This window comes from Lactuca serriola, chromosome 9, assembly GCF_051521515.1.
Source record: "Lactuca serriola cultivar US96UC23 chromosome 9, Lser_US96UC23_V15, whole genome shotgun sequence".
NCBI lineage: Eukaryota > Viridiplantae > Streptophyta > Magnoliopsida > Asterales > Asteraceae > Lactuca > Lactuca serriola.
Window position 1 is genome coordinate 34,447,477 of NC_136416.1, and position 72,089 is coordinate 34,519,565.

A 72,089-nucleotide genomic window follows, 5' to 3' on the forward strand; every position below is an offset into this window, starting at 1 on the left:
AGCCGCGTTCATGGATCTCATGAATCGCGTGTGCAAGCCGATGCTAGATCGGTCAGTGATAGTATTCATAGATGATATCTTGGTATATTCCAAGACGCAGGAGCAGCACGAGGAGCACCTGAGGGAGGTGCTGGAAGTTTTGAGGAGGGAGAGACTTTTCGCAAAGTTCTCCAAGTGCGAGTTCTGGTTGCGCGAGGTGTAGTTTCTTGGTCACCTCGTCAACTAGAAGGGTATTTTGGTGGATCCGGCCAAGATAGAGGCCGTGATGCAGTGGGAGGTCCCGAAGTCTCCATCTGAGATTCGGAGCTTCCTAGGGCTGGCAGGGTATTACCAAAGATTCATTCAGGATTTCTCCAAGATAGCAGTGCCGCTCACCCGACTGACCAAGAAGTCGGTGGTATTTCGTTGGGGGCCTGAGCAGCAGGCAACGTTCGAGACCCTCAGGCAAAGATTGTGCGAGGCTCTGATCCTTACTTTGCCAGAGGGAGTAGAGGACTTCGTAGTCTACTGTGATGCCTCAATCACAGGTATGGGAGCAGTGTTGATGCAGCGAGGCCATGTAATAGCTTACGCCTCGAGGCAGTTGAAGCCTCACGAGGCTAATTATCCTACCCATGATTTAGAGTTGGGGGCGGTTGTGTTTGCCCTCAAGATTTGGAGGCATTATCTTTATGGGGTCCGTTGTACTATCTACACGGATCACAAGAGTTTGAGGTACCTTATGGACCAGCCGAGTCTGAACATGAGGCAGAGGAGGTGGTTGGATGTGCTGAAGGATTATGATTGTGAGATCCTTTACCATCCAGGGAAGGCCAACGTGGTGGCCGACGCCCTAAGTCGTAAAGTGTCGGCAGCCCTTATCATAGATTTGTGTTTGAGGATGACAGTGATTACTCCGTTGTTGGAACGGATCAGGGAGGCTCAGGTCGAGGCCCTCAAGGAGGAGAGGCAAAAGTGTGAAAGGATAGTGGGTCGAGTAGCTTCGTTTGATTATGACAGTCGGGGATTGCTGACACTTCATGGGAGAGTGTGGGTACCGTACTGGGGAGGAGTACGGCAGGTGTTGATGGACGAGGCTCATAAGTCTCGATTTTTTATCCATCCAGGGGCGACGAAGATGTATAGAGATCTTCAACCCGATTATTGGTGACCCTGCATGAAGCGGAATGTCGCTTGGTATATTGAGAGATGCCTGACCTGCAGGAAGGTCAAGGCGGAGCACCAGAGGCCTCACGGCAAGATGCAGCCGTTAGACATTCCCGTGTGGAAATGGGAGGACATCACCATGGATTTTATCACCAAGCTTCCCAGGACCGCACGAGGAGTGGATTCGATATGGGTAGTAGTGGATCGGTTGACGAAGAGTGCTCATTTTATCCCGATCCAGGAGAGTATATCGGCAGAAAAGTTAGCCGATATCTATGTGCGAGAGATCGTGGCACGTCATGGAGTGCCGGTATCGGTGGTGTCAGACCGAGATGTCCGTTTTACATCCAGATTTTGGAAGCGGTTTCACGACGAGATGGGTACTCGTCTTCATTTCAGCACCGCTTTCCACCCTCAGACGGACGGGCAGAGCGAGAGGACAATTTAGACTCTCGAGGACATGCTCAGAGCATGTGTTCTAGACTTCGGTGGCAGTTGGGATACGTATCTTTCGTTAGCGGAATTTTCGTATAACAACAGTTATCATGTGAGCATTGATCGACCTCCTTTTGAGATGCTTCATGGGAGGAAGTGCAGGACCCTGATTTGTTGGGGCGAGGTAGGTCAGCGAGTCATTGGAAGCACAGAGGTGGTGCTCAAGACGACCGAGTTGATCCAGCAGGTCCGTAGTAGACTGCAGACTGCGCAGAGTCGGCAGAAGAGTTACGCCGATAGGAAGCATTCAGACTTGGAGTTCCGGGTGGGTGATATGGTCCTTCTGAAGGTCTCACCTTGGAAGGGTGTTATCAGGTTCCGGAAGAGGGGCAAGTTGGCTCCCAGGTTTATTGGTCCTTTCAGGGTTTTGGCCCGGGTGGGTCGGGTTGCTTATCGGTTAGATCTTCCTGAGGAGCTTAGTCAGATCCACTACACTTTCCATGTGTCTCAGTTGAGGAAGTGTTTGGTGGATGAGTCAGCAGTCGTCCCCCTAGAGGATATTCAGGTTGATAGCAGCCTGAATTATATTGAGAGGCCGGTCGCGATTCTGGATCGGAAGACAAAGACCTTGAGGAACAAAGAAATTCAGTTAGTGAAAGTGCAGTGGCAGCACCGGAAGGGGTCTGAGTGGACGTGGGAGGCTGAGGAGGAGATGAGAGAGCACTATCCGGAGATATTTGCGGATTCAGCCGTAGCAGACTTCGAGGACGAAGTCTGAGACAAGTGGGGGAGAATTGTAACGACCCATTTCCGGTACGATGATTCCATAGTATTTAATTAGAAGTTTGCAAGAGGGACTCGGCGAGTTCATAGCCTGACTCGCCGAGTAGGGACGGGGTTTTCGAGCACGTGTTAGTCAGCGACTCGGCGAGTCCATATTCGGGACTCGGCGAGTCTGCCTGCCTGGAAGAAACCCTAAATCCCCGGGTTGCTCACTATTTAAACCACCTTATAGCCCCCAATCTCGCCTCCTTCACCCTCAGAAAGCTGTGAGAAAACCCTAATCCATCCTTGAGTGATCTAAGTGTTCTTGTGTTAAAATTTTGAAGGCTTGAAGAAGGAGAAAAAGAAAGGAGCAAGGAGAAGAGGTGTAGAGCAAAGATCCAAGGGCAAATCAGAGTTCTTTGAGGTATTCTTCGGATTCCCTCCTGTTTTATGCTTTTAACCTCCATTAGAACTCTTCTAGAACTAGTTTGATGCTTTCCTCAAGCCTTATGATTGTATGGATACCCTATTATGTCGAGATATCCTTAGATCTGTTCATTTAGGAGTTGTAGAGCCCAGATCTATTGCCTTTTTGAAATTACCTTGCATGAAAACCCTAGATCTACTCTTTTAAGTGCCTTTTTAGCCTATATCTCCTTTTTCATGTGTATGTACACGTAAAGTTGGAAACTTTACGTGGTGGATCAGCTTATTGGACTCAGATCTATCATTTGTATGCGATGGATTCAAGCAGAATCGAGTTTAGAGTAGTTGCATGGATGTGACTCGGCGAGTCGGAAGGACGACTCGGCGAGTCAAGTCGCGAGTCCTGTTTTTCCCCTTTTTTAGTGATGACGAGTGGAAGCCTGTGAGTAGTAGACTGGACTCAGTGAGTTGGAGAGCAGACTCAGTAATGGAGGGACTCGACGAGTTGTTCATACAACTCGGCGAGTCCAAGGCAATCTTCTTAAGCTCAAGAACAACTCGTCGAGTTGTTCATATGACTCGGCGAGTCGGATGAAGATTGTCTGAGTTCTTGGATCGAGAGAGTACTCGTCGAGTCGATGCCATACTCGACGAGTGGCCACGAGTGGGGTTGTGAAATGAGATTAGAGACTCGGCGAGTTGGCGGCCCAACTCAGCGATTCAGGTCAACTGTGGGTTGACTTTAACCGGGAGAGTTGACTTTGACCAAGGGTAAAAGCGTCATTTTACCCCAGTGCAGTGTTTAGTATTTGATTGAGTGTGTTTATGGCCTTGTAGCCGGGGAGATACCGGAGCAGCAACAGTTAGCTTTCAGAGCCATTCACACAGCAGCCAGTTCACGAGGTGAGTTTCCTTCCAGTAGTAACGGGTCTAAGGCCACAATGCCGGCCCGTTTAGCTAGCAGTCAGCTTCGGACCTCGGTCTGACGTGGTAGTTAGTATGTTTGATGCCTTCGTGGTTCAGACAGGGTTATGTGTTTATGCTAGATGATATGTTTATGCTATGTTCAGTCAGCTTTGGACTTCGATCCGATGTAGGGGACAAGGTCTCAGTCAGCTTCGGACTTCGGTCCGATGTCAGCTTCGGGCTCCGGTCCGATGTAGGGGACGTAGATCCCAGTCAGCTTCGGACTTCGGTCCGATGTCTCAGTCAGCTTCGGACTACGGTCCGATGTCCTAGTTAGCTTCGGACTCGGTTCGATGTAGGGGACGAAGGTCCCAGTCAGCTTCGGACTTTGGTCCGATGTTCCAGTCAGCTTCGGACTTCGGTCCGATGTAGGGGGGCAAGGCCCCAGTTAGCCGGACTTCGGTCCGATGCAGTGGGCAAGGCCTAGTATGTGATTTATATGTTATTGTGTGGTATGTGGTAGTTTGGGGGAGCTCACTAAGCTTCGTGCTTACAGTTTTAGTTTTGTTTCAGGTACTTCCGCAAGCAAAGGGAAGAGCTCGGGATGATGGCATCGCACACACCACAGCTACAGTTTTTATCCTGGGAGTTGATCAACTATCTTAGATATGTTTTGATACAATCGTGACACTGTTTTCTCATTTGTATTTTAGTATGGTTTTGAGATTTGCAACACATGGTTTTATTATGATATACTCTGTTTTATGATTTTGGTTATATTAAAAATGAAATTTTCGGGTCGTATTTTTGGGTTGTTTCAAGTTGGTATCAGAGCCCTGGTTTGAGGGATTCGGATACACCTCCGGGTGCATCTGAACTCAAACTAAGGGAAAGATAAAAAGATTTTCAAAAAGAAAAAAAAAATGTTTTCGAATGAAATTTTGAAAAGCACTTAGAAAGAAAAGAATTTTTAAACAAGATAAGGGTGTGGTGCATGCGATCAGCCGAGCTCAAGTAAGTACTCCCAAATTACCAATACAAGTTTTATTATTATGATTAATTGTTCCAGTTTCAGTAGAACAGCATACTAGTATAGGACTAAGGATCTAGGAGGATGCCTTATGTGCCTGCTATATGTGTTACAGCTTTATGAGAATTGCATGCTAGTATTGAGTAGACAGCGGTAGGATAGCCTGTTTAGGTTATGCCTGGTAGCGCGAGCTTAACATTGTATGCTAGAGTAGCTTCTCGTTATGAGAATAGTTTTGCCTGAGTATGTTTCCCTTATCCGAATGCTGCTTGCTTTGTGCTTTGTGGGACTCTGAGTGGTGGGAGTTAGCCATTAGGTGAATACGTCACATCACATGTGATCAGGGTTGAATAATCTCAGAGTGCTGGATTTGGCCCTATTGCACAACTCTTGTCTGAGTCCAACCGTTGTAGGGACGAGTCTTTTACTCGAAGGATTATCCGAGCCTCATTGCATTTGATGGTATTCAGGTGGTGGCTAATCAGCATTACAAGGAGGCCTTCGGCAACTGAGGACTGGTATGAGAGGAGTCAGCGGTTTCCCTAGGGCAAGCCTAGGATGAGAGCAGCAGAGATTAGTAGTAGTAGAAGTGACTTGGTGGAGTCAAGGCGGTTCTTGAGGAGAGTACGGATAGATGTGGAAGGTAGTATGGTCCCGTACTACTGAAAGCAGAGGATCCGTACTCGAATCAAGGAAGGCCGAGACAAGACCAGGAAGCTAGTAGTAGTATCAATGATCCCTTGAGATATTTTAGTTTTCTGATATTGCTATGATGTGTTTCAGTATGGTGGTTTTGCGTCCGAGGACAGCAGCCGGCAGTAGAGGTGCCGGGGAGGGATCAGGATCAGGCTCGGGGAACGAGCGCATGGATGAGCAGACCAGAGAGTTTCTTTCTTTAGAGATTACTCGTATCATTTTAGAGCAGACTCCTGTGATCTTCGGTTCGATCAAGGAGGGTATCCTAGAGCTGATGGATGAGAGATTGGGCACCTTCCGTGCCGAGGTGGCGGCCATGATGGGGTCGCGCACACTTACATTCAGGGAGTTCAAGGCATGTGGAGCTCCAGACTATCATGGGGCGCGGGACCCTATAGCGAGTACTAGATGGTTGGCGGATGTGGCCAACGCGTTTCGCACTAGCAGGTGTCCCGAGGGGGACAAGGTCAGATTGGCGTCCTGTCTTCTGAAGGACAGGGCACGGGATTGGTGGGAGGAGGTCGGACATACTATGGGAGATGATGCAGCATTGGATGCCATGACCTGGGTTGATTTCTCTACCAGGTTCAGGGCGGAGTTTGCACCAGTTATTGAGGTGCAGCAGTTAACCAGAGAGTTTCAGGACCTCACCCAGACTACAGAGACCGTGGCGGAGATCACCACCAAGTTCAGGGAGAGGGCTCTTCTTGTTCCTCAGTATGCAGCCGACGAGGAGATGAAGAAGGCCCGTTATCATGAGATGTTGCGGAGCGATATCCGCCAGTTTGTGATCCGGTCCAGCTGTAAAACGCTGGACGACATGATTGCTAGGGCTCGAGAGAGGGAGATTGATCTCGAGATGGAGAAGAAGAGGAAACTGGAGGCGGTTTTGGGTTCAGGAGGTTCGGGCAAAAAGCCCAAGGTTTCAGATCACAGGTCCAGGTCTCAGCCGAGCCACAGTCGATGTGGCAGGTGTGGGAAGATGCACGATGGGGTGTGCAAGGAAGGGAGTTCCGGCTGCTTCAAGTGCGGTCGGACTGGGCATTTGAGCAGGGATTGTACGGCCCCTGCTACTGCTGTTGCAGCATCAGATCTGATTTGCTTTCATTTTGTCGGTAGTTGTGGATTTTGTGTTTTGACTTAATGAATTAATTTGTTTAAAAGTAGAAGTTTGACCTTTTCACGACCTTTCTTTTTATAAAAATAACAATTTTAGTCCTTTATATAAAAGAATTTCATTTTTAATCCTTAAAACATTTTCTTGACACTTTTGCATCATAAATTTGTTGAAAAGACAGTTTTAACCCAAAATTTATTTTGTTGACAGATTAAGCCCTTCCAAAATGGTATTTCTCGGTTAAAACCTCATTTTTCGCAACTTTTACAGTTTTGGCCCAAAATCCAAAAACTTTACATTTTTTGTCCTTTTTTATAGTGAAAAGAATTTTTGACCCTTGAAATAGTTTTATTACGCTATTTATCCCATGTTTTGAAGAAAGTTTCATTTCATCCCCTTAGATATTCATTTTTCGCAATTTTAGGCTTATTGGGCTAAAAAGCCCAAAATTAGCCCATTAAGCTTAAAATTTACATTTCAAGTCCTTTGAAAATTTTATTATTCAGAAAAATCATTATGGAAACTGTTTTGACTCTTTTGGCCCTTAAGAAACCGTGACTTGACCATTTTTAACCCAAGTTTTGTATATTTGACATCTAAAGCTCAAAAAATGGGTTTTTATGTGGAAATATGTTTATCATAATCTTATAAGTTATTATCCTTGACTTATTTACTGTAAAATAACTTAGATTATGTTTTTTTCTCTTCTCATATCATAGATTTCGAGTTCAACCTTTTTTAGTTACATATTTATCACAAAAACACATAAATATATACATATATATATATATATATATATATATATATATATATACATGCATAAAATCACACATAACATACATATACACATAGATCTACACATTTTCTTGTATTCTCCCCCATAAAAGACATGAAAACCGAAAAAAGAGGGGTATGAAGCTCACCTTGAGTTGTAGTTTCGGTTTTGAAGAGAGAAAGGAAGAAAGTTTTGATCCTAGGAAGTCCTCTTGGTAAATCTCCTCTTGGATGCAAGATCACAAGTTTGAATAGATTTAGAAGAGATTTTTGATAAAAACAAAGAATCTAGATCATAGATCTAAACATAAAATTACCTTGATGATGATTTTTTATGGAAGAAACTCCTTATCAAGCTCTAAATCTCGAAATTTTTAAGAAGAATGGAGAGAATTTATTTGAGAGAGAGTTTGAATGAAACGTGTGTGTGTGTGTTGGTGTTGTGTTCGGCCGAGAGAAGGAAAGAGAGGAGAGAAGAGAGAGTGGATGAGGTGATGTGTGCATGGGGATATGAGTTTTGCATGGAGATCCAAGAGATAAGAAAGAGGTGGCAATGGAAGTCAACCCTCTTCCATTTTGGTGTAGTTGGGCTGAGAAAGGAGAGGGGAAAAGAAAGGAATTGGGCCTTGTATGCTTAAGCCCATTTTATGGTTATGTTACATGATTTTTGGCCCAATAAAAATCAAAGAATGATTTTTATGACCTATTAGGGCTAAATTAAATTGGTTGTGACCCAATAAGGCCCATTAAAGCTAACCTATTTCATTTTAGGCTTATAAGGCCCAAAATATTAAGTTTCATGTTTATGGGTCCAATTAGGGCCTATTTGAGAGTTCGATGTTCAAGATAATTAAATTGCAAACTTATTGATCCTTTAGGTCCAATAAGGAAATCCTAGTCCAAAATGGACTTAAACCGGGATTTCTATGGTTTTCCAATTCTTTGTTGACTATTTGTAGTGCTTGAATGAAGTATTTGATGAAGTTTTGTTGTTACTAAATAAGCTTCATACATGTTTTCACATTGTTGGCTCACATTTGTTATCATTGTTTAATATTTACAAGGAATCAAATTCCTAGTTGTGACACGTAAGGCAGCTGCAACATCGATACTAGACATATGCTTGGGGATGACAGTGATTACTCCGTTGCTGGAACAAATTCGGTAGGCGCAGTTAGAGGGAATGAAGGAGGAGCGCCAGAAGTGTGAACGGATCATGGGGTAGGTGGTCTCAGTCGATTATGATAGTCGTGGGTTGTTGACCCTGCTTCGGAGGGTCTGGGTTCCTTACAGGATCGGGGTGCACCAGGTTCTAATGGAGGAGGCCCACAAGTCTAGGTTCTCTATTTATCCCGAGGCGAAGAAGATGTATCGGGATCTTCGCCCTAATTATTGGTGACCCTGCATGAAGCGGGACATAGCTTGGTATGTGTAGCGGTGCTTGACTTGTAGGAAAGTCAAGGCCGAACACCAGCGACTTCACGACAAGATGCAGCCGTTGGACATTCCCGTGTGGAAATAGGAAGATATCACTATGGATTTCATCACAAAGCTTCCCAGGATCGTACATGTAGTAGATTCGATTTGGGTCAACATTGATCGGTTGACCAAGAGTGCTCATTTAATCCTGATCCAGGAGAGCATATCGGATGAGAAGATAGCCGAGGTCTATGTTCGCAAGGTGGTGGCATGTCATGGAGTATCGGTATCATGTGTATCAGACCGAGATGTTCGTTTCACTTCTAGGTTTTGGAAGCGGTTTCATGAAGAGATGAGTACTCGTCTTCAATTCAACAGAACTTTTCACCGTCATACGGATGGGCGGAGTGAGAGGATGATCCAGACTCTCAAGGATATGTTGCACGCATGTGTATTGGATTTCAGCGGTAGTTAGGATACGTCTCTTCCGTTAGCGGAATTTTCGTATAACAAAAGTTATCACGCCAGTATAGATTGACCTCCCTTTGAGATGCTCTACGGGAGAAAGTGCAGGACCCAAATCTGTTGGGGCGAGGTCGGTCAGTGAGTCATAGGGAGTATTGAGGTGTTACTCAAGACCATAGAGAAGATCCAACAGGTTCGGAGTAGGCTCCATACTGCTTAGAGTCAGGAGAAAAGCTATGCCGACAAGCTTCGTTCAGACCTAGAGTTTTAGGTAGGGGATATGGTCCTTCTGAAGGTGTTACCTTGGAAAGGTGTCATCCGGTTCAGGAAGCGGGGCATGTTGGGCCCCAGATACATCGGTCCGTTCAGGGTTTTGGCTCAGGTGGGCCGGATTGCTTATCGATTGGATCTACCAGCTGAGCTTAGCCATATCCACAACACTTTTCATGCCTCAACTCGACGAGTAGACTGGTTGGGATGAAACCCTAATTTCTAGGGTTTTGCACCCTATTGAAAGGACTTAATCTCTCCCCACCAGCCCTCATCAGCCTCCTTAAAACCCTAAATCGTATTGTGAGCTCCTTGTTGAGAAACTAGAGATTTTAAGTGAATTTTTGTGTGTTCTTGTGCTTGGTGAAGGACTTGGAAGAACTAGAAGGTCATTGAGCTTGAGGAGAAGCACTAGATCTGGGATCTCGTCCGTCTTTAGCAACTTTCTAAGATAAAAAGTCTCAAACTTGATGATTAATAGCTTAGATCCATATTAGTGTTGTTTTATGGATCTTTTTGACCCCATTTTTGGAGACTAATAACCTTCATATTCCTGATGCTACAAACTCCCGTTCTCAACGTTACTTGGTCCTTAGATAAAAAAAAAGGGGTCCTAAACCCGTTCTTGTCCAAGAGAAGACCATATTCATAGAAGTAGGTTGCTATATCTTGAGATTGGGTCCACTTGAGGCATGCAAATCCATCAAGTTGTCGAATTTACAAATGTATACCATGGAAACAATGTAGATCTATATTCTGGAACCTTAGATCTGAGAAAAGGGCTTAATAGACTAAGAACTATGAAGAACACGACGAGTTGATGGAGGAACTCGATGAGTTAGGTCGAACATTCCCAATTCTTTTGAAGGAACTTGGCGAGTCCACAAGGGAACTCGACGAGTTGTACTGGGAAAATCTCGTTTCTATTAAGAAGGAGAAACTCGGCGAGTTAGATCGCGAATTCATGATTTTGTTATTCATGGGAACTCGACGAGTTGAAGGGTAAACTTGACAAGTTGAGTCAACTCGGAGCGGTTGACTTGACTTTGACTTTGAATTTGACTTTACCAGAGTTGACACTTAATGGTTATGAGTATGGAATGGTATCTAAGGGGTTGTTTTGATTTAGGTAATGTGTAGAGTTGATTCCGGGGCAGAGACATTTCAACTATTATTTTACATAGGAGGTAAGTTTCCTCCTGTATGAACGGGTCGAAGGCACCAATGTTGGCACGTATATTTATGTTAGTATGTTCCGTACTAAGGACCGATGTCGGGCAGTGACCGATGTAGGTTTATATGTTTAGGGATTTCAATCCGATGTCGGGCAGTGCCCGAGGAATGTTTGTATGCTTGATGTCTTCGAGATTCTTGCATGTGCATGTATTGTATGTTCTAGATTACGGTCCGATGCTGGGCAATGCCTGAGGAATGTTTAAATGCTTCCAGATTTCGGTTCGATGTCGGGCGGGGCCCGAGGAATGTTTACATGTTTATGTTACGTGATTATTTATGTGTATTTGTTGATATGTTTATATGTATACCAAGTTTTGCTTAATGTCGGGCGGGGCCCGATGCCGGACTCTGTCCGATGCCAGACTTTGTCCGATGGTGGGCGGGGCCCGATGAAGCAGGCGGGGCCCATAATATGTTATTATGTGATTAAGTGATTATGTGTATGGTATGTTGTAGTTTGGGGAGACTCACTAAGCTTCGTGCTTATAGTTTTCTGTTTTTGTTTCAGGTACTTCCGATAGCAAGGGGAAGAGCTCAGGATGGCTGTATTGCACACACCATTATGTTTAACATGGGATGTTTTTACTATGATATATTGATATGAGTTTTGATATGATGTTTGAGATACTATGATTTACATTTTGATGAGAAGATTTTGATAACTATGGTTTTATTTAATAATTTAAAATGAAATTTTTGGTCATGATTTTTGGGATTTTATAGCATACAAAACAATCTTTTTTCCTATAGATCATGTGGTCCCAAATATGTATATAGAACAAGTTAAAGCTTTGGATTCTCCAACAGGTGTTGACATATACTAAAATAAAGACACAATATGTATAATGCCATAATAGTCATTTGCAATCATTTGGGTTTTTACATAACATCATTGACAACCAAAAGAGTGGATTCCATATTTGCCATCAACAAAGAAAACACTATCTACCATGCCAAAAGAAGAAATTCATAACTATAATACCGGCTTCCACCAAGAGACCAACACTTAACAGTTAACACCCAAAAATGAAAACCCAAACAAAGCAAAGCAACGACCCTTCATCAGAACCATTTGTAAGCTGCTACCATTCCCACTACAGCGACCACTCCAAATACACTTGTAACAGCAAACATCTTCTTCATCTTAGCAATCTCAATCGATGCCCTGACATATGCTGGTTGAAGGGAATAAAAATGGTTCCAAAGGTCATCCGTTAAATGGGACATCTCCAACACACCTGTCCTTACATCGTCGACCTCCCAATTCATGGCATCCATTTCCTGGCACAGACTTTCCCTGAGCTCCCGATGGTCTGCATTCACTTCCCCCCTGATGAGTGACACCTCAAGCTGAAGTTGTAGAAGATTTATCTGGATGTCCTGTGGCTCGCCTGCAAAAGAGTTGTTGGCTGGAAAGTAACGCCGGTCTTCGAAGGACCAGTTGTTACGCGGTGACGTAGAAGGCATTTTTGGCTTAGTTAGCTATAACATCCCAAGTTCAGGAGTGCAAGTTCAATGTTCAAAGTGAAAATATGAATGGGCAACTCGGCGAGTCCATGGGTGGACTCGGCGAGTAGGGTCGCGACTCTAGTCGCGTGTTAAGTGGCCAACTCGGCGAGTCGGCGGCTGGACTCGGCGAGTTGGTGCTGAGTGGAGAAAACCCTAAATTCGGAAGATGAGCCCTATATAAAGGACATTATACCCTCTCCCTAGCCTCTTTACCCTCTCTTGAAGTCCAGAAAACACTAATGGTGTTTGTGAGTGATTGGAGAGCATTTGAACCTTGGAGAAGAGATTTTGGAAGAGATCTTGGAGAGTTAAGAGGCTTGGAGAAAGGGGCTTTGCAAGGATTTGGATTTCTCTTCTGTTGGAGCTTTCCTTTGAGGTATTATTTCGTTGCTTGGGCTATTATTCTTCATTTTGGAGTTTTTGGAAAAGATAGCTTGTGGTGTTTTGAGTTTGGAGGTTAGATCTGAGGTTGCTACCTCAGATCTGGAATGGAGAAGGTCTAGAGTGCATTAAAGTCCCTGTTCTTGAGTTATTGGTGAAGCCATCTTGTCCCAAACCCTAACCCTAGAGTGTTATATGCTTAGATCTCTTTGGATTCACGTAAAGTTTGCCACTTTACGTGATGGATGGGCTGTAGAAGGGTAGATCTATGGTTTGGATCATCTGCATGGCTTGGAAAGCTTCTATATGGATTAAGATCTAGGGCTACTCGGCGAGTCACAAAGTTGTACTCGGCGAGTTGCTTGAAGATGGGCAGGAACTCGACGAGTTAGAAGAACAACTCGGCGAGTTGGTTGAAGATAGCCTTGGACTCCACGAGTATGTTCTTGGACTCAACAAGTCTGGTTGTGAGGTCCTAACCTTCTTCTGGTTGAGCCATGAATCGGTGAGTCAAGGGAGGACTCAGTGAGTTTAGTGCGAGGGGACTCAGAGTTGTTGGACTCGGCGAGTCTCGGGGTGACTCGGCGAGTTGAGTCGCGGATTTGGGAAGTTTTGAGCATGGGGACTCGACGAGTCATCGGGTTGACTCGGCGAGTAGAGTCAGTCAGGAGGTTGACTTTGACTTTGACCTAGACCAAGGGTTGACCGGTTGACTTCCAGGGGCATTTTGGTAATTGTTGGCATTTGTTTTGAGTTCAGTGTTGGTGTTGGCTAATGGTGGAGATTGTGTCAGTGGTCGAAGCATCTCGGTCTTATCTTTTCAGTCGACCGTTGCAAGGTGAGTTATCCTCACTATATCGATAGGGTCTACGGCACCAAGGCCGTCCCTTTATCGGGATTGTGATCCGGGTATCGTTGTTATGTTATTGTCTTGTTATGTTTGCATCCTGGTAGTTAGGATGGTATATGTTAGAGACCTGGTTAAGGTCGGTATCCTGGTTAGGATGATGTTATGCTATGTGATCTACTAGATCAGTTTGATTGGATGTGAATTGTTATATGATTGAATGTTTATGTGCACATGGTTGTTGGACTGGGGTTGGGTTGAGGCGAGTTCTGCTTTGTGCTGTAGGCCAACATACACAGGATGGATCGGTTATCCTGAAGGCCCAGCAAGCGGACCGGATAGGCTGTAGGCCCCAAGAGGGCGGACCAGACGTGCCGAGGCTCGGAGAGTGGACCAGGCCGACTGAAGGCCCAATGCGGGCGGACCAGTCATACTGTAGACTCAGAGAGTGGACCAGGTGGATTGAAGGCCCCGTACGGGCAGACCAATCACACTGTAGACTCGATGTATATGGCTAGAATCGGAGGGTGGACCAGGTGGACTGAAGGCCCGGTACGGCAGACCAGTCACACAGTAGACCCGAAGTGCATTGTTGTTCTGTGTTCTATTATGATATGGCATGTTGTGCATGTATGGTATATGTGGTTGGTATTTTGGGGGTATCTCACTAAGCTTTCGGGCTTACAGTTGTGGTTTAATGTTTTTCAGGTTCTTCAAGAGACTGTGGCAAGACAAAGGCGTGATCGTACCGCTCCTCATGATTATGTTTTATGATGTGGTTCTGGGAAGACTCTGATAATATTTGTATTAAAAACCTTTTTGTAATAACTTTATGAAACCGGGTTGTTTTTGAAAAGTTTAAATTGTTTGAAATTTTTAGAGTGTGACAAGTTGGTATCAGAGCCTTGGTTTGAGTGAATTGGAGGAACATTCGTGTGAATCTAGTCTCAAATCAAGGATAGTTTTCAAAAGAGAATTTTAAATGGTTTTCAAAATGAGTAAAGGAGGACGCGGGGGTACGATCAGCCGGAGCCAGTAAGTAACCCCAAAATACCATACATGTTATTTGTTTTTGAGCTATGATAGAACAACATGCTAGTACTAGGCTATGGATTTTCAGGAGTTCATGTTAATTTTGCCTGATTTATGATGCCTGCTTGCCTAGGGTTTCTTCTGTGGGAGATTTCCAGTGTTCCTCTGGGAGTGAGGGTTGAGTGCTTGTTATGTATGTTCTTCACTAGGGTGTTATGGTAATACTTGATACAAATATGGGTAGGTGTTGATGGTAGTATGGGCCCGTACTACTGAAAGCACAGGACCCATACGCGTATCAAAGAAACCATAACCTCTAGGGATGGGTTGGGGGTTGGTTCCCGGGATAGTGGGAAGTATTTGAGATCTTGCGATGTTTTTCAGTATGCTGGTTACGAGGCATGCTGGGAGCTGATCCGGGTCAGGATCGGGAGCAGGAGAGGGCGGTCAGGGTGGGTCAGTACCGCCCGAGGTTATTGGTCAGATGAGCACAGGCGAGTTGGATGCTAGGATTCGTGAGATCCTGCATGATGAGGTTGCTGCGTTGTTCCGGGCCGAGTTGCCGGAACTATTTAGGTCGATCAAGACCGCCATGGTTGAGTATTTTGATGAGCGCTATGAGGCTCTCACTGAGACGACTGCAGCCGCGGCTACAGCGACTGTAGCAGCGGCAGGGGGAGGAGCTGGTAGAGGTTTTCAGTATCGGGACTTCAATAATACGAAGCCCCCTACCTTCGATGGAGTTCAGGACCCGATTGTTGTCATGAGATGGTTGTCGGACGTAGAGGGGTGTTTCTTCACGTGTTCATGCCCTGCTGATCAAAGGTTGAGGTGTGCTCTGAACCTGTTGAGGCTCGGGGTGAAGGATTGGTGGAGATTGACCACGGGGTCATATTCGGATGCGCAGAGGGCTGCAGTTTCATGGGATTAGTTCCGGGAGATGTTCATCACTCGTTATGTTCCGTGTGTTGAGAGAGAGAGGTTGGCTCAGGAGTTCCTGGAGCTGAAGCAGGATTCGGAGTCAGTGACGGAGATCACCAGGATGTTCACTGAGAGGGCGATGTTTTGCCCAGAGTTCGCTTCGAAGCAGGCTCAAATGTCCCGATATCTGAGTATGCTCAAGAGGGATATCAGGCAGTTTGTGTCTACGCAGAGGTGCGACACCTTGTTAGAGTTGCAGGAGGCCGCCAGGTGGCATGAGTCGGAGATTGAGTTGCAGTTGAGAGAGCAGAGGCAGGCCCCGGCACAGTCGCAGCCGGCACCGAAATGGTCCAAGACCGGTGATTCTGGATTGGGAGATCAGAGCAGCCGCACTTGTGGAAGGTGTGGGAAGGGTCACACCGGAGTTTGTAGGTCCGGTGGTGCATGTCGCAAGTGCGGAAAGGAGGGGCACTATGCGGGGGATTGTCGGCAGACAGCCCCGGTTCGTGATTTGAGGATTTGTTATCACTACCATCAGGTTGGACACTTGAGGTTCAACTGTCCACAGCTTGCTGCAGGACCGGTGCAGGCTCCAGCATCGGCCACTTTGAGGATTACGGGTGGAGGTCAGGGTGGAGCGGAGCACCCAAGGGCTCAGGGTCATGCTTTTCAGCTTACAGTAGAGGAGGTCAGGGCAGTGTCGGATGCAGCTGCAGGTATGTTTCTTTTCTAATGTCTTGTTATCTTGTGATTATTATGGAGTATTGTATATCTGATAGTCTCGTTGTGTGATTTTTGGTATTGTATTCGTTGTTCCTTGAGGGTTATGGTATGGTTATGGGTTTGGTGTTGGGAATTTTGTTGGTTATCATTCATGAGGATTATTAGTGGGAAGTCAGGCTTTTGGCCTGAATGTCGGGTAACATCTACAGTCTGAGGAGTGGTTAGCTGAAGGTCGGGTTTATCTCGAGTCCGAGAGGATCAGTGCTGATATGTGATTTCGTGAAGGTTGCTCGTTCTAGTGGGAATCAGTTCGCATGTAAGGGATTGTGTTGTGTAGGGTTGATAAGGGAGGTCGGTGATGGCGACCGGTGGTTGATAGTCAGTGCTCTAAGTGGGGGAGAATTGGAAATTCTCCTGAAGATCGATAAGCATGAGTAGTCGATTAGCTATTGGGGATTCAGCAGCGGTTCGGTCAGCCAAGAGCATAGGCTGGTATGAGCAAGTGATAGGCAGACGGGGCGGGATACAGACCAAGGGTGATTGATTGTGGAAGGCCTAGGATCGGGCCGGGTTTGAGTATGTAGGATGGAGATAGAGTTCGGAGCCCCTAGAGGGCTAGAACAATATGCATGGGAGAGTTTTCCTGGAGGGATAACGCGGGAGGATGAATGCTAGTTGAGTGGTCCAGATAGACTGAAGGCCGGTGGGCGTACCAGTCAGGTCGAAGGCTCGGAGGACGGTCCAGACAGGCTGAAGGCCCTGGAGGGCGGTCCAGACCTGCTGAAGGTTCTGAGAGTGGTCCAGATGGGCTGAAGGCCTGGTAAGGCGGTCCAGTCATGCTGAAGACTCTGCATGTGTTGATAGATTTGTATGAGGAAATGGAATGAGTATGTCGTGATGTGATAGCATCAGAAGGTCTGGCCCTGGGTATTGATCATGATTAGTGGAAGGTAGTGCATGGACTCAAGAGTCCCTGCGAGCGGATTCTGAGCATGTGTGGTGCATGAGATAGTGGTTATGCTATAAGGGAATGGTGTAGTACTGGGTTAGCACCGTGGCACTGGTGGTAGTGTCAAGGCAGCCAAGTGGATTTCCTTGGTAAGGAAAGGGAAAGGAATGTAGCTCCGAGAGGGAGTGTAAGTTCACGGAAGTGAAAGCAGTAGTGCGGAGTTATGATTGAGGTGTTCCAATTATGGTTATTGAGCAGTGTGTTGGGGTGGCGGTATGGAATCACATCCGGGTTGGATGTCTGCTGAGGTCGCGGAAGGAATTCCGCGGGTGTAGAGCCAAGAGGCTCGGAAGGGATGCAGGGTTGGAGTCTTGGATTCCCAGTTTGATTTTGATCAAGGAATTATGTAGTGGTAATTCATCTTGGGGGATGTTTCGAGGTGTTGTCAGTGTGTCGGTTTTTCCCAACCTGAGGATGCTAGAGCCAGTTCAGCGTGTGTATGATTGCGGAGGAGAACTCATGGGAGTTGCTCTGAAGCTGAAGGATGTGTCATCCTGTCAGCATGGAAGGGGTAGAGTTGAACTCAGGAAGGGATCAGGTTAAGCCTCAACAGTGAATTCAGTGGTAGCTATGTCTGTCAAGGAGAAATGATAGCAGTGTGGTACCGGGTCGGGATCTCGGTGGTTCAGGGTTATTTCTAGCTCGTATGAGTCAAGTGATTGTTGTGATCTGGATCGAGTGAAGTATCATGGAGTGGTACTTGGTTGTTTAGTGTGGTTATCTGAGGATGAGGCCGGTGGCCAGCTTGAGGCGGTGGTCAGGACGCCGCAGGGGAAGAGTTGGGTTTTGGGTTTCGGTGGTAGTGTGTTGAGGAACCTGGGTTGGTTAATGCCAGGTGGTGCGTTGCGGTAGTAGATTCTGGAGTTGTGTTGCCGCAGGCTTCGAGGACAAAGCCTAATTTAAGTGGGGGAGAATTGTAACATCCCGAGTTCAGGAGTGCAAGTTCAAGGTTCAAACTGAAAATATGAATGGGCAACTCGGCGAGTCCATGGGTGGACTCGGCGAGTAGGGTCGCGACTCTAGTCGCGTGTTAAGTGGCCAACTCGGCGAGTCGGCGGCTGGAATCGGCGAGTTGGTGCTGAGTGGAGAAAACCCTAATTTCGGAAGATGAGCCCTATATAAAGGACATTATACCCTCTCCCCAGCCTCTTTACCCACTCTTGAAGTCCAGAAAACCCTAATGCACGTTTGTGAGTGATTGGAGAGCATTTGAACCTTGGAGAAGAGATTTTGGAAGAGATCTTGGAGAGTTAAGAGGCTTGGAGAAAGGGGCTTTGCAAGGATTTGGATTTCTCTTCTGTTGGAGCTTTCCTTTGAGGTATTATTTCGTTGCTTGGGCTATTATTCTTCATTTTGGAGTTTTTGGAAAAGATAGCTTGTGGTGTTTTGAGTTTGGAGGTTAGATCTGAGGTTGCTACCTCAGATCTGGAATGGAGAAGGTCTAGAGTGCATTAAAGTCCCTGTTCTTGAGTTATTGGTGAAGCCATCTTGTCCCAAACCCTAACCCTAGAGTGTTATATGCTTAGATCTCTTTGGATTCACGTAAAGTTTGCCACTTTACGTGATGGATGGGCTGTAGAAGGGTAGATCTATGGTTTGGATCATCTGCATGGCTTGGAAAGCTTCTATATGGATTAAGATCTAGGGCTACTCGGCGAGTCACAAAGTTGTACTCGGCGAGTTGCTTGAAGATGGGCAGGAACTCGACGAGTTAGAAGAACAACTCGGCGAGTTGGTTGAAGATAGCCTTGGACTCCACGAGTATGTTCTTGGACTCAACAAGTCTGGTTGTGAGGTCCTAACCTTCTTCTGGTTGAGCCATGAATCGGTGAGTCAAGGGAGGACTCAGTGAGTTTAGTGCGAGGGGACTCAGAGTTGTTGGACTCGGCGAGTCTCGGGGTGACTTGGCGAGTTGAGTCGCGGATTTGGGAAGTTCTGAGCATGGGGACTCGACGAGTCATCGGGTTGACTCGGCGAGTAGAGTCAGTCAGGAGGTTGACTTTGACTTTGACCTAGAACAAGGGTTGACCGGTTGACTTCCAGGGGCATTTTGGTAATTGTTGGCATTTGTTTTGAGTTCAGTGTTGGTGTTGGCTAATGGTGGAGATTGTGTCAGTGGTCGGAGCATCTCGGTCTTATCTTTTCAGTCGGCCGTTGCAAGGTGAGTTATCCTCACTATATCGATAGGGTCTACGGCACCAAGGCCGTCCCTTTATCGGGATTGTGATCCGGGTATCGTTGTTATGTTATTGTCTTGTTATGTTTGCATCCTGGTAGTTAGGATGGTATATGTTAGAGACCTGGTTAAGGTCGGTATCCTGGTTAGGATGATGTTATGCTATGTGATCTACTAGATCAGTTTGATTGGATGTGAATTGTTATATGATTGAATGTTTATGTGCACATGGTTGTTGGACTGGGGTTGGGTTGAGGCGAGTTCTGCTTTGTGCTGTAGGCCAACATACCCAGGATGGATCGGTTATCCTGAAGGCCCAGCAAGCGGACCGGATAGGCTGTAGGCCCCAAGAGGGCGGACCAGACGTGCCGAGGCTCGGAGAGTGGACCAGGCCGACTGAAGGCCCAGTGCGGGCGGACCAGTCATACTGTAGACTCAGAGAGTGGACCAGGTGGATTGAAGGCCCCGTACGGGCAGACCAATCACACTGTAGACTCGATGTATATGGCTAGAATCGGAGGGTGGACCAGGTGGACTGAAGGCCCGGTACGGCAGACCAGTCACACAGTAGACCCGAAGTGCATTGTTGTTCTATGTTCTGCTATGATATGGCATGTTGTGCATGTATGGTATATGTGGTTGGTATTTTGGGGGTATCTCACTAAGCTTTCGGGCTTACAGTTGTGGTTTAATGTTTTTCAGGTTCTTCAAGAGACCGTGGCAAGACAAAGGCGTGATCGTACCGCTCCTCATGATTATGTTTTATGATGTGGTTCTGGGAAGACTCTGATAATATTTGTATTAAAAACCTTTTTGTAATAACTTTATGAAACCGGGTTGTTTTTGAAAAGTTTAAATTATTTGAAATTTTTAAAGTGTGACATTAGCGTACGATTTGCGTTACAAATTTAGGGCAATAAAGTTACTAGTAGTGATCGTTTTAGGGCACCAACATCCTTTTTATAACCACTTCGGGTAATGAAGAGCCAAAACTTGCTTCATATAGGTGATACTCTAAATGACACCGTATGGTCAACGTCAATTGTGTACTGGTTTATGTTGTGTCATGTCCAAGACAACGTCGTTTCCTCCATGTTGTAACATAGCTGACTTGATTTTGTGATGTGACGTTTGTAACCGGTAAAAATAAGTGAAAGGGACTTAATGAACATGTCTCAACACATTTTGTTCCCTTACAAGGCAAGAGAAAAGGTTTAGCGACTGAAAATGTAAAATCAAAATACATTATAGAGTTTGCGTCATTTTTTTATTGATCACTCAATATATGTTAAGTGGTCAATATAATATATTGGTTTTATCCTATAACCACTTTGTCTTTGATACTATGTCATATTATCCTTTTAATTATATTAAAGGTTTGAATTATGTTTTATTTTTCTAATATTTATTTATTCTGTTAAATATCATATATGACAAATATAATTTACACGTATATTACAAATCATAATAAATTCTAATACAAATACACTACTATTTATAATAAATTTTTATATATATGAAAATATTATATAAAAAATTTTAATTGATAGGATAAATTAGTTAAATTTCCCAAAAAAAAAGCTATATAAAAAGTTAATCATTTGAATTTCTATTTAATTTTGGGTCTAGTTAAAAAAGTGATAATATGTAGACAAAACTTCAAAAATGGTCCCTGTGGTTTTGAAAAATCTAAAGTTTAATCCTTAATTTTTAGAAACCTCAAATATTGTCCCTGTGGTTTCAAAACTTCTAACAAATAGTCATTTTCGCTAACTCCGTTAGTTTTTGGCCGTTAAGTGAAGGACATTTCTGTCATTTCACTACCACAGAGACTATTTATGAACTTTTTTTATTTACAAAAATAAGAAAAAAATATAATTATTTAAATATTCAAAGGGTCTCTCACTCTCTCTCTCTCTCTCTCTCACACACACACACACTCTCTCTCTCTCTCTCTTATTCAAAGGGTCTCTCTCTCTCTCTCTTGTTTTTCTTCACCGTTGACCAACGAAAGAGGTTGCCTGCCACCATTGTTGTCCCTTCCTTCCTCCTCCTGTTGTTTTACTCAACCCCTGCTTTCCCCAGAAGGCACAGCTTCAGTGAGATAAACTAACTGTCGAGGAAGAGAGCCCACCAGAAAAACCAGTTGTCAACCTCTCCACCTCCCCTCGGTTGATGAGCAAACCCACGAACCCCCACCTGATGTGTTGTTTCTGATATGCTCTTACCCTCCCTTTCTTCTCCTTTTTTTCTACCAACCTCTTCACCTCCCCTCCATGGCTTCTTGTCTGATGTTGCAGAGCATCGATATGTACATTTGGGTTTACAATCTATACAACAAATCCAATCAAAAAACAACATTTTAACACAAAAACAAAAGTTTTTTTCAAACTATTCACAAACTGAAATTAAATATGTTCCTAATGTAATGCCCCTAGGACGAAGCTTATTATATCCCTATAAAAATGTAAATCCAAATCCATCATCGATCACCTATGTTGATGGGTGTAAGTCATCGATCCGGTCTACTGATGGGTGTAAGTCATTGATCCGGTTTATAGGGGACACTCCATCACCTCTGCCTTTTGGTTCTGGTCCTTTTCTAAACGAACTTGAGACCACACATGGCAGAAATGGAGATTGAATCAGGCAACTTGAAGCTGTTACAACTAGGTCTAGACAATGTCATCAATGACAACAAGCAAGGAACAATACGGAATTGAGTTACATGATAGTAATTGAACCAGATGTTGGTCCAAGAAACCAAGATCAAGAAGAAAGTAATATTCATTATGTGGATGGAATTGTAAACACTCCTGGTGGTGTTGACGAAAGGGTTAATGGGGAAAAAGGGAGGAACAACAAAAGAGATATCCTTAGATGGCTAAATCCGTTGCAACATCAGTTACCGGACCACATGAAATCGATTCAGCTCTCAAAGCTTTTGGCATTAGCTTATTGTTATTGTTCTGATTTCGAGGAAGAAAATGATCACAATCTACGATCCAAATCCACCGACAGAAATCGTTAATTTAAGCTAGTCAGCAATCCTCGAATCGTGATGTGCTTATTCCATAGCGACATCCTCTTAACTGAGCCATCGTCATCGTTTTCCTCAAGTGCTGTATGATCTATCATTTCCCTCTCTTCAATCTCTCCTGTCCCTTCCATTGTCATAAAATACCCTATTCGATCTACAAATCAAAAAGTAAGAAACAAAGAGGGTTTTCATTTTTTTTAGAGTTTGAATGATCTACAATTTGCGAAACTAGGTGCAGTACAATCAATTTCCTCGATAACCGACTCGTAATTGGATTTTGAGGTTCAAGTGGTGCATTGAAATGGATGCATCCAACCAGTTGTTTAACTTGCTTTTTAAGAGAGAGAGAGAGAGAGAGAGAGAGAGAGAGAGATACCCTTTAATATTAAATAATTAATTTTTTTCTTTTAAAAAAAATTAAGGCGAAACTTCATAAATGGTCCCTTTAGTAGTGAAATAACAGAAATGCCCTCCACTTAATGGCCAAAAACTAACGGAGTTAGCAAAAATGACCATTTGTTAAAAATTTTGAAACCATAGGGACCATCTGTGAGGTTTTTAAAAATTAGAGACTAAATTTCAGATTTCCAAAAACCACATGACCATTTTTGAAGTTTTGTGTAATATGTAATTTAATTTGACTTATGTGTACCACTAACCATTAGAAATACTCCAAGTTCATGGTATTTTAAAGTGAAACTAATTTAAATCTTTAATAAAATATAAAATGGTATATCTCTATCGATGCTGCTTATAATTGTGAAAAGAGAATGGAGTGTACTATATTGCTTTTGCTTGTCATTCCAAGTTTCCAGTCATTTCATTGTCTTACCATCTACCTATTATTATTATATTGTTTTATTAACTTAAAATCTTGTTTTGTAGAAGAAAACGAAATTGTGAAATTAATTTTATTATTATTATTTTGGATTTATTATTTCTATGTAATATTTAACATGTTATTAGTGTTTTTCTTCTAATATCATCCTGCTATTAAAAAATCACTGACATAAATTCTCCACCGCGATACAAGTTCTGTTAAGATCATGGAATGGGTTTCAGTTTGAACAATTATATTTATCATCTTTACAACAATAGTTACATTTCTTCGTATAAGAGGTTTTTGCAACTCCTTACTTGTATTGGTGCTCTTATATGTTCTATTACTATATCTTTTACGATCCTAATCAAAAAAGATAAAATATTAGATTTGGGTTTCTATGAAAAACGATGAAGCTTACACATATTTTATACAAAAATTGGCAATTTCATATTAAAATTTAAAAGTGGCAATTTCAACTCCCAATAGGAAACCTAGTTATATGATATAATAAAATGTTATATTTCATACTTGAAAGATAAGCAATCAAACCGACAAATAATATTGAAAATTATATGTCGATTAGTTGTGAATAATAAATTCAATAATTATTATTATAGTTACTAAGTTTCGTTTAGAAACTAGATCGATCATTCGTGATCAAATCTGAATATAAAAATGGAGAAAAAAGTATGTCTGACAAATTAAAACAGAACGACAACTTAAAACCAACATCGAATTGTTGATCTTTGATCGATAAAAGACAGTACAGACCGATAATTATTAGCCAACTTATTACTATACCTGTATAATTTCCTAACATAAAATAAGTGTTAAAAACTCAATTCTTAGGAAGACCCCCAATTTTGTTATAGGCCAAATATTATAATTTTATGATAAAACGTATATCAATATTGGCTAATTTTGATGAATGCTATCATTCTAAATTTCTAATGATTAGCCCTTATGTTTAATCATATTTTCCCAAACCCATAAAACCTTTTTCGAGGTGAAAAAGTTGTGTTCTGAACAAAAGCTGTACAACTCCATCAAATTGCCCCTTTGGTGATAGAATATGACCACATTAGTAAAAGCTGTGAAAAGTCCATCCATGCAGAGTAGTAAAGTGAGACAACGTTCACAAATCCAGCAAACGCCCTTTTTTTTATCATCTCAAACCCCCTTTCACCAAAACAAATTGTTTGTTTCATCGACAAAAACAAGATTCCCCAAAATGCCCATGTTAGTACAACTTCAAATGAATAATTTATAACCTCACCTTTTTCCAGATTACACATATGGGTTTGACACGGTTATTTAATAAATAGATAATGATGTAAAAAATAACTAGCTTGGTTTTCGGTTCAAAAAAATGTTTATATATATATATATATATATATATATATATATATATATATATATATATATATATATATATATATATTTGATAGTTCAAGTTGTTTTATCTGTTTAAAATTAGATAATATTATCTCTGTTTAAATGGATAAAACAAATTTAAAAACATGTATAAAAAAACATCGTTGATTAAACACAAATAAAAAACAAAATTCGTCACCCATTTGAATTATTAACCCTTCAATAAAAACCATTTAGGAGAGATCAACATTTTCCACTCTTTGAAAAGGTTACCCAAAAATTTAATAGAAAAATATGACGAATAAATCTTTTTATTTGAGTATATAATAAAAAAATATGGAAAATAAAAATACATTTTTATCTACTACGTATCATATACATTCAATCTGCTAAATTTATACAACCATTCCCGTTTCTAATCTAAATTTCCCAATTCGTTAACGATTTCACTGTGATCGAACCATGTCGTTGGTGTTCCTTTTCGTCATCGTATAAATATACGATCGAATCAAACGCTTTCTAAATCTTACAAGATTCAACCTCACTTTCTGCCGATCAAGATAAATCTTTTTTGTGAATTCCCATCCTCGATCATTCACACTATTTGGATCACTTAGAACAGGATCATCACTTTGATATTCATCGTATAACGAGCTTTCACGTGGAAGAATTTCATACCCGATGTATCTCAACCCAAGCTTCTTCGCCGGTTCGCCGTAGTATGTTTCCGCCGCCCAGTTTGTACCCAGAGGTACCACCTGAATGAACACCGATCCCGGCTTCATGAACAGGAAATGTGTCATCGCAGCTCCATGAACGCCGACCATGACATCGCTGGAGTTAAGTTCCCGATAAATCTTTGCTAATTCGGAAGTCCTCTGTGGTTTCACCACTGTCACTGAGAATCCGATCTTTGATGCCATTTTCACTAATAAGTTTTCGTTCAGTATCTCTCGTGATCCGTTTCTTGATATGATCACGAGCTTTGGTTTCTCCGGTTGTTGGCGTATGGGTTTAATTCGTTTGTTCTGTTGTGATTTTTCGTGTTCTTCTTCAAAGATTAAACCCTGAATTCGAGGACGATACCCTTTGTCCAAAATGTCACGAAAATCTTTGATCGTTTTGCTACCCTCCATTAACGATGAATCGACAGCGAGCTCATTGTGAATTTTCAACCCAACGATGGCGTCGGAGAAACAGTGAGTTCTCTTATCTCCGCTGAAATCGATTGGTTCGAAATCGGAGAGATGTTTGAGGAGATTTTCATATTTCGTTATCCACCAATCATGATACTCTAGAATCACAAACACAACTTTCTTGTTGTATTTCTGAGACGTAATGTAAAGTGGAATCAATCCATCGTTGAATTCATGATAAACGTTTCCGGTGTATCCTCCGGTGGAGAAGAATACGGCGGGAACGTTGTGATATACATCGCACTTGTGTCGATCATCGGAGATTGAACTATTCGGTTTCTTGTCGATAAGGGTAAGTTCATCGATGGTGGCCATGGTGGATGGCTCCCATTTTCGAGTGTAGGGTCTGATTTTTTCTTGCCGGAAGCTCTGTTCACCGGTACCGGAGATCTTGGATGTATAGAGGAACACGGAGAAGGATGAAGAATGTGTTCTAATATCACCTTTCATGACACACACATCCGATCGAATGCTACTCCTATCACAACATATCGTTCCTGTAAATCAAACCCCGAGAAAAACATTAGAAATCGAAACTTTTCACTGTTTCATCGAATTTACGTCTCAAACACAAACACCCACAAAATCAAGAACTCACTCACCATTAGAGACCGAAGAACAAGGGGAAGTTTTTGAAACAGAAAGTGTTTCGTCTTCAGCTCCAGCTGGATCTGCAAAACGCAAAAAGAAACAGAATCTGATAAGAAACAGCAAAACAGAAGCGAACTTTAACTGAAAAACAGAGGAGAGAGATGGATAGAAAACTTACAGATGAGAGAGAGTGGTGACGTGGGGAAAGGAAGGAGATGAGGGGAAAGAAGCAAACACGAAGAAAGAAGTGTGCAGAAGAGGAGGAAGAAGAGAAGTTTAGGCTTTGATCTCTTGTTACACGCACTCATGTTAACACATGCATCTTCTTCATCAACATAAGTGACATTAACCACTTTTCTAAGTTGAATATATCTCTGATAGTGCACCATTTTTGTGCTGTGTAAGTTTGTAGAGAGAAAAAAAAGGGAAGAAATTTGTAGGAGATAGAAGAAAGGTGAGGGGGTTTTATGGGTTGAAGTAGATAAAAAGAAGAGGGGGGGGGGGGGGGTACTCTGTTTCTTCTTGGGGAAGATGGAAGATGAGCTGGCAAAGAGGGATGGCCAAGTCAGCCATTGGTATGTGGGATATGCTTTTTGACAGTCAGAACTAGGAACAGCGATGCATCATCTAGGGACTAAAAAGTGAAATAACAATTTAACCCTTAAAATTCGAGGGATATATGCTTTTGGTCCCTATGAGAAATTGATACTTAGTTCCCATAGTCATAGCTTCCTTTCATATAACCAAATATACAACATTTTCATCAAATTGATAATTTGTTAAGGATTTAAGGTTTTTTTTCTTGAGATTTAACATAAGATCAAAATTTTCATCGTGTCTACTTTAAGTTTATAGCATGTTGTTAATGATTATTACATTTATGTTATTTTCTAATATTGGCTATACATAAAATGTGTAATGTCATTGTCAAACCGATATTGCTCGTGTAGTTGTGTGCTTATTCAAGGTCCTTAATTAAGACTATGTGCTTAGTCAATGTTTTTAATCAAAGTTTGGAATGATCAACAAAAGAAATCAAGATGGTAATAAAAATACAACATTTTCATCAAATTGATAATTTTGTTAAGTTTTTAAGGTTCTTTTTCTTGAGATTTAACATAAGATCCAATTTTTCATCGTGTCTACTTTAAGTTTATAGCATGTTGTTAATGATTATTACATTTATGTTATTTTCTAATATTGGCTATACATAGAATGTGTAATGTCATTATCAAACCAATATTGCTCTTGTAGTTGTGTGCTTATTCAAGGTCCTTAATTAAAACTATATGCTTAGTCAATGTTTTTAATCAAAGTTTGGAATGATCAACAAAAAAAAGCAAGATGGTATTAATGATCCATGATAGTTATCGATTACGGACGAAGAAATTTAAAATACAACATATAACTTACTTGATTATCTGAAAAAACAAAAAAAAAAAAAAAAAGATAAGCATCACATTCATATTTTGTATCAAATTCTAGACGTCTTATTATATTTTTTTCTATTTATTGTTGATATGGACTTTATTGACTATATATGTGTAGACTAAAACAACCGTCAAAAAAAAAACTTTCAATTTGTATTATTTATACTTTGAATCTTCTTGATAAATATGATAAACGACGTACTTGATTTTCCCAACATCAACATAAATGCGATGACAGAGATTGTCATCACATGTTTTAACAAAATTATTCTTACTTTAGATAAACCACATGTTTTAATCGAATGATTAAAATCATACATAAATGATGTATTTTATATAGTTTCAAAGATCTAAACATTAAACTAACCATTTTTATATTTGAATATGTAAATAGAAGAAGTAGAATCCAATGACATGTTTTGATATCTTTTTTAGTATTTTTACCGATAATGTACACTAAATAAGATAAATTGAATACGTAACCCCGAAAATTGACATTTCTTACATATTGCCAAAATTTTGACCCGAGTGATAGCTTTCTGAATCATGGGTGAGTTTGGACATATGCAATAATTGAGGGGGTTCAGTTCAAAATTATTATAAGAGGGACCATTGAGTCAGGCTGGCTGGCTGCTACATTATCTATGTGGAGATCGTGGATATCACGCGCCTCGGGAACGGCGGAGTGTCCCAATTGGGGGCAGGGCAGGGCAAGGACTGCCAGCTATTTTATATAACGGCACAATTTTCTGGGGTAGTCCTCAATTGGGGACATTGAATTTTGATGCATTATGGGCTTGTGGGAATATTTCATGGAGATTAGTGATAATTTATATGGGTGTTTCATTAACTTTTGAAACTCATAGAAAAGTTTTATTTTACATTTATTTCACCCGTTTTAGTATTATTTTTTGGATGATGTACATAAAAATCATTAAAATTTTGATTTTTTACGATTTCGTTATTATATTTTATTTGAAAATCACAAAATTCTGAAATAAAATTTCACTGTGATTAGAGTAAGCTTCTATTTCATGTTTAACATGTGCTAAATTAATATAGTTATTATTTTCTCGACAATATATCATATGTACTTTGATATAATATCATGCTTTGTGAAATTGATTCCTATAAAATAAGAATTATTTCAAAAAGTTAATTGTTATTTTATGAATTACATAGTATAATAATGTTATGTAAGTTAATGAGAAACAATATCAATTTGAACACATTATTACTGAAAACGGGGGGTCATTGCTGAATTGTTTTTAAACAATGAGGGGCTTTCATTGAAAAAATAAAATAAAGTTGATAAACCGCAAAATAACTACATCGGTTTTATTTTATTTTATTTTTAAAAAATTTCATTTCCATCCCCTTTGTATTTAAGCTCTCATTTGCTTTATCCAACAAATTACGCAGTTGAAATCAAATAGTCTATATTTTTCAGGATTTTTAATGCAGTCACAGTCAGTTTTTAAAGGGATTATTTGACAACTTTCTTGTTAAGACAACCATATGACTCTATGTCTTGACTAATTCTTCGTTACTAGATCCGTTAATCTCTAGACAATGACAAACTTTCAAAATTATGTTGTACACTAATTACATTTGTTATATTATTTTTGTCTTTTACAGATCCGATATCTATTGCGTTATTCATCATATGACATTAAGTTTAACCATGCCGAAATCAAAATCTGATCTTATTTCTTGGAGAGTCGCCACCTTAATCTAATCAATGGATTTTATATTTGGTTTTGAGAAAATATATGGACATAAGCGGTATATATGCTTCGCTACTTATGTATTATATTATGTTTGGATAAATCTTATTTAAACTAACATTTGAATACATATTTTTGAAAATCAAGATTGTATTTAATCATATTATATGTTCGTGTTTGGAATGAATTTTAACGAAAAACACATGATAATTCATTTTGAATAACAAAACATCCAAATTTTATACAAATAATAAGTGGTAGGACCTTGGCGTTAGGTTGTACATTATTTCTTGTTGGATTCCATACGTAATGTAAAAAATGGTTATATGTTTATTCTCGCAATGCATTTTTAGGATATTTACTACAAGATGTCCTTGTGGAGTTTGGTTATAGAAGGCATCCATAATACCCACAGAAAACCTCTTTCTTAATTGTCAAAAAGATCATTCAAGGGCGTGTGGAACGGTGTCGTTAAAGTGTAGGCTGGTATTGAAGACTTGTGGCTGATTTTTAGTTCTCTTTTTTCCTGTTGTGTTGGCTCTAGACAAAGCATTCTGTTATGGAAAGGCAACATGTCATTTGAAGTTCGTTTTCCTCTCTTTATTCTCTTGAAAAAAATGTTTTATTTCAGAAAAATTCACTTCTGGTGATCCCTCTTGGAGTTGGAAACGTTACCCCAGCAGGTTGTCAAAAAATCTTGAGCTTCAACAAATCACACTTGAGAATAATGAATTTACACCCTCGGATTCTCTTGATTCCAAGATAACAAGTGGATCATGCACTTCTATCCTTGGATCAATCACGATCCCTTACAAGTAGTTTACTTCATTTGGAGAGCTCGATTGCTCTTAAAGATAGAGGTATCCAACAACATCTTTGCATGTTGTTCTTTAAAATCATCACATGGACCAAAACTGTAAGTTACTCGGTTACACTATTTACGAATAAAGCTTTTCTTTTAATTATCATATAAATGTTTCTTTAACCAATGATACTTATATAATGATATATTCTCATAATTGGTTTTAGCGATCATGATTACACCAGTGACCACTCATAACTCTTTTTTATAGTTCTTTCTATGACCATTAATAAATTTGTAAGCTTCTAGTTTATTAAACCAAAAAGGATTAAATTGATAAAAACATTGCCCATTTTTATATATAATCGAACAAATCATATAGTATTTTATCATCGGGTATATGATATAACCATGGTTTAACATGTTCGAACAAAATAATGTGTTAAGTCACATACCCAAATTAAAAAATTAATTTTGATTTCATTCTTTTGGTTTCTAATTTGTGATATTTAACTATTTAAGCATAACAAACAGTTTTTCATATTAAAATAATCATTTGTTAGACACAAAACTAACAAACGAACCTACTAATTTGATTATGTATGTGCATTATTATTTTGTCTAGGAAAAGACTATCGAATCAAGATTAAATGACAGAAGCTTTACCTGTCACATAACCTGTTAACAATTGTTTTGTATTACTCAATAATACAAGAGCTATATTAATAGTTTGTAGATAGTACATGAAGAGACAAGAAAGAGACAATGTAATAAGCATAAGACATAGTAAAAAATGTACAAACCTACACATTTTTTATCGACAACATTGTGAACTTAACTTTACATAAACAATCATTAAACAAAGATGAGAATAAGCCATTCAAATGAGAAATTTCTAACCAAAAATTCTAATAAAACAAAAGAACGAAGACTTTATTAAATTCTTCAAATATTTGAACTTTGGAAATGTTGAAATTATATCGTTTTGTTTTATCCCATGGAACTTACCGTAGGAATAGGGTCAAGTGGACCATTTTGCCTTTCATTCTTTGGCATATATTACGAGGCCAACTCGAATGGACAATGAAATGAAATATGCCATTTATTGAAGTTCCAATCGTCCGGCAAAAGCATCAAAAATTTGGTGATAATAAACTGGATCCATCAAAACTTATGGGTAATTATTTTTTGCCACTATAAAATTCAACGTCGAACAAGGGTCAAACTAAAAGGGTATTTTGATTTTTATTTTTATTTTTATTATTATTTTTTGTAATATACAATAAGAAAAAACATAAAAACCGCAATTTCATTACATATAAAGTTCAACTTCCGTAACAAAGCTACATTTTAAAATTCACATCTTCGCTCTTTTATTTTACGAAAGCGAGTAATTATATTTTCAGTCTTAACATTATCTAGTGATTCATTTTCTACACTACAAATCAAATCACCATTCATAAAATCGTCACATATTATATTACGCAAATCGGTCTTCAAGAACTTCATTTCAGAAAATGAACTATAATCAAATTATCAATTATTTGAGCTAGTTTGTATTTTGGTCTATTTAGAAATATCAACTATAATCTTGATTCCAAGTTTCAACAACAAATGAACAAATAGCAATCTACAATAAAAATATATCAATTATAACTTGATTTCAAGTTTCAAAAACAAATAATCATTAAGTCTTAACCCTAAATCCTAATTTAACAAAGTTAATTGTTTATTTTCTAATTTTAAAAGATAATGAAAAAACAGATAGAATTTGAATTAACCTAAATACATAATAGGGATGAGTATTTTGGTTATACTAACTTGTTTCATTGTGATGGAAGAGCCGAAGAGGTGACCGAAATTCTGCAATTGAGAAGAGTTGATATCCGATGTCGACAACCGTAGCAAGGGTAGAAGACGACTTCGAGTCTTCGACTTCGACAATTGAGAAGTCAACTGACGAAGTGACGATCCAATTCAGATTACGGATTACATCCTTTTTTTCATTAGACTATTGAGCTTAATACCTCTTTGTTTCAATAAATTAATTGGTGTGGTTTTAAAAAATTTGGACCATTTGTGCTAGTTTGTATTTTGGTCCATTTAGAAATAACTTGAAATTTTTTAAGGTAGCCTAATTTTTTTTCTGATATAAAACCGCCTATGATAAAATTATTGCAAATTAATTTATTAGATGAATTCAATATTTTTATGGACCAAAACTAAATTTAAATAGATTTGGAGATAAAAATGTTGGTCTTTTCAGAACCGGCGGAAATTTTATTAAAAGCCCACTGCCAAAAAGGAAAAGATAGCGCAAACAAATAAATTACAAAACATTAAAAGGGAAAACACACCAATCTTCTCATTTACAATTATCATAAACCACCCCGGAATTTCACCCACCCAAGAACTAAAGAAACAACATTATCCGCCTATTTTGACTGTGAACTACAAATGTCGTTAAACCTCCGCTCATTCCTTGTCTTCTACGCACACCATAAGAACCCATAACATATAGCAATTAAGATCTTTATTCTTTTCGGGCAAGAACCCCAACACCCAGCAAATTTTACAAGCTCCTCAACATTATTGAAAGTAGGAGGTTGGATGTTACACCAATTAAGCAGTCGCAGTAAAGCCTCTCGTGCAATAGGGCAATGCAAAAAGAATGTGGCTCGTCTCATCGCTCCCCACGTTACAAAGTAAACAAGTATTCAACACATTGGTTATACCTCTACATGCCAAATCCATCGCTATTGGAATACGATCCGTACACGCGCACCAAACGAAAATTGAAACTTTTAGCGGGACAATCTTATTCCAAACCGTTGGATTATAGACCATAAGAGCAATCAAATCCTCGATCACACCACGCAAATCATGAACATAAAAATAGCCATCCCAAGAAAATTTAGACTTCCATTTATCAATCTTAGAAGAAATTTGCACACATTCCGCCAGCCTAACTATTAAATCCAACTCATCACACTCAATCACATTGTTGGGTTTCCTCTTCCAATCCCACTTCAGACTATTAGAGCATAGTCTCTCCGCAACAAAGCAACTCTTCTGTTTGTCAAGTTCAAACAGATGAGGGAACTTGACAGCCAACGTGCCAATACCCAACCAATCTTCTAACCAAAACAGAGTTTTGTTACCATCCCCTAGACAGATGTCAAAAGTAGAGTTGAAATTCACCCCCAATTCACTGAGACGAGAAACAATGTTGACGATGTTAAACCAACATCCAGCTTGTAACATCCCGGAATAGCAAGAGTAAAGTTGAAGGGCTAAAAGAGTAAATGAGAAAGATAGACTCGGCGAGTCCTTGGGTGTCACACCCCAAAACTGATAACGGCGGAATATGTTTCGGGGTGGAGGACGTCATGTACAGTATCATCACAATTGCATAATAGTAAAAACAAGAAACATACAACCATTGCATTACATAGTGAGTTTAATTACAAGTGTGTTTTGTAATGTTTAACAATCACCAAAAGTATTACAAAAATAAGAGATGGATCTTGTATGCTCCACCTTCTCCAAAATGTCGCGCATGTACCTGTCTATCTTTGACCTGAGGATACAAGTTGTTTTGAAAACGAATATCAGCATAAAGCTGGTGAGTTCATAAGAGTTTAGTGTGAGTTTTTGTATAAAAAGCATTAGAACCGATAGTATGAAAAGCTGTAATTTACATTCAAAAGTAGTAGAAAAACCTAGAAAATCCTATATTTTCCAGAAATACTTTGTAAGTGAAAACCTTTAAGAAACATGTAATTTTCATCATTGAAGAAAACATTAATTGTAACAGTATAATAGTGGGTTTCCCATAAGTAATGCAATATGGTAGGTTATGCCTGAAGTCCATAATAGTGGTGCAGACTTTCTTTAGTATTAGATACTTGTTTACTTCGGGATATTAACTTTAACTTTTGTCTAGTATTTTAGTGTGGTTATAGTGTATTTCTTGTATGTTACCGATAGTGTGAGTAATAGAGGACCCCATGACCTTCCCGGTCATGCACAGTGTAGTGAAGTAGTGGCATCCCTGGGCTTGTACGGCTCGGACTGAAGTTAACAGTCGGGATGTAATAGCGTCTGCCCCGTATAGATCTATACATATAGCGTCGTCTTCCTGCCAGAAGACTCTGGGCCTAGTGCGTAGCGAATAGAGTATCTCGTAGTGGGTTAGTGTGTTATCTCTTGATTAGTGATTTTTCTTGTATTATAGCGTAATAGTCTTTTGTATACTCGTAGTATGTTCTCGTATTAGTATATAGTATCATTATAGAGTGTATTATAGTGTGTAGAGTAGTAGCTATAGCGAGTAATAGTGGCCTTAACTATACCTATTATAGTTAACTTAGTGCATATGATTCTTGTCAATTTAGTGGTTTAAACATTGAATGAAATGAAAATACTCGTATCCAACACTAATATATATGATATATAACTAAGAAATCAACGACAGTCGGATGGATAACAACTACCCTAAGCCCACAATCAAACAAGAACAGGAAATAAGGCGAGCTATCGGTCCTAAGTCCTTCAAGCCTTAATTATATAAATATATTGGTGTGGTTACATTTTATAAGGAATTTATTTAATAAAAATCTTGTCAAAAGGGAATATTTAGAAAATTTATCTTTTATCCGAAATGGTTTTGAAAAACGAAAATCCTTTTTATAAAAGCATAGTGGTAAATCACATGTGATTTGAACTACGGATAGTGAATCACATGTGATTAATTTCCGTAACATGAATAAATGACTTGTATGAATTTCCATGAACATGTATAATTGACTTGTATCCCCCCCCCCTAAAACATATAAAACATTTGAAAGGTTCATTAAAGGGGTATGAACTCACCTGAAATCGCGTAAATCGGTTGAATCGGGTAAATCGGGTAAAAGTGTCGACTGAGCGTTTTGTACCAAATAACGACTTGTGCACCTTTTAGGCCCCTAATGTCATATGAAATATGTATTTTACAATAAATTAATCATTTTATGCTTTTCATTAAAGTATTAGGGCATTCTAGCATTGATTCGGGGTTTTAGGGCCTAGAAGGGGTTCCCGAGAGTGGTACAAGGCCAAGAGGGGTTTGCGGGGGAGTCCATGAGTTCACTCCCTTGGAGTTTACAGCCCAAAGGCCACTCCTTGGGAGTTTACGGCCGTAAGCCCCCTAGGCTTGGCTGTAAACTCATGTGCTCCTCCATAATTGCAAGTTAAGGCCTTATTTCACTTCCCTAATTTACTAGCAAGTGTCTTGGACTAATTTGGAGGGTTAAAACCCTCATTTTGTGACATTTTGGGGAGTTTACGGTCCAGGCTTGTGCTTGGGCCGTAAACTCCATTTAATCCCTCAAAATGGATGTTTAAATGGTCCTAAACACTTCCCTACACCTTAGATAAATTTTTGAAGACCTTAGGTGGAGTTTTGGGGACATTTTGGCATAATTTTTGGGTGTTTACAGCCCAAGCTTAGACTTGGCCGTAAACTCCTCTTTTTGTCTCTAAATGGTGTTGTTTAATGTACTTAAACATTTCCTAGGGTCATAGCTAAATTCCTACATGCCCTAGATGAGTTTTTGGGACTTTTATCAAGGGTTTTTGGGTGTTTACAGCCTAAGCATAAGCTTGGGCCATAAACTCCTTTTTAGGCTTCAAGAACTTAAGTTTTCATGTCCAAACTCACCTAGGTAATTCCCTTAATTATTGTACAAGCTTATGGGAAAGAAAAATGTGTTATTTGGCCAAGTTTTGGGTGTTTACGGCCTAAGGGGCTTCCTAGGCCGTAAACTCCCTTTAATCTACTAAATCCTTTGATTTTTGGCCTCTAAATGCTATGGACTATGATTAGAACAAGATAGGGAAGAAATCCTTACGTTTGGGAGCCGGAATTCGCGGTTTTGGAGTCGGGTTCGGGTCTAGAGAGAGAAATTAGTGAGAGAAAGTGAATGAGTGGTAAAAGAGTGTTCAAATGGTGTTTACTCTCATTTCATATGCTTCGGGTATTGCACCCGATACACGGCTACCCGATGCTAAAGTTTAACGAGGTTAAAACTTTTTAACCGGGTGAAGTGGTTGAAAAATAATATAACTCTATTTAGTTAAACGGGGTTAACACTTACAACTTATAATTACTTATGATAATGTTAGAACATATAAATAACTAGATATTTGTTTATTGGCGACTCCAAACTTTACGGAAAATAATATATAACGACGAATTCCGTTAGTGAAGACGTGATTTTGTAACGGCAATAATTTGGGTTGTCACAATGGGTGGACTCGGCGGGTAGAGTCGCGACTTGGTCACGTGTTAAATGGCCGACTCGGCGAGTCAGTGTATTGGACTCGGCGAGTAGGCGCTGAATGGAGAAAACCCTAAATCCGGAAGTTGAGCCCTATATAAGGAACATTATGTTTCCTCCCCAGCCTCCTTATCATCCCTTGAGTCCCAGAAACCCTAATTTCGTGGAGAAACCCCATTGTTGAGTGAATTGGAGCTTGGAGAGGTGGTTGTTGAAGAGATCTTGAAGAAGAAGAGGCTTGGAGCAAGGGGCTTTGCTTGGATTCGAGTTCCATTGCAGTTGGGGCGTTCTTTTGAGGTAATATCTCGTCCTTGGGCTGTTACTCTTATGGATTCATCATTTTAGGGTTTGTGGGGAGCTTATCTTTTGGTGTTTTGGAGTTTAGAGGTTAGATCTGAGGTTGCTACCTCAGATCTGGAATGGAGAAAGGTTGGAATGCCTGAAAGTCCCTGTGTTTGAGTGTGTAGTAAAGCTATCATGTCCCAAACCTTAGCCCAATGTGCAAAATGCATAGATCTCTTTGGATTCACGTAAGGTTTGCCACTTTACGTGATGGATGGGTTGTAGGAGGCTAGATCTATGTTTTGGATCAATTGCATGACCTGGAATGCTTTTGTATGGATTCAGACCGGTGGTACTCGGCGAGTCACATGGGTAGACTCGACGAGTTGCTTGAAGATGAGCTGGAACTCGACGAGTTGGAAGAACAACTCGGCGAGTTGGATGAAGATGGCCTGGAACTCGGCGAGTTGTATGAACAACTCGGTGAGTAGGTTGATGATAGCCTTAGACTCGGCGAGTCTGTTCTTGGACTCGGTGAGTCTTGTCGAAGAGTCCCAATATTTTCTGGTTGAGTCGAGAATTGGCGAGTCAAGGGATGACTCGGTAAGTTGTGGGCGAGTGGACTCAGAGTTGTTGGACTCGACGAGTCTCGGGGTGACTCGGCGAGTTAGGTCGCGGATTGAAGGAAGTTCTGAGTATGGGGACTCGGCGAGTCATCGGGTTGACTCGGCGAGTAGAGTCAGTCAGGGGTTGACTTTGACCTTGTCCAAAGGTTGACCAGTTGTCTTTCAGGGGTATTTTGGTAATTAAGGGTATTTTTTGAGTTGAGTGTGTTGGTGTTCAGTGGAGGAGTTCGTGTCGGAGCTTGGAGTAGCGGGATCTTATCCTTTCAGCCGGCAGTTTCGAGGTGAGTTATCCTCATTATATCAACAGGGTCTAAGGCACCAAGGACGGCCCTTATCGGATTGAGATCCGGGTAGTTGTTGTTATGTTGTTGCTGTGATATGTTTGCATCCTGAGAGCTAGGATGGTATATGTTAGAGACCTGATTGAGATCGGTATCCTGAGAGATAGGGAGATGCTATGCTAGTGACCCGTTAGGTCGGTATCCTGGTTAGGATGATGATATGTTATGTGATCTGTTTGATCTGCTTATTGACTGTGAATTGCTATATGATTGTATGTATATGTGCACATGGTTGTTTGGACTGGAGTTAGGTTGAGGCGGGTCCTGCTTTGTGCTGTAGGCCAAGATACCCAGGGCGGACCGGTTGTTCTGAAGGCCCAGCGAGCGGTCCGGATAGTCTGTAGGCCCCAAGAGGGCAGACCAGACGTGTCGAGGCTCAGAGAGTGGACCAGGCAGACTGAAGGCCCGGTGTGGGCGGACCAGTCATACTGTAGACTCAGAGAGTGGACCAGGGGGATTGAAGGCCCGGTGCGGGCGGACCAATCACACTGCAGACTCGATGTATGTGGAGAGTGGACCAAGTGGATTGAAGGCCCGGTGCGGGCGGACCAATCACACTGTAGACTCGAGGTTTATGGCTAGACTCAGAGGGTGGACCAGGTGGACTGTAGGCCGGTGCGGCGAACCAGTCACACAGTAGACCCGAAGTGCATGGCTGTTCTGTGATCAGATATGTTGTGGCATGTTATTGCGTGTTTGGTGTATGTGGTTGGTATTTTGGGGATATCTCACTAAGCTTTCGGGCTTACAGTTGTGGTTTTATGCTTTTCAGGTTCTTCAGGAGACCGTGGCAAGGCGAAGACGTGATCGTACCGCTCCCCAGTACGCCTAGCATACTCATTTGCCACAAAAAAATCTCAATTGACCAATCTTGACAATTTGACAAAATGGAAGGGTTAAGTAGCTTTACCTGAATTTCGGGATGTTACATTTACCATTTTATGTCTTTTATCCTTACCAATTTAGCATTTATCATTTTGTGTTGCGACTTATGACTAATATTTTGAAGTTTTTATAACTTTTGAAAGAAAAATTGAATGTTTGAACTATTTTTCATAGTTGAAAATTATAAATTAAAATTATATTTTATTTTGTTGGATCTTAGGATCCCGATCCCGATCTTGCAAACCCAAAAACGATCATACATAGGATCCCGATCTTGACAACCTTAATTCTTACTATAACTGTTTCATTGCTATTGTCGAACAATATTCCTCCTTTAACTTGATTTTGAATTGTTCCTAAGTCAACATACATACCAAATTTGCTGCAAGAGTGATGATAGTATCTCCCACCAAAATGGGCCTCTTTCCGAAGTAAATCAGTAGCATATTCCACTCTATCCTCCTCAACACATTTACTTGTTTGGAGTGTTTGTGTGTGTATATATATATATATATATATATATATATATATATATGTATGTATATATATAAGCTATATCATAGTTGCCACCAGATCATCAGCTCCCGAGAACTCTATGGGTTTTTAATCAAGAAAATTCTTATATGTACAAACACTTTTCTTTTCTAACATAGTATCTTTCGCGACTCAACATTTTGAATCCAATGGTGAGTCACACTAAAAGTAAAAAGTAAAATACAAAGTTCATCTCCAAGGTTATGTTGTCTCCAAGGTTGTTGTTTATTTATATTGTTGTATACAAACGAGCCCACCGTCACCACACCTTCCTCCTTCCCACTCTCACTCCAAGAACCTCTTCATCGGCAACCACTCATTCTGGTGACTCGTGACCTCTCCCTTACACTTGTAAATGAAAACCCCTAACCGTTGTGAAACCCTTCTTCAAGTGAAATCCTTCCATTAGAGAAACCACATCTTCCTCTTTCCATTCGTCTCCATTTAAAACCCCTTACACAGTGATGTTTTTTGTGAATAAAAATCAGAATGTGGTAGTATATCGGTGCCACAATCGAGAGCCTCTCATGCGCCATTAAGTTAAAAGGCTTTTAAGTCTTTGCCTATTCGTGTTCATATAGAATATAAGATCTTGTTGCAGGGAAGAAACCTTTATCCCTTCACCTCACCTTAGGCTACAAGGACCTGTCACCACTTGACCACACCAAAAGTGTTCCCACCTCATCTCTACATCACCACTACTTCCCCACTACATACCTAGGAAATGGTCACCACTCTGCATCACCTTACTAAACTTGTACTATGTATATTAATGTGTTGTACATTTAAGTGAGATAAAAAAGAAGAAGCGAGAGATAGACTAAGAGAACTGTGGACATACGTATTTTGAACCATGACCAAGCCCACCACGCTACCCTTAGGTTGGTGTTTACTATAATGGGCACAACGCACACGATCACACCTCCACTCCGGAAGGACTTATAACATCTTCTACCATAGTTGGTGAAAAGAAATTATATCTACTTAGGCCATGAGGAATACCCACCACTTGGCCACTAAAAACATAAACAAAAGTATTGTCACCTAAACGTCAAGTCATCACTATTACCACACCACTTTCTAGTTGGTATACTCACCACACCATATTATCAAAACATTTTATTTACATTTTTTAGTCAAGTAAATAACTTAGGGGTGAGCATTTGGACCGGCCCGGACCGAACCGGACCGGACCGGCTCTTGGACCAGACCGGTTATGGAGAATTTTGTGGACCATGGACCGGACCGGATGAGTCGTGTCCGTGTCCGTGTCCGTGTCCGGGTCCAGGTCCGGGTTTTCCGGTTTTTGGACCCGTTTGGACCGGTACAACTTTAATTGCATAGAGTATAATAAGTAATCTACATTGATGTATAATATTATAACTTGCAAAATTAATATGTTTCCGTTTCATGCCTAACTAATCTACATTGATGTATAATATTATAACTTGCAATTTGCAAAAATTAATTTTCCAAATAAAAGCAACTAACATATAAATCAAGTTCACCAACAAAAGTTAAACAATTTTAAGACAAACATATAAAAGTATTACCGTAACAACAAAAATCATAGTTTAAACTTTAAAATCAATATGTAACATATTTAAAGCTTGTGCAATCTCTAAATAAACACAAATGAAAATGTTGTTAGTATTTAATAAAAAGTAATAATTGTATAAAAAAAGAATAAATATTGTAATTTTTTTATCCAAAGCTATATCATCATCGTTCAAGATGTCACCAACGTTGTCAACTATCGGATTTGTAAACTTTATCACCCAATCATGGGTGCATAACAAAGCTTCAACTATCAATGTTGATAAACTAGTTTGATACTCACTTACAACTCTACCACAAGTGCTAAACGCGGACTCGGAATTATAGTATAAAATAATACTAAAAAGCTGAAATATTTCAGCTTTGATAGCTCTACTTTGAAGGATTGTAACTCAATGAATATAATACCAAAATAAACAAAATTATAGTCTAAATTCATCTACAAATTGTAAACTAAATGTTGGAAAAAACCGTAGGTCAATCCGACTTAAAACGAATGAGTTATGGGTGTTTAAAAAACGTCACAGATTATAAAATCTTGCTAAAAAGCTGAATTTTTTCAACTTTGATAGCTCTACTTTAAAGGATTGTAGCTCAGTGAATATAATACCAAAATAAACAAAATTATAGTCTAAACTCATCTACAAACTGTAAACTAAATGTTGGAAAAAATCGGAGGTCAATCCGACTTAAAACGAATGAGTTATGGGTGTTTAAAAACCGTCACAGCTTACAAAATGTTGCTGAAAAGCTGAATTTTTTCAGCTTTGATAGCTCTACTTTGAAGGATTGTAACACGGTGAATATAATACCAAAATAAACAAAATTATAGTCTAAATTCATCTACAAACTGTAAGCTAAATGTTGGAAAAAACTGCAGGTCAATCCGACTTAAAACGAATGAATTATGTGCGTTTAAAAAACGTCACAAAAATCTTAATCATGTCCAACCGGTTCTAAACCCAGTAAAAACCGGACCGGACCGGGAAAAAAACCGGATCGGACCGGAAAGAAATCTTAGAACCGAGAACCGGCCCGGGGGTCCAAAGAAACGGTCCGGTCCGGTCCGGTCCGGTCCGGTTCACCGGTCCGGTCCGGTCCACCGGTCCAAATGCTCACCCCTAAAATAACTTATCTAATGAACTAAATTAAATAAAAGTACTACATTTTCATTAAAATAAGTACATTGCATAAGTTAAAATAAAAAATAGAAGAAAACATAAAAAAATTATATTAATTTAAATAAAGGGAAATTACTTGGTATAAAATTTTATTTTCATTTTCAAAACCATCTAAGAGAATTACGTATGTCACACCAAGCACTAATATAAGGAAAATGTTTATGGTTAAGTTGAGATTTTTAGTACTGTTTCAGCGTCACATCGATACCTAAGTGTCGTTACACCTATTTGGATGTGTGTTTTTGAGTTCTTTGTATATGCAGTTGAAGGTAGTTATTTTTAACCACATATCATGCCATTTGACGAAAGTTCATCGAGATCCCAATAAAACAAATTCTCCCATATATTGTTGTGGAAGTGGTTTCAAATAGATTGTCTAAAGGTTTATCTTCTATAGAGGGGGTCGTTGGATACCGAGATCCAAGCACAAGCTAACGCAATTTCTTCATTTTCCTCCCAATGTTGCTGGGTTTGAAAGTTTGGTGGTTGTTGAAATTGTTCCATGGTAGGGGTTTGAAAGTTTGATGGCTGTTTGGTTTGTAGGGTAAAGGAAGAAAGAAATGGTATGAAAAAATTATAGTAAAATGGTTGGTATTTATAGGAATGATTGATTGGTTGATTTTAGTGTGTTTTTTTTTAATATATAGTCGTTAATAGTCAAACAAATTAATTGCCCATAACCTTTTGAATGGTCGTTGCCTCCGATGCCATTTACCATGATGTGCTATGACCGTGTCACCAGGGATGGTGTGCATAATGTGCCATGTAAGTCACGAGCATCTCTGTGGTTTGTATACCAATCAACCTCAGATGGATTTAAGGCTTACGTGTTACACTTTAGAGTAAATTATACGAATCGTCCCTCGTGCAGGTGCCAAAATGCACGTTCAATCACTATTTTCAAAAATTAACTCGGACCGTCCCTCATTTGATTAAAAGTTGCATGTTTTATCCCTCATAGGTTTAAATTTGCACGTTTCATCCCTTGCGATACATGAAATGACTATAATGCCATTCTCAATTTATTTTTCATTTTTATTATATTTATGACTATTTTTAATCATTAAATTTAATATATATTTCTCTTCTGCTTTGCTAGAGAAAACTTAAACACCACCACTAGAAAAGTGGAGCACCATCGGAAATCCTCTTGACTACCACCACTGACCACCACCACATTTCCTTTCATTTGTTCATGTTCGATGAGTACCACCTCTGTCGGGGATGTGGAACACCGTCGGAAAAAACATCATTATTGTCGGTTTTTTTCCCTCTCACCTAATTTTCTCCTGAAACCCTTGAGCATTCATTGCCATATGTTTCCTCAATCTTCTTCCCAAACAGAGCAGTGAAACACAAAACACACACCTTGTGTTTTTCTGTTGATAAGATATAAAGAAGAGAGAGAGAGAGAGAGAGAGAGAGAGAGAGAGAGAGATAGAGAGAGAGAGAGAGAGAGAAATAAAGAGATAAAGAGCAAATGAGAGGTCACCATCACCACCCGTGCGCTAGGGTTTTGAGAAAGAGAGGAGATGTAATTACAAAACTATATCAACAGGAGATTGTGTGGTTTCAGATCTAGCATTTTGGGGTTTTCATGATGGATTTCCCTTTGGGGCTTTCAGATTGAGCATCACTATCACCAGTAATCGGAGGTGGTGAGACGAGTTTGGAATCTGCAAATCCGATGGTGGTGATGCATCAAAACATGCGTCGAGCAGCGGTGATGCATTGGAGAAAAGTCACCTCCTCTCAATCTTCTTTTGTAATGGGAGAATCCATCACCAGAAAGATATGGAGAACACATCTCATCATAGGCGGATCCAAGGGGATCCTGGGGTAGCCCGGGATACCCCTTAATTTTTTTTTTCGGTAGTGTAATTTTTGTTTACGAATTCTTCAATTTTTCGGTATAATGTATATATATGTATCCCTTCAATTATAAACACAAACAAATAGTAGAGCTACTAGTTAAGGCGTTGGCTTATTGAAGTAAAGCTCTTAGGTTCAATTCTTGCTCCTTGCATATTCTTTGTTTATTTTTGTTTTATTTTCCCAACTATTCTATCCCACATCGCCAAACATATGTAAACTCAACCATTTTTGTCTATTATATAAGCCTGTTATCCTCATACTTCATTTGATATCTAATTTGAATCCCACATCGATTCAAGTATCAAAATATAATTCAACTTCGTGTTTATATAACAAGACTTGAGGTTAGCTAAAGATTCGATTAAGGTTTGGGTATAAAACTGAAATTGAATCGGGGAAGCTCAAGTACCCCGGAAATTTTTTTGGGTTACCCTAAAAATAAAATTGGATACCCCTTTACTTTGATCCTGGCTCCGCCACTGCATCTCATGTCTTTCATTCTTCTCTCGGATCCTTCAAGAACTTGCTGAGATTTGCAAATCTGAAAGTACTGTATTTGAATTTCATGAAGTTGAAGTTGAAAACTTTCTTGAAGTTAAAAACTGAAATCGTTGCACTTTTTAAAGACCCATGATGGTGGAGATATGATCGTCAGAGAAGCATAAAGGGGTCACCGATTTTGGTCTAGGTAGAGTTCAAAGAAATGAGGGGAGGTAGACGAAGTGCTTAGGGAGTTAGGGTTTAGAACATATTTCTTTTATTAAAGATAATAAATAATTTTTTTTATAATAAACAAATCAATAAATAATAAATAGATAACAAATAAATAGAAAATAAATCTAAAAAGAAATAAATACGGACAAAATTGTCTTTTTATGCCCGGAGGGATGGAACGTGCAATTTTAATAAAATAAAGAACAATCTAAATTAATTTAAAAAAAAAAGACTGAACATTGATTCTGACACGTGTTAAAGAGACATGTAATTTACTCCACACTTTAATTCCTATTCCAAGTCAAATATGATAATAGTTAGACAAAATTATAGACATGTACTCTTTGGTGGGGACAAACACATAGGGTAGCATAGGGAAGGGTTGGGCACTAGCGGTCACCTTTCAGCGGAAGGAGAATGGAGATGGGTGGGTGAGTGAGTGGTGGTTTTGTAATTGGCTGCAAGGGTGGGCGGTGGTGGGGATTGTACTCAACACTCAAAGGTGTGGCTGCTTGCTGGTTTTTCCACTATTAACAGATCCCTTCCATAGAAATCAAAGGTTGTCTAAAATTATTTGTGAATACATTGGACTCTTTGTTAAATTTTTTGATTGTAAGAATTTGAGTAATGGGTAGCGAGGGTATCATGGGAAGGGAAAACGTAAGGGGGGAGGTGGGTTTTTATATAATAAAAAAATATATAAATATGATAACTAAAAAACAAGCGTAAAAAGTAAATTAATATAAATTTAACAATCAAACACGAATGACTTTGTTTCAACGAAAATAAACGTGACAAAAATAGAATTTAAAGACGCCTAGGGTTACATTTGAAAAAACTAAGCTTGTTTAAAAACGCCATATAACTACAAGGGCCAAATTTGTAATTTAATCAAAAGCAGTATAACATAGATTAAAATTTCAGGAATATGATTCCTTGAATCCTTTCGAGCTTATTGGGTTATCCAATGGCTGACATGTCACCACTCACCACATGCCATATTGGACGACTCAAAGCGTTGGTTTCATCAACGTGGATATACTCAAAATCCACGCTCCGATGCGCGTATGCAAATTACAATGTCAATTTTCCTCTTTTGTTATTCTCTTTCCTTTAGTTTTAAAAAGAGAAAGTCTCCTTTCCTTGGATCCCCATAGTTATTCTCCCAAACCCAAAATATATATATATATATATATATATATATATATATATATATATATATATATATATATATATATATATATATATATATAAATGACAAGTTATGACCGTGATTAATCTGGTAAATATTTTTATAATAAATAGTTATGAATAAAATTTTGTTACTTCTGTTTTCTTAAAAAGTCATTATATGATTAATTAGTCCAACTAATTTATATTATTATATTACGCTTATTGTAAAAACATATAATTAACCCAAATGGGTGACCTAATGTTAAGGCACTCATACTTGTTGCTACAAAAATTATTAGATTTTATCTCGGACTCTCACTAATGACATCTATAATAGTAAAAACCATTACTAAACTTTTCTTTTGATGATTAAAAAATGACCATCATAGAGTGAGTTTTTTAGTTCAGATCATTTATGCAATTGACTATAATTTCACAAATAGGCCCATTTCGGCATAGTTTTAGATTCTCATTAACAACATGAAAAGCATCTTCTATGACAAAAAAAAATATTTGGATTTTAACTAACAATTTGAGAAAAAAAAATACAAAAATGTTTAGACATATTCAGAATTCAATGAACGAATTCGAAATTTCAAAAAATTACTATGTTTTTTTTATTAAAATGTAACCAAAAGTTAAAGAATCATTGCGAGAATAACTAATTTATAATTCAAATATATTAACGATGTCATTTAGTCGAAAAACAATGAAACTAAACATTTTGTTTTTTATAAGAGGTTGGGCTATGAGTTTTATTATAGTAGAGACATGTTGGTATTTTTGGATTATGAGTTGAAATGTTACCATATGGATGCCCCTCTACATATTTACATTAAACATTTCGGATTTAATGGAGATAGGAGGAGCGAGATGCATACATTAGACTCTAACATTGAAACTCATAATCCAAAAATACCAACATATTTACCCTATAATAAAACTCATATCTCAACCTCTTTTTAGGTCCTATATATATATATATATTTTTAATTTATATCATTTTTTCTTTAAACAAAGAATATATTTTAAATTATCTTAATTAACTAAACAATATAAATAATATAAAATTAATGTTTATTTTCGTTTAATTCTATATTATTTATATTGTTCTAAATGCAATTAAAAATCTCATACACACATTATATATATATATATATATATATATATATATATATATATATATATATATATATATATATATGTATGAACATTTTAATATAAAAGAAAAAAATAATTACTTGATAGAGTTGGCTTGTAGCTACACAAGCTTGTGATTTCCAAAACGAAAAACTTGGAGTTCAAAGAGGTCCAAAATAGAAAATTGAACTTTTTCAAACTAAAAATCTTTTGAAGCAGTCAAGCAGCTATTTTTTGGTCACTCTGAACTAAATGATGTCCTTTTTTGAGGTGGTGTTTGAAGACTTTAAGTTTGGCATATTTCTAAAATAACATCTTTTGGTTAGATAAAATGAAATAATGAAAAAAGAAAATGGCCATGATAACAAGATGGACAAAGATAATGGGATAAATTGTTATATTTTATGATAATGATTGGTCGACATCTACGAATGAAATAAACTTTATATGATTTTTCAATATATGTTTTTAACTTGATTATATATATTATATATAATTTAATTGTTATTAATGATTTTCTGTTTAACCTCAATAAAATCCGAATATGATTATTTCAACAAATATGTTTTAGTTAATTAAACAAAATGATTTAATTAAAGCAATATACTTTTTAAAATATTTTATTATTAATTATTATTTAAATTAGTATAGGTGATATTACAATATTTTGCATCATTAAATGGTATGAAAAGAGCTGTTAAAAAAACAGTATGAAAAGAGTTGTTCAAAAAACAAAATGGTATGAAAAGAAACAAATATCGAGCAAGAAATAAATACTAGTTTTTTTAGCGGGAAATACATACTAGTAATAGTATGAAAGAATATTTCATTCAAGAATGATCCTTTTTATATTTTCTGATTATATATATATATATATATATATATATATATATATATATATATATATATATATATATATTATTCGATAAATCATTTTATTTTATGTTATCATACCAAAATTTTGATGTATTTAAAAGTCACGGGCCTCTTTATTCTTAAAGCCATATTTTTAGGATAATAAATAAAAAAATTGGTCTAATATATCCATTAAAAAACAAAATAATAATAATAATAATAATAAAAATAAAAAAGTTCAGTTGATTAACCAAATGCCAGCAATGAATGTGCTAATAAAAGTCTCTAAAATAGGAAACAAAAAGAGATAGGCCGCATGTGATGGTAAGGAATCCCTAGAGACTGTGGGAGCCATGCGACTTGCATTTGTCATAAACTTTTAATATTCTTATTCAAAGACTAAAATTATATAGAATAAAATATACCTTTGGTGCATGTATTATATGAAAAGGTTTCAATTTAATGCATAAGGATGTAATAAAATCAAATTGTACAATTGAACAATTTAAATTGATTATTTGGTTCAGAAATTTATATTTTTATATTTGACAGTATTTGACTATTTTGTAAGTCCAGCCCTAGTGCCAATGTTTTAAAAACCGGTTTTTTAGTTGAACCGGTAAGGTGACCGATTTCTGGTTTAACCGGTTCGACCGCCGGGTGAACCGGTTTCTATATTTTTTATTTTTTTTTCTATTTTCCTACACATACATACATATAAAAATTATGAATTTGATGTTTACAAGTTCAAACATTAAAAATACACATTAAAATAACACATAACCATAAGTTTTACTGTTTTACATTAATCCATATACATCAAAAAGAAAATAAAGTATAATACCAAACGAAATATAGTTTTTGATGAATACAAACACATCAAAAGAATCTATAACATTTACTATATGTTTTTATTTAGAGAAAACTACATAGATTTGAAAAAAATCACCAAAGTTTATTATGTAAATGGTTCTTTTTCATGTGTTTTTATTCGGTTAACCGGTTTATTTTGACCGGTTCAACCGGTTTTTTTCTAAAAACTGGCCGGTTCAATCCGGTTCAGAAATCAATGTAAACCGGTGATAGTTGAACCGCTCCCTCTTCCGGTTCCCGGTCCAACCGGTTCGACCGGTTGGTTTAAACTGGTTTTTAAAACATTGTCTAGTGCAAAGCCTGAATGTTTCATATGGTTGAACCTCTACCTAAGCTAAAAAGAAACTAACGTAAAAGAATCAATTTCTATGGGGAAAGTTAGGGTTTTGATAGAGATTGAAGCAAGCAAGTAGAAATGGCTGATTTGTGTATAATTTATGATACTACGGGATACTTTAAAGTATATTAACATGTAATTTGATCTTGGAACATCATGGATGAGTCAAATTCATGTTAGGGGTCATTTGATAGTTATTAACTTGGTTAGAGTTGATTGAGTTATAAGTTCTGACTGAGTTAACTTTTGACTGAAACTTATTGTTTGTTTTTGCATCTAACTGATACTGCAAAATGACTATTATTATCAAACATTATTTTTTTTAATAAATCATTTATGATTTACCATTTAATTATACTAAACGTTATACACCATTGTCAATTTAAGAATTCACAAACAAAAGAACATTTTTCCTTAGACTCCTCACTTTGTATAACACGCTGCTCGTTGGAGTGATCCTTTCTTTCTTTGGCAAATGCTTAAAATACGTACAATCTTAATGTGACGTACAACAATCTTTATAACTTCCACTAGTTTCGAAAGCTCATAATCTTCTGAATCTTCATTTATCATAAAACCAAGTCAAGATCAAAACAAAAATCTTTAATGAAACATCCCTAAAATATGGTCCAAAATTTTCATTTTTATTTATAACAAAACCATAGTAATCCAATCATCTCATAAAATATAAGTGTAATATCTCAAAATATCATGTCAAAACACTGTATCCAAATCACAATCAAAATACCAGAGTGGATCCTTCCAGACTAAAAACTGTGGTGTGTGCCATGCAGTCATCATGAGCTCTTCCCATTACTAGCGGAAGTACCTGAAACAATACAAAAAACTGTAAGCACGAAGCTTAGTGAGTCTCCCTAAACTGTCACATACCATACACATAATCACATATAACATACATCGGGCCCCGCCCTGCTACATCAGGCACTGCCCGACATCGGGCCCCACCCGGGATCAGACTGCATCTAGCATCGAGCCCCGCCCGGGATCAAGCAAAACTCGGCATACATATGAGCATAACTACTAATACACATAACATAAGTGTAACCACTTAACTATAGACATATACACATTCCTCGGGCCTCGCCCGTCATCGAACCGAAATCCATAAACATATAAACATTCCTCAGGAACCGCCCCGACATCGGAATGTAGTCCGGAAACATACAAACACATACACATACAAGAATCACAAAGACATCAAACAAACTAACATCATCGGGTACCGTCCCGGTATCGGATCGAAATCCGAAAAACACATATAAATCTACATCGGGCCCCGCCCGACATCGGACCTTAATTCGGAATATACTAACATACGTAAACGGGTCGACCTTGGTGCCTTCGAGCCGATCCTACTGGAGGAAAAATCACCTCGTAAGCTAGCTGTGAAATCTCGCGTGAGGAATCTCTGACGGCTGCTCCAACGACTCCCTGGCTATCATTATCACAATAACACTTAGTCATAATTTGATAATCTTTCTTAGGGTAAAATGACCATTTTACCCCTGGACAAAGTCAACATTCTAGTCAAAGTCATGAAAGACCTAGAGGTGTCCAGATATGGAACCATATCCTCATGACAAGTCCAAATCTGAGTATGAGACAAATTTTTCACCAAAAGTGACCATATTCTTCCATAAGATGGGATCTAAGTAAAAAGAGATCAAGGTAGCAACTTTTTACCTTTAATTGGATGCTAACAACATGAAGATGTCGGATCCAAAGCCTTCTCCTCACTTCAATCTCTTCACCCTCCAAGTTTCCTTCCAAAAAGCACAAGATTCACTCTCCAAAGCTCACACACACTCTCAAGGAAGCACCAAAATGTGGCTAGGCTTTCTCTATGGACTGTAAGAACGATGGAAGAGGCTACAAATTAGCCATAAGTTCTTTAAATATGGTACAAATCCTTGAAAATTAGGGTTTTCCTTTACAGCGCCTACTCGTCAAGTCGGGGCCTTCCGACTCGTCAAGTAGGTTATAAATCTCACTTCCTCATAAATGATCTCTAATTTTCGATTTGGGGCCTTCCAACTCACCATGCTCAGAGCATATGAGATATCATGTCTAGTACATGTTATGGCACACATGATCTATCCTATAGCAGAAGCATATGGGGCTCGAATCATTCTTCCCAGTTCTTTAGTTGTAGTAGGCTATTGATCCTTATTCGATCTTATGCCATGTCTCATGGGCATATACCCTTTCTTAGAATCTTGCATTCTGAATATTTTTAAAACTTTACCTATGTATGTAATCTAGGTTAGTCCAATTTCAGGTTTTAAAAACCGGTTTTTTAGTTGAACCGGAATGGTGACTGATTTCCGGTTCAACCGGTTCGACCGATGAGTAAACTGGTTTGATAATTTTCATCTTTTTTCGTATTTGCATACACATACCTACATACAGAAATCAAGAATATGATGTCCACAGGTTAAAACATTAAAATACACATGAAAACAAGTTGTAGATCATTCTAAATACAATAAAATAACTCATAACCATAATTTTTACATCAATCCATGTGCATTAAAAAGAAAATAAAGCCCTAGATAAATATAAATGCATCAAAAAACTTCATAACATGTATCATGTGCTTTTATTCATAAATTTTTTTAATAAATGTGAAAAAACTACCAAAGTTTATTATGCAAAATGTTTCGATTCCATGTGTTTTTATTCAATTTAACCAGTTCAACCGGTTTAATTGAACCGTTTCAACCGGATTTTTGTAGAAACCGGCCGGTTCGATCCGGTTCAGAAATAGACATAAAACCGATGATAGTTGAACCACTCTCTTTCCCGATTTTCGGTCCAACCGGTTCGACCGGGTGGTTCAAACCAGTTTTTTAAACATTGGTCCTATTAAATGTTTAGGTCTATCTTTATAGATCCATTATGCCCAATATATAAGTTGCCTCTCCTAGGTCCTTAGCGAAACACTTCTTAAGCCAAGTCTTCACATTTTGAAACATTGTAATGTTGCTTCCTATAAGGAGTATGTCATCAACATACAATAATAGGAAGACTACATTACTCCCACTGGCTTAAACATATACACAAGACTCATCCTCTTTTCTAGAAAATCCAAATTCCATGACCTTTTCATGAAAGCAAAGATTCCAACTTCGTGATGCTTGTTTAAGTCCATAAATGGCCCTCTCAAGCTTTTACACTCTATTAAGATATTTTGGATCAATAAAGCCTTTAGGTTGTATCATATAGACATCCTCTATCAATTTCCCATTAAGGAAAGCAATAATCACATCCATTTTCAATATTTCATAATCGTAGAAAGCAACAATGACAATTAATATTCTGATTGGTTTAATATTGGCTACTGGTGAGAAAGTTTCCTCATAGTCAATGCCTTGAGTCTTAGTATAGCCCTTGGCACCCAACCTAGATTTAAAAGTGTGCACATTCTCATCCATGTTGGTCTTCTTCTTGAGGATCCACTTACACCCAACGATTTTAATGTTAGGCGTAGGATCAACCAAATTCCAAACTTGGTTATCATACACGGATTGAATTTCACTTTCCATGGTGTTCTTACCTTTAGCAGCTTCATTACATATTATTGATTCCTTATAATTAGATGGTTCATCCACACTGGCCAGTGTACGATCACTGATTAGTACTTCTCGTTGAGTTTCAATTTTGAATCCATAAAACTCAGGAGGAAAACGAACCTTATCATATCTACGAAGCGAAGGAATAAGAATTATGTCAGTTGCTCAACAGGTTGATTAACCTCGGGTTGAGTAACAGTTTCAACTGTAGGTCCATCTTCATTTGAATCTTAAATTTTTCAAGATCAATAGGTGTAACACCTTGTTTATTTATTAGATAAATAAATTAATTAATAAACGAATAGTAGCCCTAAAATCAATAATTATACAACACGGTGTTGGTTTTCGGGAGCCAAAGGTTGTAATTTTAAAAGTCAGGGGTTAAAATGTAAGTTCCAGATTGATTGGGTAAGTATTTATGAAGAGAAGCTCCACTCTACAAATTATTGGGACTTAAAATGGATAGATTATGGAAGCAAGGGTTAAAATGGTAAATTTCGTACTCAATTTGTAAGAGTTTTGAGGGTTGGGGGTTAAAAGGGTAACATATGGACCTTATTTGAAAGAAAAATAGAAGGGGGAGGAATAATCTCGGTATTATGGCAAAGGTTTAATGGGTGTCGGGTATATAATCCTAAGGAACCCTAACCCTAGGGAAGTTGGTTCCAGCCGCCAATCTTCCTTTCCCCTCCTCCTATTCTGTCGCTACGCTGCCGTCATCCTCTCTGCTCGGAGTAACAGTCACATGGACATCTTTCCTCCGACTGCCATGCGCCACTGCGATGGTGGCTTTGATTGGGTATTTTTCTGGAATTCTTTCGGTGTTACTGTCCGTGTGCTGCCGTGAAAAGTCCTATGGTTGCATGAGGGTTCTTTGTCGAGTGAAGCTATGAAGAACCACCATGGCATCCGGCCATGGTGGCTGCTGTCGTCAACCCCGCTGCCTACCGCCTCAAAAAAATTCCGATGGGTGTGATTATTCGTGTTCAGCTCAATTGTTTGTGCGTTTTGGTGTTGCTGATCAAGAAGGGGCGTGCTCTTTAGCCGGAAACCAAGAAGGCAACCACCACCACCGTGAGGTGGTGGCTGCCACCATGCACCACCGTGATTATGTGTGTGTGTTAGTAGGTGTGTGTGTGTGTGTGTTTATTTGAGATTTAGCATTGTAAAGTGTAATTACATATTGGAATAATGAAAGGAAAACTGAAAACCACTACCGCGAGGTGGTGGCTGCCGCCTCCTACCGCCACCGGCCACCGTGTCGGGTGGCGGTGTGCTTGCCTTGTGAGTTTGATTCGTTTGGGGTGCTTGAAACCCTAATGGGCCTTGTAAGCCCTAATGGACCCTAATTGACCCAAATAAAACCCTAATGGGCTTAATGATATTCTAGTAGGTTTAATAGGCCCAATAAAGCCCTAATTGACCTAAAATCCCAACAAATTGATAAATGGGCTAATATTTGGATTGGAAACCCTAATTAGGGTTTGGAAAACCCTAATTTGGGGAATTAACCGGGACATGCGGGAATTATTTAATAACTTGAGATATTAAATAATAATCATTGGCAAAGATTAATCTAAGTGATATTGGACTTAATGGATTAAGTCCTTAATGGGTTAAGTAGGAAAGTTAACCCTAATCATCATTTTATGTGAAACCCTAATTTCACTTGGGTTTATTGTTGGGCCTCTCTATTGGGTTATTAATGGGCCATCCAAAGTCAAGCAATTGGACTAGAATAATTTAATAGGCCTAGGGTAAGGTCCAGTAAGGGTTTGGGCCTAATTTGGAAAATTGGGCCATAGATGAGCCATAGTTTGGGCCTTAATGATTAGATGATATTAGGCCATTAGAATGTCAAATGTTGGAATGGAATAAATGATTGGAACTTAGAGTGAGACCATGTAAAGGTTTGGGCCCAATTCGGAAAATTGGGCCATATGTTGGGCTTTGAGCCATAGACTTTTGGGCCTTTGGATTGGGCCTCGGGCTTGAGTCAAGCCAAATTAGGGGTAGAGTAGCCTTTTACCCCCAAGCATGGACTTATGGTTATGTATTGGAACCCAATTATTAATTGGGTGTTATTTTGATGTTGACAGTTCGAGAATATGTCATCCAGCGGCTAGAGATTTATTCGTGGGAATTCAGCAGTGCGAGGTGAGTCTTCTTACTGTTTGTATGGGTCTAAGGCACCAATGTCGGCCCATTTAGTTTATGTATGATAAGAAGACCCAGAGGTTAGCCCCAGGCATTATGCATGAAATACCAGAAGACCAGGAGGCGGCTCCTCGCACACAGTATGTTATTATGTATGGTAGGAAGACCTGGGGGTTAGCCCTAAGCAATATGTATGAAAGACCAGGAGGTGGCTCCTGTCACACTGTATGCTTTATGTTTGAAAGACCAGGAGGTGGCTCCTGTCACACTATATGCTGATAAGCTAAGTAGATTAGTATGTATTCTAGTTGTCTTTGTGATGCTTACATGAAAGACCAGGAGGTGGATCTTGGTGCTTGTCTGTGAGACCGAGGGGGTGGCCCCCGGCTTGGCAAGAAAGACCACGTGGCAGCTCGTGGCATAATGGCAAGACTATGTTTGGCACATAGCATCTTTACTAATTATGATATATGTATGGCTCATGGTTATGTATGACAGTATGTGAGTATGTGTGTATATGCTAGACAATATCCGGTTTAAAGAGAACGAAGGGGTAGGCCAGCACCCAGATATGCTAGGCAGTATGTTGATATGTATGGTATGTGGTATATGGGGAACTCACTAAGCTTCGTGCTTACGGTTTACACTTTTTGTTTCAGGTACTCGTTTTCAAAGGAAAGGAGTCGGCTGGATCGCAGCGCATCACACTATGTTTTCCGCACATGAGATCTTTGGGATTACACTCTGATATGGTTTTATGATAAAAATTTTTTGATTATTGACACTTTGGTTTTGACATGAGATATGAATATGAATGTTTTATTACTGATGGTTTTATATTATAACTTAATCAAAACGAAATTTTTGGCCTTGAATTTTGGGATGTTACAATAGGACTCTTACTACTCTGTTTGGATATTAGCTTCCTCTCAAGGAAGAAGCCCCTTCGAGAAACAAAAAACGTTGTTTTCAAAAAGATCATAAAACAAGTATCCAAAATACTTTTGTGGATAGCTCGTGAAGAAACACTTTTTCGAATAGGTTCTAGTTTATTGTTACCCTCGCAATGAACGAAAACTTCACAACCCCATCCTTTCAAATGAACACGAATGGGAGGTTTACTATTCCACATTTCGGGAGGTGTCATTTTGGCCTTCTTAGTTGGTAGGAGGTTTAATATCGATTGTCTTTAGGGTGTATCCCTAGAAACTTATCGGAAGAATAGCTCGAGTCATCATGGATCAAACCATATCAAGAAGCGTTCTATTTCTTCTCTCGGCAGCACCATTCAATTGTGGTGTTCTGGGAGGAGAAAGTTGTGAGACAATCTCACAATCCTTTAGATGATCGATAAATTCAAGACTCACATATTCTCCAACCCTATCAGATGGGAGCATATTGATCTTTTTGCCCAGTTGGTTTTCAATTTCCTTTTGGAATTCTTTGAACACTTCAAAAGATTCTTACTTATGCTTCATTAAGTAGATGTTGTCATATCTACTAAAATCATCACTAAAAGTCACAAAGTATTATTCACCATGCCTTATAGCGTATTTGAATGGTCTGCATATGCCACTGTGGATTAAGTCCAACAAATCCTTGCCTCATTCACAATTTCTTGTGAAAGGCACTTTTTTCATCTTGACAAGTAAGCAAGACTCGCGTACAGCAAGACTCGCGTACATCATTCGAATCTAGGTTCAACGATTCTAAGATCTCGTCCTTTTAGAGCTTAGCAATATGTTTCTTATTCACATGCCCAAGACAACAATGCCACAAACATGATTTATCCAACACATTATAATTAGAAAAACCAATATTTAACATTAGATTATTAGTATTGCCTACAAAACAACACTTTCATAAACCCCGTTACAAGGACTAGCTAAGAAAATAAATGAACCACTTTTTGTAAACCAAAATTTCACCATTATCATTATCAAAAGCAAAACGAAATCCATCATTGTACAATGCATTAAAGAAATAATGCTATGTGACATATTTGGTGAGTAGCAACAACTAAATAAACTAAAAGACACTCTATTATTTATGCAGGTTTGTATTTCTGATCCTTGTAACAGGTGCAGTTCCCCTGTTTCCAATATAAGGTTCAACTCCCTATACTTCAACTTTCTACTTTCCTTTAGTTCATGTAAATTCGAGCAAATGTGAATACCTGAAGTGAAAACACCCTTAGCTTTGTTCTTATTCGTGTCTTCAAGGTACTTCGGGCATCGAGATCTCTAGCGACCCTTCTCTCGACATAAAAACTAATGGCTTCCTTTGGGTCGACGTTAGGAGCTATTTAGAGTCAGATTTTCTCTTGAGATCTTGATTGGAAGGTCCAACCTTAGTCTTATCCTTGAAATAATAAAACTTCTTGTTGTTAGCACCACCATGCCTAGTAGCCAAGATAGGAGTAGTAGAGTTGGAGCCTTTTGCTTTAAGCAAGCTAGCTTTGGCAGATTTCAACATGCCATGTAGCTCCATGAGGGTCTTGTCGAGATTGTTCATATTATAGTTCATGATGAATTGATGATATGAACTAGATAGTGAGTTTAAGAGAATGTCAATGGCCGAATCATTTGGAAACTCGACACCTAAGTTCCTTCGTTTGTCAAAATACGACTTCATTTTCTGAACGTACACACATACAAAATTCCCATCTTGATGTTTAAAGCCATTAAGGAGTTCACGGTCTCGAACCTTTCTTGTCGAGCTTTCTCTCGGAACATTTCCTTGATATGCTCATTAATGTCATGCAGCCAAAGGTTCTCAAAACTCTTTTGAAGCTCAAAAGACAAGGTTGCCAACATTATGCAAGCAACTTTAGTAGATTTATCATCATGCTCGTGATAAGTGGCCACCTCTGCTTTAGTAGACTCATCATCCACGTAAGAAAGATCTTGATCTAGGACATACTATTTTCCCTCATACCTTTGGTAAATCCGAAAGGTACGAATCCAGTCCAGATAGTTCTTACTGGTCAGTTTCTCTTTAAATAGAATCAAGATAAGAGAAAAGTTTGAATCTGACTGGTAAGTGCGAAGCATTTTAAAAACTGGCCTCATTATGAATCATAGAGACATACTTAAACCTTTCTTAAAGTATTAGTGTGTGTGTGTGTGTCTGTCTGTCTAGTCTTGCTTCGTCGATAATATTTTTAATTAACATGTAAGGACACATGTGGTATAATTATTATACATATAGTAGCTACACCATATACTAAATTTAAACCTTTAAAATTTTTATCTTCTTGTATTTCTAATTTAATTCTCTTATTAGATAAAATTCAAGATAATATATCATATTTTAATTTAATTTTAAATAATATTGAAATTTTAATCATTTAAATTTTCATCTTTAAGTTTCAATTAAATAATATTTCAAATTAATCTAATTTTCGAATATTTAGATTTATACAATTAAAATAATAATTTAATCAAGAGGCTTATCTCTAGTATTTCGAAAAACAGATAAAATCCAAAACCATGGAAAATCGTCAGACACGTCGCGTCCAGCAAGGGGGTACGTCGTGTCTACAACTAGCGGGTTTCTTTGTTTTCTTCGATTTTTACAAAGTTTTTACTAGTTACAACAACATACTTTATAAAACTACAAGAAAGAACAAACTAACATCTTGTCTTCTTGCTTGAGATCTCGTGATTGCTAGTTGTTTCAATGGGTGAAGGATCCAAAGTAAAACCCTTCTAATAAATTCATACCGACAAACTCCAAAAGAAAAAGGAAGAACCCTAGAATAGGGTTTAATCAAAATTATATAACCCTTGTAGAGAGATTGGAAGTTTCGTATAGAGTAGAGAGAAAGAGAGATAGAATAGACGATTTCTATAGTGAATAACAACTCTGTGGGTTGACCCCTAGTAGTCCATTTATAGGCACATGATAAAATTTTATAGGATATAAACTCTTAGGCTTTATCCTTATCTTATCTGAAAGTTGCCTTATCTCTATTAGAGATACAGTCACAACCGTCCATATCAATGTTCTGAGAGATTTTGGAATATTCCAATTAATCTCTTGGATTAAGTAATATTTAAGTCCTTTAATTAATCAAACCAATTTAATTAATTACGAAAACAATTTCTAATTATTTTATTAATTTCTTAATAAATTAATACCTTATTTTCTCGATTTCTTTAATGTTATTTGGGTCATGATGCCAACCCAAAAGGGCTTTGTTATTATTAGAAATATTACCAAAACAATTAATAGACTTGGACACCATTTCCAACAAAAGAATATTATATTTATTGAATACTTAGACTAAAATGTTTTGTTGCATTAAGAGTTATGTTGCATGTTTGGAAAACGCAACATTCATTGAGCCATAGACACTACTAGCTCTCCTTCAATTTCGACATACTCTTCCACATCTTTAACAAACTCCTCTTTCATGATCTCTTCATCAACATCAACATCAAATGTTGTTAGTAGGGTATGTCTTCATTTTGGTTACTCATTAGATCACTGACCCTTTTATCCATACCTTTAAATTTTATCACTTCTAGGTTGCATAGGGGTTGTAGGATGGTATTGGAGTAGGACTTGTATTGGCTTTATTAATCTCACTCTCACTACCTACTACTTGGGCCTTTTAGATTGTTAATGGTCGATTAGGGAAATTTTGTTGTGTTTTGTCTAGGTTGAGACACATATTTACCATATTATGTTGTCTTATTTATTAGTCGCCGCAAAGTATAGGTGGGTCTGGTGGACATCAACCTCTCTGCTTTCAAGCATTGGTTTTGCGCTTGATCAATGAACCAAATATGATGTAGAACCATATGGGTTTGTATGTTATTCTTTATACCATTGATGTAACGTTTTGCTTGTTGTTCACCCGTTCTATCTAAATCATACATGCATTGAAGCCGCATAAACTCACGTGTATACTCAAAAGCATATTGTTTTATTATAATGTAACTATGGTACCGATGATAAAGAATATCCTTAAAAGTAGTAGTAAGAATCTCCCTTTTATTAACACCTTCATGTTATTCCATTATAGAAATGGTTGGCTAACTTGTTTCCTTCGCCCCGCATGGACATAGTCCCACCCAGCTTCAAATCCAACGCGAAGTCTTTAGGAGACAATCTTCACATGTCGATTCTTTTGGAAGTTCATGATATCAAAAAATTTATCGACCTCATACAAACTGTCGAGAATCATTTAAATTCTAAATTCCTGTTGAAATTAGGGGTATCGATTTTGATATTGTAACTCAATCTGTAATAACGTTTTCTACATCTACTATGTCGATCAGCAAACAAATTTTCATCATCTTCATCAAAAAAGTCATTCATACACATTATTCTTCTGTTATTGGTAGGTAGACGACGACCTTTCCTAACACCACCACCATAGTTGTTTTTGGGTTTCTTTTGATTTTCAGCATCGTTGCAAACCTTGTAGTTTTCCTTTCCATTCCAATTATCTACAATTCCAATTTTTAATTCCATAAGATGAGCGGCAAGATTATCAACTGTCCACCAAAGATCCTCAACCGTACGACCCCACCATTTGGTTTTGGTTTCCGACCACCTTCAATGTTGTTTGTCATTATGTTGCAAACATGTTTTGATGCTAACTGACGTAAAACGAAAGTGATAACAAATAATTACGAGTGTCCCTTCTGATTTATGCATCTACTACGGTAACGGTTGGCGTTTTCATGATAACAAGGTTCTCTCCCCTTTATATATTGTAAGAGCTAGGTTAGTTGTCGATGAAGGACATCCCTACATAGAAGAATTGATTTTCACTTAATTTTTAAGGTATAACCTATCGCCCCTACTGAAAAGAGGATTTATACAAAGATATTGAGTAAAACGATGATGTATCAGACTTGACCCTCTATTTTCTTGACATGCTTCTTCTATTAGGCAATCCATCCTTAGCCTAAAGAATTAGAAATTATGATAGACTTGGTGTGCATCAGAACACGATTAAAAGACCTTGTTGCTTCTTAACTCCAGATGTCCAAACGTTTACATATTATTGATTTCAAGATGCCTCTAAAAGGATTGAAAAATCCATTAATATAGATGAAGCTAAATTTAGTAGACATTGTCAAATTTTGGAAAGTTGAATTTACATTAGAAGTTTAATCAAAGTTTAATCAAGCTATTAATAATAACAAGTAATTCGAACTTTAATGAAAACATATGTTCTGTCATTAAAACATAATAAAAAAAAACTTAGAAAATACACAAAATTTAAAGGAAGTTAAGATTTACAAGCTTAAAAAAAGGATTTTTAGGTTCAAATAAAGGCAAACCGAGAGCATTTGATGATGTATAGCACACCTTAAAACTCTCGTCGGATCAAAAGTTATAGGAGTTTTAGTGTGTGCTTATTTTGGCCTCGTTTTTACTTTTCATGGTTGTCCATAAACACTCTTGTGAGGTCTTCTATATGATGTGCATTTCTAATGGAGACTTATACAAGCGATCTAATAATATGAAGAATGTTTATAATTAGGGACGATCCCGGAAAAAAAAAATCAAGGGTTACACATTAACGGATAGTCAAGTTCATTAGCACTTTAACAAGGTTTATAAGCATTGGTATGTTGCAATTTCATTTTGAAAACCATTACTACGAATTACCAATGGATTATCGACGAATTACTAATGAATTTACACTAAATTTACAATTGACAGAAAATTTTGAAGGCTACGGCATATTACCATGGACTCTATGCTAGGTATTTTCATGTCTGTAATGATATTGTTACTTTAAGTCTTTAATATTGATTGTTCGACGTTGATGACTTTACTACTTCATTTTTTATATTGTCATATAACTTATGGTTTTTGTAATTGAACACAATAATGGGAAACTTCTCAAATTTGTAAATAATAGTTTAGACGATTAATATTTCAATATTATGATTATTATTATTTTGAAAATGGATTTCAATTTTAGCTTTTCTACATAAAATAATTTTAAATATTTCAAAAGATTTCAGCTATTTTTCCTAACACTTAGATTAAAATAAAAGCTTTTATTTTTCCAGTTTGTTTTTGTCAAACATACCCCAAGACTTGAAATAATCGTTAGCGAAAATCACATTTTGATTACGTGCTTGTGGTACCAAGTTCCATTGCTACCTTTTTATAATTTGGTCACGGAAAACACAATAAGTATTTAAATATGTCTATCTCATGAAAGGGCATTTTGAACCTACGAAAACAAGAAGTATTCGATGTTCATTTTAGCTATTTCAAAAACGTGATAAAGTCAGTCGATCATTTTCTAAACACAAACCGAGTACTTTTCTCAATTTATCTTTGAAACCTTGCAAAATAAGAAGTATATCATTATGAGCTTTCATATAATATTTTATCTAATATGACAATAACATATGTGTGGTCAAATACTATGAAAGTTGCTGTGAGCTATCTTGTAAGACTAAGTTGGTGTGATGTATCTTATAAGACCAAGTTGGTTTGAGGTATCTTGTAAGACCAAAATCAAAAAATTGGCGTGTGTTCATATCCTTTGACTACTTTAATTAATTTGTAATGACATTTATATAAGTGATCTAATATGAATAGACTAATAAATTTTATCTTGAAATATGTTTTTGATCGTAAGTTTATTTCAAAATTTTCAATTGTAACAATTAAAGTTGAAAATAATTAATCTATAATATTATGACGATTGGATGAATAAAATTGACATCGGATGAAGAGTAAATTACACGAATGGTCCCTATGGTTTAGAGTAATTTGTACATTTGGTCCCTAACTTATTTTTTTAACTCGGAAGTTCCTTACAATTTGTTTTTGTTACACGTATGGTCCTTGTCTTACCTAAAAAGACTATTTTACCATTGATTTTTTAATTTATTTAAATAAACACACCCCCAACTCCATTTCCCTCACCTTACCTTATCCGTCGCACCATTTTTCTCTATTTAAATAGTAGTCTTTTTAGTTAAGATAGGGACCAAGCTCGTAACAAAAACAAATAGTAGGGACCAAACGCGTAACAAAAACAAACAATAGAGACTTTCCGAGTTAAAAAAATTAGTTAGGGACCAAACGCGTAAATTACCCCAAACCATAGGGACTATTCATGTAATTTACTCTTGGATGAATAATATTGACGGGATACCGCCAACACATCACATGTGTTAACAAGCATGCTTTTTTTTTATTATTATTTTTCATTTGACAACCTCTTCTCTCCACATGTAACATCCCAACATGAGGTATTTCTAAAATTCACTCTTAAGTATGAAGGTTTTTGATTTTTAACCCTTAGGTATAAGGAAGTTTGCAAAAAGGCCTATAGTGGCATTTTGGTAATTTTGACCAAGAGGTTAGTACGTTGGGCGTACGTTGGATACGCTACGCGTACTGGGGCGGGCCCTAGTACGCTGGGGGTATACCGCATACGCCGGGCGTACGTGGTAAAAGCTTAAACCCTAATTTGTAGGGTTTGATGCATATATAAGCTCATTAACTCTTAATTCCTAATTCCCTCTCTGGCCTCCAACCTTTATTTCGTCCTTTGCAACCTAATATTTTATGTGTGATCCTTTGAGCTCAAAAGTGTGTGTTTGTGGTGCCTTTGAAGCAAGGTGAAGAAAGAAGCCTAATCTTGAAAGATCAAGACCTTCTAGATCCAGGAACACCTCACCTTCAAGATCCATTTTGAGGTATAAAGTTATGAACTTTGATGATTCTATGCATAGATCTAAGTAAGCCTAGGAGTATGTGTCCTTTTGGTCTTATTATTTGGGTATTTTGAGCTATTCTAATCCATTTAAGCTCTCCTTTCAGTCACTTTGAGGTGTCTAAAAGCACAAAAATGTAGTCTTGATCATATCTTTCCTTCCATGCGTGTGTTTTGAGGTCTTAATGGGTTAAGTGGTTGAGGTTTTTGGTGTTAAGACCTTATTGGCCATGCAATACCATAAAGTTGGAAACTTTATGGTTAAAAACATTATTTGGGATTTGGATCTGACTTTGGACATGAAACTTTGGTGTATTAAGCTCTTAATAGGGAAAGGGCTGACCATGTGCGTACGTTGGGCGTACCAAGTGGTACGTTGCGCGTACGCGGTCAGATTCCCGTCGTTTGCTCAACCAGCGAGTATGCCCCGCTTATAGAGCAGTACGCCCAACAAACTCGACTTGGTCGACTCGGTTGAGTTGGCTCGACTCGGTGTGGACTTGACTTTTGACCGTTGACCAAGTTTGACCAAGGGTATTTTAGGAAGTGTCATTAATCTAGAATGGGAAATGTTCTAATTTCTAAGAGTCGAGTAGTACCGGTTTTCGGAGCAGAGATTCGTTCAGACTGTGTTCGGACTGAGAGGTGAGTTTTCCTCACTATACTTACAGGTTGAAGGCACCAAGGTTGGTCCATTGGATTGATATCCTATTTTACTGTATGTTGATATGTTGTAGTGATCTGTTAGATCTGTATCCTGGTATATAGGATGTTGATAACTTTATATGTTGTAGTTATCTATTAGATTTATATCTTGGTATATAGGACGTTGCCATGTTGTAGTGATTTGTTAGATCTGTATGACTTCTTGTATCTGCTAGGCATTGATTGTTATAGTGTACGTTAATATGTGATGGGTACTCGGTTGAGGCGGATCATCTGCGACTGAAGTCCAAGACACCCAGGGAGGTCCAGATAGACTGAAGGTCTGCAAGGCGGACCAGTCAGGCCGAAGGCCCAGAGAGCGGTCCAGATAGGTTGAAGGCCCGGTGAGGCGATCCAGTCATGAGGAAGGCTCTATATGCAAGTTGTTGTTTGTTATGTTTATGTGGTGGTACGTTGGGGGAACTCACTAAGCGTTGGATTATAGTTTTAGTTTTGTTTCAGGTACTTTTGAGGATTGGTGGCAAGGCGAAGGCATGACCGTACACATCCTTAGTTTTATGTTGTTGCACTTGGGAGACTCTAGTTTTGAATAATGTTTTTGGAAACAATGGTTATGTAAACCCTTCTTTTTATTAAATTGGTTGTTTTGAAAAGTTTAAATTTGTTGTGATTTTTGAGATTTTACAAGCTGGTATCAGAGCATTGGCTTGAGCGAATTGGAGGAACATCCGTGCGAATCTAGGCTCAAACTAAGGAACTGCAAAAGTTTTAAAAATGATTTTCAAAATTGTTTTTAAATGTAACCACAAAAGGTTGTGATGTGTATGTTCATCAAGAGCCCATAGTTACCACACTATTATTGATATTATGTTTATGTTAGAACAACATGCTAGTGGTAGGCTGGGGATCTTCAAGAAATTGCATGAAAAAGTTGTTTTATAATTGTTGCCTAATAGTCTAGGATTCTTTCTTGTATGGAATTGACATCATTACTATAGTTGCTTAGTGTATTCATCATAGTTGAACATAACTAAGCTTTTATAGACTGAGAATGTTTAATTTGGTCTTATTTCTTATTCCATGTCTGGTTGTGGGATGAGGGTAGAATCAAGTATTCAACTGTCTATGGAATCCAGTGTTATGTATGACTTGTAGGGTTGGTGGAGGTTTCATGGATGAGTTGTGTGGGGGTCAGCGGGCCAGTTGAGGAATGTTTAGCCTTTCTCTAGGAAGTGGGAATAGGATGTATGTGTATCCAAGTGTGTGTTATTAGGGTTGTTGCGATGATCTTCTTAGAAAAATATAGGTAGGTGTGGAAGGTAGTATAGGCTCGTACTACTGGAAGCACATAACTCGTACGTGTAGCAGAGAAGTCACAACCCTAGGGTTTTGTTGTTGGAATGATTCATACGGTATACTATGCACCTCATCTGATATTTTTTAGTTTATTTTCAGTATGGTGGTTACGAGGCGATTTGAGTCGAGAGTTAGATCGAGTGGCCAGGATAGGGCAGGGATGATTGAGGACTAGGTTAGGGAGATGATTCATGATGAGGTTGTTTCTATTGTCCAGGGGTTGATATCAGAATTTTTGGGTCTATCAAGACCACCATGATGGAGTTCTTTGATGACCGGTATGCTGCACTTTCCGAGGCTGCTGCTGTTGCAACTACTGTGGTCATCGCTACTGCGGGGACTAGCGCAGGGGGGGAGCCTTCCAGTATCGGGAATTTGACAATACAAAGCCCCCAGTGTTTGATGGAGTCCAGGATCCGATCATTGCCATAAGGTGGCTATCCGATGTTGAGGGATGTTTCATTACATTCTCATGTCCAGGTGACTAGAAGTTCAAGTGCACTCTCAACCTTCTTCGGTCTTGAGCGAAGGATTGGTGGAGATTGGTTACTGGTTCTTACACTCCAAAGCTGAGAGTTGATGTATCATGGGAGCAGTTTTCTGATATATTATACTTGAGATACGTCCCTTTAGTTGATAGAGAGAGATTATACCAGGAGTATTTGGACCTGAGGCAGGGGACGGAGTCGGTGACTGAGATCACCAAGATGTTCCCTAAGAGAGCATTGTTTTTCCCTCAGTTTCCTGCTTCTGAGCAAGCTCAGATGACCTGGTACTTGTGCATGCTCAAGACGGACATCCGCTAGTTTGTGTCTACTCAACACTATGGTACACTTATGTAGTTACAAAAGCCCGCTAGGCGGCGGGAGATTGAGTTGGATCTCCAGACGAGGGAGCTGAGGTAGGTCCCTGTGTAGTTGCAGCCTGTGGAAAAGCGGTTCAAGCCCACTAATTTGAGGTATGGACGACATAGGGTCCGCACTTGTGGGAAGTGCGGAAAGGTTCGTGAGGGTTCTTTCTGATCATCTGTCGGATGACACAAATGTGGCAAGGAGGGGCACTTTGAGAGGAATTGTTGCCAACCGGCCCCAGTACCGAGCACCAGGATTTCCTACCATTGTGATCAGATTGGCCATGTGAACATCAACTGTGCATTGCTCGCTGCCAAGCCGGCGCCAGCCACTCTGAGGATCACCGATGGGCGCTAGGGTAGGGCAGAGCCCCCGAGGGCTCGGGGTCGTGCTTTTCAGCTCACTTTTGAGGAGGCCATGGCAGCGCTAGTCGTCGTTACTTGTATGTTTCTATTTATATTCTATCGAGTTATTTATGATATGCTTATGTTTATGATTCTATTAGGTACCTTCCTAATGAACTCTTTGCCTGCACTTGTGCTTTTTGACTCAGCTGCGAGTCAATCGCTTGTATCCCAGATGTTCAGCAGGGGGTTTATGATGCGTGCAAATAGCTACACCTAATTTTATATTTATAACCTAAGTAACTTAACTAACTAAATTGCCCCTAGGCAGTGTACCTAGTCAAATTATAGAATAGTCGGGTAAGTCGGGTGTCGATCACAGAGAACGGTTTTGACTAATTAATCTTTCTACTACTAAATTAACCTAATTACTAACAAAGAAAGGGGATTTATCCAATTTTGCAAGTTTAGATGAACTTAATTCTTTAACACAGATTCAATCAGTAAACAAAACAATTCTGTTAGTTCGAATCCGCTTTCCCTCAATGGTTTATAGATTAGCTATGACAATTATTGTTGGTTACCAATTAAGATAGTATTAGCAATTTAGTTCTAAGTCTACTATCTTTAATTAATTCATGTAAATCCATGTATAATCACACAATAGCTAACAAAAAATCAATTATTAAATGGAATTGGAGCTATGTAAGATTGATTTGACAAACACACTTATGATCATAATATGAGTTCTCTAGCACACCTTAATTTTAATAACTCAATTGCTTATCTAAGATTGGTTTGATCTTAGCTCTAATAACCTAGTGTTCACTGAATTATTAGGTATTCGAATTCATGCAGATTCATATTCACTAACTACACAGAACAAGAATTTAAAGTAATCAAATATCAAATCAAACATGCTAGATTCAATCAATCAAACACAAGTCATACCCAACAAGTAAAGTCAATCTAAAGTATTAACACCTTGAGTTCCAACTTCATCTAGCTAACAGTAGCAACTAGATTTAGTTGGACATACTAGCAAACAAACATAAATAAGTCATACTTAAAAACATAATTAAAGTGTACCAAATTATTAAGCTAATATGGACTCTTCTTCTCCTTTGGTGTTGAAAACCAATTCCAGACCACTTCTCCTTCTGCAATTCGTCTCCAGGAACTCTCTCAATCAGCCAAAAAGTCCCCCAAGTTGTAATGAGCAAGAGTTTATATAATTATCTCAAACTTTGCGCATCACTTCATGAATAATGAATTCACGTCGTGAATTTGGAGAAATCCTTATCGGGCAAGGATTTTTTACTTCGCGTGCACTTATCATCCAGTATTCATGTCACGTCATGATCTTGTGGTTCACGTTGTGATAAAATCTGATTTCGTGGGTTTTTCATTCTTTTAAGTCTTCATCTTCCAAAGTTCCATCTTTTGATGCTTTTAGTTCCTTTTCTTTAAAATGTCTTTTATTTGGCTGCAATATATATTTTAACCTTATAAGTACCATTATTCAATGCAAATAACCAAAATATTAATAAAAATAACTAAATATTGCCTAAAAACATGTATAAATATGGCAATATCAGTTTGATATGCCTATTGGGGAGTTAGAGTGTCCGTTGTGGGTTTCTATCACCAATGAACACGGGGTTTCTGCATCCAAGGTTTATTAGGGTTGTATTTTGGAGATTTTGAGGGTATCTTATCCAATCGATTTGATTCTGATCCCCATGGGGGATGTGTGTGTGATAGTGGCGATGAATTGGTTGAGCAGGTATGGTGCTATGATAGACTGTGAGGGTCAGCATGTGGTGGTTCGAACCCCAAGTTGGGAGAACTGGTTATCAACGGGGATGGTACCATGATTGGGTCAACTTTTTTTCTCTGTTGCCAGGGCTCGACAGTATTTTCAGCATGGTTGTGTGAAATATTTTGCATATGTGATTGATACTCTGGTAGGGGAGCAGAATTTAGCTTCAGATGTGCTAGTCGTTAGGGAGTTCGCTGATGTGTTTCCGGAGGAGTTACCCAGTGTGCCTCTTGAGAGGCAGGTTGAGTTCATAATTGATTTGGTTCTACGTGCGACTCTGATTGAAAAGGCACCATACCAACTGGCACCAACTGAGATGTAGGAGTTGTCCTCTCAGCTTCAAGAGTTGTTAGGCAAACAGTTCATCAGACCGAACAGTTCTCCGTGGGGAGCCCCGGTTTTTCTTTTCAAGAAGAAGGATGGTTCACACCGGATGTGCATTGATTACCAGGAGTTGAGCAAGTTGGCGGTGAAGAACCGTTATCCCCTTCTGCGGATTGATAACCTCTTTGATCAGTTGCATGTTGTGTCTTGGTTCTCCAAGATCTATTTGGGGTCAGGGCATCATCTGGTGAGGGTTAGAGAGGCGGACGTGGAGAAGACCGTATTTTGGACTCGTTATGGTCATTATGAGTTCGTGGTGATGCCAGTTGGGCTCATTAGTGTGCCTGTAGTATTTATGGATATGATGAATCGGGTGTGCAGGTCGATGCTCGATCGATCATTTATTGTGTTCATTGATGATATCTTGGTGTATTCCAAGACTAAGGAGAAGCAAGAGTAGCACCTTCAAGAGCTTATAGGGCTCTTGAGGCAAGAACTACTATATGTCAGGTTCTCGAAGTGTGAGTTTTGGTTACGAGAGGTTTACTTCTTGGGGAACCTCTTTAATCAGGATGAGATTTTGGTCAATCCGGCCAAAATCAGGGTAGTTATGCAGTGGGAGGCCCTGAAGTCTCCTTTGATGCTCAAGAGTTTCTTGGGATTAGCAGGGTATTATCGGAGATTTAGTCAGGACTTCTCCAAGATTACAGTTGTTGGATTAGGTTTCTAAGCCCATAACAATAATTGGTATATACTTAAATTGATAGTAACATAGTCCTTTTGGGTTGCCCTCGAGACTAGCAACTAGACATGAAGATATTTGGAGAGAGAGTTTTGATTTGTTATTTGATTAATAAATTTAAATAAATAATTTTTTAATATATTATGAGAATAATATATTAAGTAGGGCTAGTAATATTTAATTAATATTTAATCAGAAATTAATTGGAATTAACTTTGGGATTAAGAGAATTAATTAAAAGTGTAGGGACTGAAGTGCAATTGTTCAAAATCGTCCATGCCATGGAGGATAATAGAATTGCTTCTTTTGTTCAACTATTGAACAATTACAATTCACCTTTGCACCTTTAATTAGTTCCAATTAATCTCGAATTAATTTCAGATTAATATTGATTAATAACTAATTATTTCTAATTGATTTCTTATTAATTTATTAACCATATAAATTAACAAATCAATTATTTAACTATTGATCTCATGTTAATTTATTAACCACATAACAAAGTAATATATCAATTATTTATTCCCAATTAATATATTAAACACATTATTTCTCTATCTTTCTCTTTCTCCTAATATCATTTTTGGTTATTTCTTGTTATGAGGGCAATCCAAAAAGGATTCTGCTTCTATTTGCAAGTTTATACTAATTTAGTTATGAGCTTAGACACCTTAATCCAACACCATTAACATATCCGGTTAAATTTTTGATTTGTCAGAAGGGGTAATACATAATTTCGCCAAAGAATGTAATTGTTGGAAGAAAGCTTAATGGTTAACAGGTGGGGAATAGTAGAGAGGGAAAGAGAGGATTCGGTGGTGGAGGAAGAATCACCAATAGCCATGAAAGGACAATTAGGGAATAAATTGGAATATGATCGATTTGGATTACTGATATCACTAGGTGTAAGACCCGTGTAATACACGGGTTTATTAAAAATAAAATTTAATATCAATATTTAAACATTAAATTTAATATCAATATCAATTTTAGAGCTCTCATTAATTATGACATTTATTACATTATAAATATATCAATTCTTTTTCAAGGAAGCATTTATTTCTCCCAATATTATAACCGAAATAAGTTATGATATGTGAACAAATTGTGGAAATAAATAAATTCTAAAAATCTATTAAAATGTCATGTGTCCAAATCAATGAGGACATGACATGTGGCAGAAAATAAGTTTTATTTATTAGTATAGATATGATAAATATTAAATTCACCTCAAAATATTCTCATTGTATTAATATGTGTATATAGTACAAAGATATACAAGATAAGTATCACAAATACCAAACTAACCTAAAATACAAATTTCAAATAATGCTACGCGATAAACTAGATTCTTTTCAAGACGTGTCTAATCTAATATGCCATGATTTTGCCATATACATCCTATCCATCCAAGGGTTTCAGAAGTAAAACATGCCTCATCAATCCACACATAAGGTTTATCGTTAAAACTCAACCACATCTAAATATTACTAGTGATATGTGACGTGAGCCCTTCGGATGATATGATTTAGTATTTGGTGTGCATTTGTGCATATAATTAGACTTTTAATAAAATAAATTTACCGTGTTTTAGTTTGGAACACCAAATCACAACAAACGAAACTTTACACTAGATCACTCAAAATGATGCAACTTTTTATGCGATTTGCTCGGCAAAAATATTGCAAAATGATAAGTTCTAATGTGTTCATAATTATTTATTATTATTATTATTATTATTATTATTATTATTATTATTATTATTATTTTAATGGCAGCCAGTGTGCAATGCTCATTTGCATGATGATTTACAAGAAAAACGGCGTCCTTGGCTTGAATTGAATGAATCTATGAAGTAACATGACGCTATTATGAAGAGAAAAAGGATGTTAATAATGGACACTCCACACTCCACAGATCCACTAGCATGTGAACCACGTGCTTCTGTTGTCAGAGGCGCAATCCAACTTTGGGCAAGTCACGTGCTTTGTTGAACCATACAAAACATAATTTTCTAATTATAATACAATAGAAACTAATCAATATTTTATTATTTAATAATTTTTAAGATAATTATTTTGAGGGGTCTCTATTCGAAGATAAGGTATTAAATTAATAATTCATTATAATTATAAGATAAAAAACTTTAGTAATTTTTATAGACAACATATAAATTAAAAATTAAAAATTCATGATATACTATATATTAAACGAATGATTTATGAATTGTTCTTGAAAATAACCCAATCGTTTTTGGGTTTTTTTATGTTGAAATCAATTTAATATTGAATCTCGTTTCTAAATTATTATTATTATTATTATTATTATTATTATTATTGGGGTTGTTTTTCCATAATTCAACAAAAATTATTCAATGTGATTGAATAATGCTCTTTGAATCTCATCGATTATTGTTGCTTTTTTTTACACCCTTGAGACGGGAAGCCATGTTGTATGTATAATTTATTTGTGTAGCAATATATTTTTGATCTTGTATTTATAGGACTACTTTTTAATGCCTATTAAGTGATACATTGAACACAAGAAACATAATAATATGGT

The 72,089-nt window shown here is 38.1% G+C and overlaps 2 protein-coding genes across 2 annotated transcripts; both read right to left on the reverse strand.

Annotated features, from left to right (window-relative positions):
- Positions 1-24,815: 24,815 nt before the first annotated feature.
- LOC145074302 (Glycosyltransferase family 61 protein) lies at positions 24,816-26,765 on the reverse strand. Its single transcript, XM_079020703.1, has 3 exons — positions 26,486-26,765; positions 26,319-26,387; positions 24,816-26,213 (listed from the first exon to the last, which is right to left on the reverse strand). Exons 1-3 carry the CDS (start codon positions 26,694-26,696, stop codon positions 24,967-24,969), a joined length of 1,527 nt encoding a protein of 508 aa, XP_078876829.1. The 5' UTR covers positions 26,697-26,765; the 3' UTR covers positions 24,816-24,966.
- A 6,123-nt stretch (positions 26,766-32,888) lies between these two features.
- On the reverse strand, positions 32,889-33,530 carry LOC145075521 (uncharacterized). Its single transcript, XM_079021739.1, has one exon. The coding sequence runs from the start codon at positions 33,528-33,530 to the stop codon at positions 32,889-32,891; it is 642 nt and encodes a 213-aa protein (XP_078877865.1).
- Between the last annotated feature and the right edge of the window lie 38,559 nt (positions 33,531-72,089).

What these genes read in the sequence shown, in the direction of transcription:
- LOC145074302 (XM_079020703.1), bottom strand. Translation starts at nt 26,696, where the DNA reads ATGGTGCACTATCAGAGATATATTCAACTTAGAAAAGTGGTTAATGTC. An exon ending in GTCACCACTCTCTCTCATCT is followed by an intron (nt 26,388 to 26,485) that starts GTAAGTTTTCTA and finishes TGCGTTTTGCAG; the next exon opens with ATCCAGCTGGAGCTGAAGAC. An exon ending in TTGTTCTTCGGTCTCTAATG is followed by an intron (nt 26,214 to 26,318) that starts GTGAGTGAGTTC and finishes TTTGATTTACAG; the next exon opens with GAACGATATGTTGTGATAGG.
- LOC145075521 (XM_079021739.1), bottom strand. Translation starts at nt 33,530, where the DNA reads ATGTTACAAGCTGGATGTTGGTTTAACATCGTCAACATTGTTTCTCGT.